This window comes from Carcharhinus amblyrhynchos, chromosome 1 (assembly GCF_965287045.1).
Source record: "Carcharhinus amblyrhynchos chromosome 1, sCarAmb.v2.hapA, whole genome shotgun sequence".
Taxonomy (NCBI): Eukaryota; Metazoa; Chordata; class Chondrichthyes; order Carcharhiniformes; family Carcharhinidae; genus Carcharhinus; species Carcharhinus amblyrhynchos.
In genome coordinates, this window is record NC_137324.1 from 178,237,634 (window position 1) to 178,309,560 (window position 71,927).

General features: G+C 46.7%; 2 protein-coding genes across 2 annotated transcripts; both read left to right on the top strand.

Annotated features, from left to right (window-relative positions):
* The first annotated feature begins 6,059 nt into the window (after positions 1 to 6,059).
* Positions 6,060 to 28,649, top strand: LOC145350899 (epigen-like). Its single transcript, XM_080200341.1, has 5 exons — positions 6,060 to 6,144; positions 9,144 to 9,269; positions 16,939 to 17,068; positions 25,047 to 25,208; positions 28,246 to 28,649. Exons 1-5 carry the CDS (start codon positions 6,105 to 6,107, stop codon positions 28,298 to 28,300), a joined length of 513 nt encoding a protein of 170 aa, XP_080056467.1. The 5' UTR covers positions 6,060 to 6,104; the 3' UTR covers positions 28,301 to 28,649.
* Positions 28,650 to 50,917: 22,268 nt separating this feature from the next.
* On the top strand, positions 50,918 to 68,681 carry LOC145350905 (proepiregulin-like). Its single transcript, XM_080200354.1, has 5 exons — positions 50,918 to 51,051; positions 58,901 to 58,987; positions 61,718 to 61,841; positions 65,066 to 65,212; positions 68,179 to 68,681. The coding sequence occupies exons 1-5, from the start codon at positions 51,009 to 51,011 to the stop codon at positions 68,315 to 68,317; spliced, it is 540 nt and encodes a 179-aa protein (XP_080056480.1). The 5' UTR covers positions 50,918 to 51,008; the 3' UTR covers positions 68,318 to 68,681.
* Positions 68,682 to 71,927: the final 3,246 nt, after the last annotated feature.

Genomic DNA, 71,927 nt, shown 5'->3' on the forward strand with positions numbered 1-71,927 from the left:
ACAATTAAGAATCATCATTTATCCCCCAGAAATTCATGATTCTGGTGAAATGGCAAAGTTAAGTGGGGACTAGTTGCAGTGTGTATGTGGCTCCTGTTGCAACACGCTTACCCCTGAGTCACAAACCTCCGGATTCAAATCCCAGCCGAGGACATGAGCCCAATATCCAGGCTGACCATCCTGAGGGAGTGCCACACTGTCAGAGGGTCAGTGCTGAGGGAGTGCCGCACTGTCAGAGGGTCAGTGCTGAGGGAGCGCCGCACTGTCAGAGGGTCAGTACTGAGGGAGCGCCGCACTGTCAGAGGGTCAGTGCTGAGGGAGTGCCACACTGTCAGAGGGTCAGTACTGAGGGAGTGCCGCACTGTCAGAGGGTCAGTGCTGAGGGAGTGCCGCACTGTCAGAGGGTCAGTGCTGAGGGAGTGCCACACTGTCAGAGGGTCAGTACTGAGGGAGTGCCGCACTGTCAGAGGGTCAGTGCTGAGGGAGTGCCGCACTGTCAGAGGGTCAGTGCTGAGGGAGTGCTGCACTGTCAGAGGGTCAGTGCTGAGGGAGCGCCGCACTGTCAGAGGGTCAGTGCTGAGGGAGTGCTGCACTGTCAGAGGGTCAGTGCTGAGGGAGCGCCGCACTGTCAGAGGGTTCCTCCACAACAATGCTATAGTTAAGAAAGCCTACCAATGCCTCTCCTTTCTCAGAAATTTGGCATGTCAGCTACAACTCTCAACAACCTTTGCAGATACTCTATAGAAAGCATTCTTTCCAGATGTATCACAGCTTGGTCTGGGCTCCTGCTCTGACCAAGACCACAAAAAGCTACAATAGGTCCTGAATGTAGCCCCATCCATCACACAAACCAGCCACTCATCCATTGACTCTGTCTACACTTCCCGCTGCCTCGGGGAAAAGCAGCAGCATAATTAAGGACCCCACACACCCAGGACATTCTCTCTTCCATCTTCTTCCTTGGGGAAAAAGATACAAAAGACTGAGGTCACGTACCAACCGATTCAAGAGCAGCTTCTTCCCTGCCATGTAGTAAGATCTTTCTCTGTCCAAGTCTTCTATCTAAACAGATGGGTTGAATGGCCTTCCTCATCTCTACTTATCTTGTAGCTCTGTGTGTCCACAATGGTGTCCCATCAGTAAGATTGCACACGCACCATGCTGACAGCAAACACAGTTTCGTGCCAATTGGCTGCTGAGTTTCCTAAGCTACAGCAGTGAAAAAATACTTTATTGACAGTAAAACGATTTGAGATGTCCTAAGGATGTGAAAGACGCCATAGAAATGCAAGAGTTTTGATCCACATGGTGCAAAATCATTGGAGAAGAAGCCAGGAGAGTGTTCTGCTTCTGAAAGAATGAGCCTTGGTTGACCTGTGGTGACAGTTCATCAGGACAATGATGGAGAATAGATCAGGTCAGCTCGCAGCTGTACAATATGAGAGAATTGTATTGTCAACAGATGCCCTCTTCTGTTAACTATTTGTACAGCAGAAGGAACATTCACTGATGAAAAGAAACGTGTCTTCAAAACCCTTAGAGTGAAAGAAACGTACTGGCAAAAAATAATGTTAGATGAAACGCGAATTGAACAGAAAGTAAACACTACTGCAGCTTTACTCCTTATACTGGATTAATGTTTAACAATAACTAGCTCACCAGCTAGGAATGAAAGAACTAATGTTTATTTACAACTTGTTATCTTACAGGTTCACTCTGGAGTTGATGTAACCTGACCACCTGATTCACTGTTAATTCCCAGTCTCCACGGAAGAGGAAGATCTAGTCTGGCTTTATCACAGGGACTATGGGAGCTGTCCCTTCTGCAAACTGATCCGATGATTCCCCAGTGCTTTAATCATAGAATCCCTACAGTGTAGAAGACCCATCCAGTCTGCACCAACTCTGTGACAGATCATCTTACCCAAGCCCTATCCCAGTATTTACCCTCTTAATCCCCTAACCTGCACAACCTGAGACACTAAGGGGCAACTGACTCTGTCAATTGTCAATCCATTGTCTCTGTCTACAGTTCCTGCTGCCTCAGCAAAATAACCAGCGCATAATTAAGGACCCCACGCACCCCAGACATTCTCACTTCCACCTTCTTCCATCGGGAAAAAAATTACAAAAGCCTGAGGTCACATACCAACCGACTTCTTCCCTGCTGCTGTCAGACTTTTGAATGGACCCACCTTACATTAAGTTGCCTTTCTCTACACCCTAGCTATGACTGTAACACTACACTCTGAACTCGTTTGTTTCCTTCTCTATGAATAGCACGCAAGAAACAATACTTTTCACTGTATGTTAATACATGTGACAATAGTAAGTCAAATTAGCATGGCCAATCAACTTAACCTGCACATCTTCGGAATGTGGGAGCAAACTGGAGCGAGCCCACGCAGACATGGGGAAAACATACAGATTCCACACACACACTGACCCAAGGCTGGAATTGAACCTGGGTCTCTGGCATTGTGCAGCAGCAGTGCTAACCCACTGTGCCACCAGCACTTCTAACATTTCAATTCTGTCTCTGCCTTTTCTAACAAGGCATTGGGCATGGGTCTGGCCCTGAATAACTGTGTGGCTGCCTTGCGGGTCTATGTGGATTTTAACTTTTCCTATCTCATTACAAAATTCATCTTATTAGTTTTAGCAGGTCTCCTTCACTTACTTGGAAGATTGCCCTCTAATTTATTTTAATGTCTTTGAGCCAGTTGTGGCCCAGTAGACTTGGTCCTCGGCCTGATCCAGTTATTAGTGGCAGTTGGGCTGATATCGTTGCTGATATCTCACTGGTATGGTGGTCGTACCCATGGCCTTGATGGCCTCTCTGTATAGGATGTCAATTCTGCTGAGCCCTTTCTCACAAGGACCAGTACTCCTATTGCAGTAATGGATGCTCCCATGTCTACAGGTTTACCATTAACTAAAGCTTCATTGCTACCTTACCCACTTTCACATTGTTCAGTGAATGAACAATCAAATCATTCTTGGGGAGATCCTCTGCACTGTGTACCTGTGATGTGCCTGTAGCACTGAGCAGACTTTGACTGCTCTTACTCCAGTGCATTGCCTGCAATATAAATTGCAATCTACCTCCTTAAATGGGTGGCACGGTGGCACAGTGGTTAGCACTGCTGCTTCACAGCTCCAGAGGCCTGGATTTGATTCCTGGCTTGGGTCACTGTCTGTGAGGACTTTGCACGTTCTCCTCGTGTCTCCATGGGTTTCCTCCGGGTGCTCCGGTTTCCTCCCACAGTCCAAAGATGTGTGGGTCAGGTTGAGTGGCCGTGCTAAAATTGCCCCTTAGTGTCCAGGGATGTGTAGGTTAGAGGGCTTAGCGGGTAAATGTGTAGGGATATGGGGGTAGGGCCTGGGCGGGATGGTGGTCAGTGCAGACTCGATGGGCCGAAGGGCCTCTTTCTGCACTGTAGGGTTCTATGGCCTGCAAGCTTCCGGGAAGTGCTTACTCCCACATTGGTAACTCTCTGTTTCAATCCTTGGTGTTGCATTCACTCACCACCCTCTGTGTGAAAGAATTGCCCCTCTGAGCATCAAGCTGTAAATCTTTGCTATTTGCCCAAGGCAGGCGCTGAGATTGGGAGAGTTTCAGTTTTTGACAGAAAGGAAGATGGAGCCTCCACCATCACCTTCAATAGACTACATCACGCAGGGAAATGTGTTTGTTGCCACAGCAACACAGATTCCTGGAGTGAACTGAAACACACCACCACCAGCCTTCGCTACTCAAAGGAGAACAATCCCAACTGCTCCAGTCCAAAGTGCCCCAATCCCGGTACCATTCCGGTAAATCTCCTCTACACCCTCGTCAAAGTGCAGCACCCAGAATTGGCCGCAAGAGGCTGCACTTTACGTGTCCAACCAAACATGCTTTGTTTTTGAGGGGGGGGGGGATGGGGCAATGGATGGATAGATGCCCACCTGAAGGATGGGTGTCCACTGCGAGTTTGCCCCTATAATATGCAGTGCGCGTGGGTGCTGAAATCAGCGGCCTGTCCTCCACGCTTAAATAAATAATCAGGGGTCATTTGAGTTTGCTCGTAATTGAAGTGGCCCCAATGATACATCGGCTGAACCACAGGACGGGTGGCGTGGGCAGTCAGGCGGGACTGGACAGGCCACTTTTTTGAAAAGTCACATCAGAGGATGGGAAGGAATGGTGGGGCGGGGAAGGGGTGGGGGGGCTCTTTACACATGCAGAGGGAGGGGGTGGTTAATAAACACCCTTTTCTTTCTACCCAGCTGTTCTATAAAAAACACCACTCCAAACCCCTCCCTCCCGAATCCAATAAAGAACCCGGATGTTCCTGGCTCTGGGTTCTAGTGGGCCTCCTGCTCGGAGCTAGTCGCAGTCCCAGTCCATACGCCCTTTGCACTTGCTGGGACTGCTGGAGCCGCCAGCCAATCAGATTGGTCAGTAGCTCCCAAAAAGCAAGACTTTGTGTCCAGTGTGAGCCTGGAGTTCCGCTCAGTTCTAGTTGTACGCCTCCTTGTAATATTCTGTCCAATAACACAGCTAAGGTCCAAACTTTCTTTTGTTTGTTTGTGGGGGTGGGTGTCACTGGCTGGACCATCACTTATTGCCCATCCCTGAGGGCCTTTTAGGAGTTTTGGAGTCACATGTAGGCCAGACCAAGTAAAGGTGACAGATTTCCTTCCCGAAAGGATATTAGTGACCAGATAAGTTTTTACAACAGTAGTTTATCACGGTCATCATTAGACTTTTAATCTCAAATTTTTATGACGTCTTTAAATTCAAATTTCACTATCAATGGAGGTGAGGTTTGAACTGTGATCCCTGGAGCATTACCTGGGTCTCTGAATTACTAGCCCAGTGACAATATCTCTATGCCACTGCCTTCCCCGCCTTTATAGAACCTCTTTTTATAAAACAGTTCAACACAGCTTCCTTACTCATCTATAATAAGATGGGCTACTGGTATTATCGCTACACTATTAATCCAGAAACTCAGCTAACGTTCTAGGGATCCAGGTTCGAATCCCACCATGGCAGATAGTGGAATTTGAATTCAATTAAAAAAGATCTGGGATTAAGAATGTACTGATGACCATGAAATCATTGTTGATTATCGCCTGATTCACTAATGTCCTTTAGGGAAGGAAATCTGTCATGCTTACCGGGTCTGGCCTACACGTGACTCCAGAGTCACAGCAACGTGGTTGACTCTCAATTTCCCTCTGAAATGAGCGAGTGAGCCATTTAATACAAGGGCAACTAGGGGTGGGTAATAAAGGCTGACCCAGCCAGCAATGCCCAAGTCCCACGAATGAATAAAAAAAGTAGTAAGGAATCTCACAACACCAGCTTAAAGTCCAACAAGTTGGCTATAAAGTGATTAGAGACCAGAAGAGAAAATGCTGGAAAATCTCAGCAGGTCTGGTAGCATCTGTAATGAGAGAAAAGAGCTGACGTTTCAAGCTCAGATGACGCTTTGTAAAAACTATCTGGAATTAAGAATGTACTGATGACCATAAAACCATTGTGATTTGAGACATCTGATGGATACAGGCAGCAATAAATAAATGCAAGTCTTTCCTCAAAAGGATGAGATTGTGTTGAGCAGATCCCAACATTCTCTGAGTTGAGTGTCAGCTGTTAATATTCTTTGTGAAGACAATGCCCACTCCTGCAGGAAATGCTTTAAACTTTCTACTTGCCCGAACCACTTAAAATAATCCTTTTCAGTCAACTAAGACGTTAGTTTGGGAGTCACCCAAGGAATTAATTCCACTGATGAGACGCCCTGAGCTGCGATGGCCAGGTACAGTCATGTACAGGCCTGGTTAAAAGGAAGCTCATTTTAATATGCATTCTGCCTTCTGCGTGATCACAGAGGCTGCTCTTTAAAGTACATGGAGGTTATCTTGCCTCTGGCTCTGGACTGGGGCAATGTCGTGTTTCTATTGGTTTGACACCAATTAATGTTAATGTTGTCCTGACGAGGTGTGTCTTTCCAGAGCACAGCAGCAAGTAACAACACAACACCCAGGGCCAGGAACATTCCACAGACTGCAGTGAAAGTGAGTGGGTAAGGATCTGCAAGGTCTCCAGGATGAAATCTATCACAGGTGTATCTATCTTCACAATAAACGGTAAGGCTGATGTGCTTTCGCAGTTCAGTTAGATCCGCAGTAATGTGGCTGACTCTCGTATTGTCTCTGGAATGGAGGGCAGTTAGGGATGGGCAATAAATGCTGACCCATCATTCTTGAAATGAATTAAAATAGAATTCTCTGTTTCTGATCATCTCGCTCAAGAACTTCTAAAGGTGCATCAAAATGAGTTGTGCTGGTCTAAAATCCAGCCCACTGCCTATGCCTGTGAGGGAGAGGTCGACAGTGTTCAGGGATGTGCAGACTCATTCTCATCCTGTCGTCAGGGCAAAACTGAAGGGACTTAATCCCAGATTTGTACTTTAAGGCAGAGAGGCTGCTGCTGATGTGAGGCTGGGGTGCCTCTGACGTGAACATCAGAGATTTAATGTTACTCAACCTCTGGGGAGATTTAATGGAGGCATTCGGAAGGATGAGGGTTTTGACAGAGTAATTAACTCTGGCAGGAGCCTTAGTACAGTTAGTCATTCGAATGACAAAGGGGCAAACCCCGAAAGCTTGTGAGTTTACTATCAAATAAATCGGTTGGACTTAAACCTGGTATTGTCAGACTTCTTACTGTGTTTATCCCAGTCCAACGCCGGCATCTCCAAGTCAGGAGCCTTAGTAACCAGTGGCTCACAGATTAATGATAATTGGCAAAAGAATTCAGAGTGAAGCTGAAGAGAATCTTTTGATGAGTTATTGTGATCTGGAATGCATTGTCTGAAAGGGCGGTGGAAGCAGATTGAATAATAACTTTCAAAAGGGAATTAGATAAACACCGCAGAAGGAGAAATTGGCTGGACTACAGAGAAGGAATTGAAAAGCTTTTTCAAAAAGCCAGTGCAGAAATGACAGGGTAAATTGGACTCCTTTCATTCTAAGGTTCTGTGAATTGGATTCCATTCTTCATTGGGAGGATATGTACATTCCAGTTCACAGGTGGCTGTGAATAATTTACAATATTCACCGTCAATTCAAATGTACTAATATTCAAGAGATGCCAGAATTAATGCGTCACATTAATGCGTATTATTGTTGGCAGCTTTGTGGCAGGCTGGAGTACCCTCAGGTAAAGACTGCGGTCGACTGAGAAGGCTGAGGGTTCAAGTCCCAGAATAACACAAAGTTCAGCTGATACTCCCCACTGCAGTACTGAGGGATTGCTGCACTGCTGGGGGTGCTGTGAGGCACTCGAGATGTTAAACCAAGACCCCTCTCGGGAGGTCACCCCATGCCCCACTACTTCAGTGAACAATGGAGAGTTTACCCTGGGTCTAATATTCATCCCTCTAGCGACATTGTAGAAACACATTCCTGTGCTGTCATTTTCTTTGTTGTTTGGGTAGGGAGTTTTAGTTAAGTCGGGCAGCACGGTCGGTGCAGGCTTGGAGGGCCGAAGGGCCTGTTCCTGTGCTGTAATTTTCTTTGTCCTTGTTATTATCTCACATTGACACTTGTGGGAGTTCCCTACGTTCCCTTTGGCTAGATCACCACATTGTAACTAAGAATTAAAAGTACTTTGAGATAGTGAAAGGTGAATAATAAATGCAAATCTTTCTTACATTCGCTCTTTTTTTCTACCTCTCTCTCTCTTTCTTTATGACACTCTTTGTAGTAAGCCTTTAACCCTCTGTCAAAATATCTCCCTGTGTGCCTGGATGTCAATGCTTTGTAATTGTTTCTGTGAAGTGCCCTGAGATGTTTTGTTACAATAAAGGTGTTATATAAATGAAGATTGTTGTTGCTGTAAAAGTGTTAATCAGAAGTATAAGTGATTCGATTTGCCATTTTTTGAGTTGCTATGGATGGGTTTTGTACCTGTATTTAATACATTAATCTTGCTTTCCACGTACTCCAGAGTTTCTTCCTCCGACCATGACTTTATTGGGATCTAAGCAAAGTTATCAATGGATTAAAAACCAAACCATTATCTTCATGGCACGGGCTTTACAATTTATTCAAACTACTTAAAGGGGGGTAATTATGAATGTGGTTCCATGCCAGACACAGATCATTCACAGTGACAGATTCAGAATGTAGGGGCAGGGTTTTTGAGGGCCAATGGGAGCTGGGGTAGATGGTGGTGTAATCTGGCACTGCCGTCGGGCACTATCTCGCCCCCCGGAGCAATGTCTGGGTTGGTCACATTGGCCAAGGACAATCCACAAGTGGCACGGTGGCACAGTGGTTAGCACTGCTGCCTCACAGCGTCAGGGACCTGGGTTCGATTCCCGGCTTGGGTCACTGTGTGTGTGGAGTCTGCACATTATCCCTGTGGGTTTCCTCCGAATGCTCCAGTTTCCTTCCACAGTCCAAAGATGTGCGGGTTAGGTTGATTGGCCGTGCTAAAATTGCCCCTTAGTGTCCTGAGATGCGTAGGTTAGAGGGATTAGTGGGTAAATACGTAGGGATATGGGGGATGGGGCCTGGGTGGGATTGTGGTCGGTGCAGACTCGATGGGCCAAATGGCCTCTTTCTGCACTGTAGGGTTTCTATGATTCAAGCAACAGGACTTGACTAGATCCAGTTCAGTTTCTGGTGAACGGTAACCCCCATTGGGGTATTTAGCGATGGTAATGCCATTGAACGTTAAGGGGCGATGGTTAGATCCTGTCTTGTTGGGGAGGGTCATTGCCTGGCACTTGTGTGGTATGATCATTACATCACTTGTCAGCCCGAGCCTGGATATTGTCCACGGCTGCATTTGGACACGGCCTGCTTCAGTATCTGAGGAGTGGCGAATGGTGCTGAACATTGTGCAACCATCAGCGAACATCCCCACGTCTGACCTTATGATGGAAGGAAGTGCATTGATGCCAGGCAATGACCATCTTCAACAAGAAGGAATCTGACCATCTCCCCTTGGCGGTCAATGGCATTACCATTGCTGAGGGTGTTGGGCCTAAAAGGGTTGCGATACGCAGACCCATGTGGACACAAACAGAACCCTCGTATCAGTGTGTTGCTAATGCCATCGTTTTGTTTTGCGTTAGCAATTCTTGCCTGGGCTGTAGCTGCGAATGAATTGACCCAACCGTCCGTCACAGAATCTCTCCACACTCTTAATGTGTCTCAAAACGGATCAGATGCCCTGGAAACGATTACACCGGAACACAGAGGTGGGTTGGAAATTACTGTCAATCTTTCCACTGTTGTACACACACACTCTGCTTTGATGTCTGGAATAAAAAACATGAAGGTTCATAATTTTTGCTTTACAAAGATACAGTTTTAATTCTTTGAAACGCCACATGTGATGCAAAAGCCAAATAAATATAGTTATTTCACAAAGTCCTTTTTTTGTACTTAATTTAGCTTCACAACTGTTCACAAGGTCACAGGCCAAGTCCTGGAAAATGGGATTAGAATAGATAGGTGCTTGATGGCCAGCACAGACACAATGGGCTGAAGGGCCTCTTTCAGTGCTGTAAAACTCTATGGGCAGAATTTTCCCATCCCACACACCATGGGATTGATAGCAGGCAGGACACAGACCATGCAAAGGTGGGATTTTCCAATCTTGGGGTGACTGCAGCTGGAAACTTACACTCCGTAACTCTAGAATTGTTTTTATATGCCGTGTTTGTGAACAGAACTCCCACTTACCTGATGAAGGGGCAGCGCTCCGAAAGCTAGTGGCTTGTCTACCAAATAAACCTGTTGGACTTTAACCTGGTGTTGTGAGACTTCTGACTGTGTTTACCCCAGTCCAACACTGGCATCTCCACATAGCACCAGGGACTCGGGTTCAATTCCAGCCTCAGGTGACTGTCTGTGAGGAGTTTGCATGTTCTCCCCGTCTGTGTGGATTTTCTCCGGGTGCTCCAGTTTCCTCCCACATTCCAAAGATATGTATGTTAGGTGGATTGGCCATGCTAAATCACCCCTTAGAGTCAGGGGGACTAGTTAGGGTAAATGCATGGGGCTATGGGGATAAGGTCTGGGTGGGATTGTGGTTGGTGAAGACTAGATGGGCCAAATGGCCTCCTTCTGCACTGTATGCTTCTATGACTCTATAAGAAGGGTTACTACTGCACTTACTGACCTGATCAATAATTTGACCGTCCCAAGTATTTGTGGATGCTGAGGGATCTGAGTCAATAGTACAGTCCACAAAGAGGCCCAGACATTTCTCTCTACTGGAAAGGGACAATTGGTGACACTCCACAAGTGTTGGGTAAGGCAAGGGTGCAGGCCTCCATGGATAGCCCAGCTGGTATGGAGATTGAACATGTGTTATGCTGCATTGACATCTAAACAACTGAGTTAGCCAACATCTTTCGTGAGTCAGAAGATCATGGATTCAAATCCCACTTTAGGGAGTTGTACACAAAATCTAGGCCACCAGCCTCAGTATTGCAAATGGGTGCTGCATTGTCAGAGGTGCTGTCTTTTAAATACCATGTGAGTAAAATGCACTTTGCCCCTAGTCGAGTGTGAAAGCTTCCATTGTGCTTTTCGAAGCATTGCATGGCTGTTCTCTCTGGTGTCCTGGCCAATATTTAAACCTTGAGTTAAATCACTAGAAAAGCAGAATACTGCAGATGCAGAAAAACAGAAAATGCTGGAAGTACTCAGCAGCTCTGACAGCATCTGGAGAGAGAGAAACAGTTAACGTTTGAGCCCAGTGACTCTGTTTGGTCTGCAGAATATTTCCAGCATTTTGTTTTTTTTACACTAAAACAAACTCTCTGACCATAATCACATTGCAATGTCTGAGATCTTGCTGTGTGCAAATTGGCTGCTGAGCTTCCTACACAGTAAGAAGTCTCACAACACATGTTAAAGTCCAACAGGTTTATTTGGCAGCGCTAGCTTTCGGAGCGCTGCTCCTTCATCAGGTGAGAAGGGGTGAGATTCCGAAAGCTTGTACTGCCAGATAAATCTGTTTGATTTTAACCTGGTGTTATGAGTCTACTTAGTGTGCCTATTCCAGTCCAACACTGGCATCTCCACATCACAAGCTGTAAAAAGCTTTTTAAGTTTATTTATTAGTGTCACAAATAAGACATATTTTAACACTGCGATGAAGTTCCTGTGAAATTCCCCTAGTCGCCACACTCCGGCGCCTGTTTGTGTCAATGCACCCTAACCAGCACATCTTTCAGACTGTGAGAGGAAACTGGAGCACTCAGAGGAAACCCACACAGATACAGGGAGAATGTGCAGACTCCACACACGGACAGTGACCCAAGCTGGGAATCGAACCTGGGACCCTGGCACTGTGAGGCAGCAGTGCTAACCACTGTGCCACCATGCCGCCCCAGGGTGTCCTGAGATGGTAACAAGTGCTACATAAATGTTAGTCCTTCTTTTGAGTGCAAGTTTGAACAATTCCAACAGTATTCCCAACACAACACGACCCACAGAAACCCAAGTGCCTGATCAGTGTGCAATGGGGATAGTTCTGCAACGTTGGAAATCTGAAATGCCAGCAGAGGAGTGAACGTTCCACTAGGGCTGGATCCAAAGAAAAGTTTCTGGACATAAGAACATAAGAAATAGGAGCAGGAGTAGGCCATCTAGCCCTTCGAGCCTGCCCCGCCATTCAATAAGATCATGGCTGATCTGTCGTGTCTCAGTTCCACTTTCCCACTTTCTCTCCATAACCCTTAATTCCCTTGCCTACCAAAAACCTATCTACCCGCGTCTTAAATATATTTAGTGAGGCAGCCTCCACCACTTCAACAGGCAGAGAATTCCAGAGATTCACCACCCTTTGAGTGAAGAAGTTCCTCCTCAACTCCGTTCTAAACTGCCCCCCTCTTATCTTGAGGCTGTGCCCTCTAGTCCTGCTGTCCTTTCTAAGCGGGAAGAATCTCTCTACCTCTACCCTATCCATCCCCTTCATTATCTTATACATCTCTATAAGATCCCCCCTCATCCTTCTAAACTCCAACGAGCACAGATCCAGTCTATTCAATCTCTCCTCATAGTCCAACCCCCTCATCTCCGGTATTAGCCTAGTGAACCTTCTCTGCACTCCTTCCAAGGCCAAAATAAGTGCAGCGACCAAAACTGCACACAGTACTCCAGCTGCGGCCTCACCAGTGCCCTGTACAGTTGCAGCAAGACCTCCCTACTTTTATATTCAATCCCCCTCGCTATAAAGGCCAGCATCCCATTCGCCTTCCTGACCACCTGCTGCACCTGCAGGCTGGGTTTTTGCGACTCATGCACAAGGACCCCCAGGTCCCTCTGCACCGTAGCATGCTGCAGCTTTTCGCCCTTTAAACAGTAATCCCTCCTACTATTATTCCTGCCAATGTGGATAACCTCACACTTGCTAACATTGTACTCCATCTGCCAGGTCCTCGCCCACTTGCTCAGACTATCTAGATCCCTCCGCAGAATTTGCTTTTCCATTTATCTTCGTGTCAAGAGGTCATGGAACAGGCCAATGAAATGGGTGGATATATGACAAAATTAAAAGCAGCTTTGAATGATTTTGAGTACAAGAATGAGAAGAGGCAATATAAAGGATACAGTGCTAAAGGGCACATAGAACAAAAATCTCATGACACAGATACACCAATTTTTTGAAAAATTCCCCTTCGAGATCAAAGTTGTTCATCAGAATTGTTAGGAAGTCACCTGGATTTGTGGAGCCTCCGCTATCTCAAACTGAACTCAGGGACTGACAGACAATAACATAGCTGAGCAGACCAAACCCTTTGCATGTTAATACCAGCCCAAGCAAGAGTATCTGATGGTTGTCTAAAGATATTTACAGAAATGGTTTATGATTAATTCCATTCCTGAATGATGAGTAATGTCAACAATAACAACTTGCTTTTCTATAATGCCTATAAAACTGCCCAATGCATTATAGGAAAGCTTGTCAAATATGAACCCAAAGCATGTGAAGAAATATTCTGGCCACAAATGTGGTCAGAACGGTAGGAGCATCTCAGAAGAGAGGGGAGCGGTAGAGAAGTTTTGGGGAGGGAATTTTTAAATTTTCTCATGGGATGTGGCTATCACTGGCTGGGCCAGCATTTATTGCCCATCCTAATTGCCTCTGAAGGGGCAGTTAAGAGTCAACTGTTTTTCTTTGGATCTGGAGTCACGTGTAGGCCAGACAAGGTAAGGACGGCAGATTTCCTTTCTTTCTAGATAGGTTTTTTTGACAATGGTTTCACAGTCCAAAACACTAACAGAAAATGCTGGAAAATCTCAGCATGTCTGACAGCATCCATGGAGAGAGAATAGAGCTGATGTTTCGAGTCTGGATGCCACTATGGACGCCAGACTTGAAACACTGGCTCTATTCTCTCTCCACAGACACTGTCAGGTCTGCTGAGATTCTCCAGCATTTTCTGTTTTTGTTTCGGATTCCAGCATCTGCAATATTTTGTCGTTGGTCACCATTAGACATTTTTTCTAAATTGCAGATTCTATCGAATTCAAATTTTACCCGCTGTAGTGGCAATATTTGAATCTGGGATCCCAGAGCATTACTCTGGGTTCCTGGATTACTAGTCCAGCGAGAATACCATTGTGCCAATGTCTCCTCCTAGCGCTCAGGGCCCAGGCAGCTGAAGACAGGACTGCCAATGGTGGAGTGATGAGAATAGTGAATGCTCAAAGTCTCGAATTAGAGGAGTGCAGAGATATCAGAGGGAGGGGTGTAGAGGTTACAGAGGGGGATAAGGAATGGAGTGGTAGAAAATAAATTGTCCTTTTGTTGGGATGCAGATCAAGGGTTCAGTGAACCTCACAGCGAGCATCCTAACTCGGAGATCCTTGGTGGTTATATAATCTTGCAAGTGTAGCGGTGTGCTGCCTTAAACATTTTACTTCACTCTTGGAGAGATGACGAAAGGTCCCCAACGCTGTATATTTCATGCTTCAGAAATACTCCGTCATTTTAATTACATCCTTGTGTTGTAAGAATGATGCAATGCAGCAGTGAGAGGTACTCGGGCATGGAAAAATATTTCATACGGCGCATAATGTTTCTTAAAGAGCAAGTACAGAGAAGGGTTCCATCTCCAAGAATGCACTGCCACAGCTTACCTTCAGTAAAAAGTCTGACAACACCAGGTTTAAGTCCAACCGATTTATTTGATAGTAAACTCACAAGCTTTCAAGGGGTTTCTCCCTTCTTCAGGTGAATGGAGAGTTCTGGCCTCAGACAGAGCATATAAAGCACAGACAGTTTAGAGATTACTGATTAGAATGCGAATCTTTACACCTAACCTGCTGTTCAAGTCCTAAAGTGGCCGACAATGTGAGTGGAAGGAGCACTGATCACAGGTTAAAGAGATGTGTATTGTCTCCAGACAGTACAGTAAATGAGGTTTTGCAAACCCAGGCAAGTCACAGGGGTTACAGATAGTGCGACATGAACCCAAGATCCCTGTTGAGACCGTCCTCATGTGTGCGGAACTTGGCTATCAGTCTCTGTTCAGCGACTCTGCGCTGTCGTGTGTCGTGAAGGCCGCCTTGGAGAATGCTTACCCGAAGGTCAGAGGCTGAATGCCCGTGACCACTGAAGTGTTCGCCTCTGACCTTCGGGTATGCATTCTCCAAGGCGGCCTTCACGACACACGACAGCGCAGAGTCGCTGAGCAGAGACTGATAGCCAAGTTCCGCACACATGAGGACGGCCTCAACAGGGATCTTGGGTTCATGTCGCACTATCTGTAACCCCTGTGACTTGCCTGGGTTTGCAAAACCTCATTTACTGTACTGTCTGGAGACAATACACATCTCTTTAACCTGTGATCAGTGCTCCTTCCACTCACATTGTCGGTCATTTTAAGACTTGAACAGCAGGTTAGGTGTAAAGATTTGCATTCTAATCAGTAATCTGTAAACTGTCTGTGCTGTTATATGCTCTGTCTGAGGCCAGAACTCTCCATTCACCTGACGAAGAGGGAAACCTCAAAAGCTAGTGAGTTTACTATCAAATAAATCGGTTGGACTTAAACCTGGTGTTGTCAGACTTTTTACTGTGTCTACCCCAGTCCAACGCCGGCATATCCACATCATGACAGCTTACCTTCAACAGCACCTGGACTGCAACGGTTCAGGAACGCAGCTCACCACCACCTTCTCAAAGGCAGTTAGGAATGCGTATAATAAGTGCTGCTCTTGTCAGTCACATCCCATGAAAGAGTAAAACATAAGTTTGCCAGTGCGAGATCTCAATGCAAGGTGTGACATCTGTACGCACAGGAAATTCTGATTTCCTCCAACTTATTAAATTGACGAATTACTGAACAGTGTGGCCTCTGAGTCTTTGTTCCTCACTGGGGAACCCACTCAAGGAATGATGAAAGAACTTGATTATAAAACACCATCCATTGCCGCAGGATGTCCCAGAGGGTACATTTGGTGTATAGTAAGGTAGGAAGTGGTGACAACCAATTTGCACAGAGCAAGCTCCTCAGACAGCAATCTGACAATGACCACAGAATCTATTTTTTTGATGTTGATTGAGAGATCAAAATATTGGCCTGGACGCGGGGCAGAGCTCCCCCTTGCTCTTTGAAATAATGCGTCGGAGTTTTTAAACCCACCTGTGAACAGATGAAGCCCCGGTTTAATGTTGTTTCCAAATGTTTACCCCTCTGACAGAGTAGCACTCCTTCAGTGCTGCACCAAGAGTGTCACTCTTTATTCTGTTCCCTTCCAGGACTGGAATCAGTGTTTATATTACCTCTGTAGGCAGGTGGCACTGTGGCACTTTGGTTAGCACTGCTGCCTCACAGAGCCAGGGACCTGGGTTCGATTCTGGCTTTGGATGACTGTCTGTGTGGAGTTTGCACATTCTCCCCGTGTCTGCATGGGTTTTCTCTGGATGCTCCTGTTTCCTCCCACAGTCATAAAGATGTGCTGGTTGGGTGCATTGGCCATGCTAAATTCTCCTTCAGTGTACCTGAATAGGCATTGGAGTGTGGTGACTAGGGGATTTTCACAGTAACTTCATTGCAGTGTTAATGTAAGTCTAACTGTGACAATAAATAAATAAAAGTTTAAAACCTTCTTCTTTTGTTATCCTCTCCTGCTTGCTGTCCATGAAAGGGCGGCAGAAGTAAATTCAATAATGATTTTCAAACGGGATCTCGGCGAACACTTGAAAAGAAAAAAAATGGCAGAGCTATGGATAGAGTGAAGGGGTAAGGAGAGAGGGACCAATTAGATAATTCTTTGAAAAAGCCAGCAGAGTCACAATGGGCCAAATGGCCACGACTGGGCTGTTCAATTCTATGGTTAGAACATTACGGATCACGAGGAAAGATAACCCTTCCACTTAAATGTAAAATAGCTTCTCTGAAAATAGAGTCGTGTGTGCAAAGATGTATCTGATTTCTACCTTCTCTATACTAAAACTCTCAGCCCTTTTCTAACTCCTGCCCAGGTCCTGTTCACCCATCTCCCCTCTTCTTGCTGTTTCACAGGCTCCCTGTTGGACAGTGTCCTGATTTTAAACTTCTCATCCTTGTCTCCAAATTCCAACATGGTCTCACCTTCTTCCTGAGTCCGTCATCTCCTTCAATCTTTGGCTTCTTGAAGATCTTTGATTTCTATCACTCCCCCATTGGTGGACGTGTCCATAGTGCAGATGTTGAAGTTCCCTCCCTAAACCTCTCTACCCTTTTCTCTCCTTCTTTAAGGTGCTCCTTAAGACCTACTCCTTTGACCGAGCTTTTGGTCACCTCTTGTAATATCCCCTTATTTAGCGTGGTGTTGTTTGAGTGAGCGTTGCTGAAACACCTTTCTCTCTGGAATACAAGTTGCTGTTGATGACTCCTAAACTTTATTTTATCCGCTTATCAGGAAATCCTGATCTGCCAAGGGTCCTAGAAGTAAGGCAATCCTGTTACGAAGGTGGCCACAGTTATTGTATGAATGGGAACTGTACGTATCGTGTGGACCAGGATCAGATGAAGAAACATCGCACATGTGTGTAAGTCTACAAGAATTTCAATCTCTTTTAAATCGCCCTTAAAGTTCTGAGGTGACATCCTAGAGGAAGAGAAGGTTGGTCAGGATCCTCCTGGTTTCCCCAGGCATTACAGATCGATTACCCAAATACTGTTGGTAGCAAGATGCCCAAGGGAAAGAGAAGCATTGAAAAAGAGAACTTTTGAAAAAGTAGATTCTTTAAAATCGGTGGAACAAGATCTGTTTGACTGAGAGTCAGGTTGGGTTTTTACAATGATTTAAAGGCATCAATCACCTGTGGGGGATTGGGTAAAGATGTTATGGGGTTCATTTATTAAGATGAGGTATGTTAGTGCAGATATGGGCAACAAACGCTGGCCAGCCAGCGACGCCCATGTCCCACAAATTAATTTTAAAAAATTTACATGGATATAAAGCTTGAAGTCACTAGAAGCTGACCTGTCTGGATTTCCTGCTCAAAAGCAAAAGTGACACTAAGCCTGGATCGCATGACGCAGTTCCTTTCCAGTGAGGTCATGCTGCCAGTCCTTCCAGCCACACAACAACAGGAAGCAGTGAAGAACATAGTTGCTTTCTGATTGGCTGCGGAGAGGTGGTGAGTTATGATGATGGATGACCAATGGCAGGAATGTGAGGTGGGGAAGATGGAGACAGGAGATCTAATGATGACATCTGCAGGAATCTGTCCCAACAAAAGCCAATGAAATGGTAATGTGTAATGATCAGATGGGCCATACCAATTTAGTGGTGGTGACATAAGTGTAGGGCCAGAATCTGTATTTTAAATTCCATCTGATATTGATGTGTTAAAGAGTAAAACTGGGCATTGTGTAAAATCAGTGTTCCACCCGATCCTTGATATTTCTCCCAGTTTGGATTATGTTAGATCGCTCCGAAATTACCTTCTGAAACTCTTTGTTATGGTTACAGTGAACTAAACTGAGAATCACCATGGAAGTGGGGAGGATGTGACTCAAGAGATGGAATATTGCAGAGACCATTAGTGTTTGCTGTGCATTCCTTTTCAGATTTCAACTGATCGAAACCAAGACAGAAAATGTTCTTGTCATTCCAGTGAGTTGATAACACACTTACTGTTCTGGCAATTGTGTTAATGTCGCACTGCCATACCATGAAGTCCAACGCAGAAGGGAGACTATTCGGCCCATTGAGCCAATGCTGGCCCTTTGAAAGATCTATCCAATTAGCCCCACTGCCCCTGCCCTCCCCCCTTAGTCCTGAAATTTTAGCTTTATATTCAGTTTCAACAAACGACGTGGGATTATTTCACAAAGTTACACCCACACAATAATTGACGCAAGTCCTGTGATTTGCTGTCCATTAATTTTAATGGGGCAAAAGTAATGTGTCAGGGATGGGGCCATTCCAAAGCTCCACAATTAAAATTAACGGGCTGGGGAATTATAGGGAATGCGGAGTGACTTGTCCATCTTTCAGAAGAGACCATACAGACTACTTTTATTGAAGTAGTTGGAGAGTAGACAGGGTCAGAGAGGTTGTTTCCTCTTCTAGGAGAATCTGGGACCAGAGGGCGTCATCTCGGAGTAAAGGGATCGCCCATCGGAGACGTAGATGAGGAGGAATTTCTTCTCTCTGAAGGGAGTGAATCAGTGGAATTCTTTATCGCAGAATTTGAATTGATTCGATTTATTATTGTCCACATGTATTAACATACAGTGAAAAGTATTGTTTCTTGTGCGCTATACAGACAAAGCATACCGTTCATAGACAAGGAAAGGAGAGGGTGCAGAATGTAGTGTTACAGTCACAGCGAGGGTGTAGAGAAAGATCAGCTTAATGCGAGGTAGGTCCATTTAAAAGTCTGACAGCAGCAGGGAAGAAGCTGTTCTTGAGTCGGTTGGTACGGGACCTCAGACTTTTGTTTCTTTTTCCCGACGGAAGAAGGTGGAAGAGAGAATGTCCGGGGTGTGTGGGGTCCTTGATTATGCTGGCTGCTTTTCCCCGAGGCAGCGGGAAGTGTAGACAGAGTCAATGGATGGGAGGCTGTAGAGGCTGGATTCTTAAGTATGTTCAAGGCTGAGACAGAGAGATTTTACTCAGTTAGGGAATCGAGGATTAGGGGGATAGGGCGGGAAAGTGGAGTTGAGGATTATCACATCAGTCATAATCTCATTGAATGGCAGAACAGACGCGATGGGCTAAATGGCCTATTTCTGCTCCTCAATCTTATAATCTTATGGGCTAATTATGTCCACAATATAGGAAGGATGTCAAGGCTTTGAAGAAGGTGCTGAGGAGATTCATTAAGGCGGAATTTTCTGGCTATCCAAGATAGTGTGATTTTCCAGTCCTGCCACAGTGAACGGAGATTGGGCTGAGCGCTACATTCTCTGTCCTCACTGGCAGCAGCAGTGGGGTGCGAATGCCTGGAAAATTCCAGCCTAGGGGGCCCCAGAGTATCGGTTCCGTTGGGAAAAGATACAAAAGTCTGGAGCCATTGGGATTGTTTGTGTGAGGGAAGAGTTGTTCAAGATGATAGAGTAAATAATAAAAAAGTGTTTCTCATGGCAGAGGGGTGGGTAACCTGACCTTCACACATTGAAGATAATTAGTCAGAGACCCAGAGGGGGAGATGAGAAGAAGTTTTTTACACAGCGAGTTGTGATCTGGAAGGCGTTGCTTGGAAGGGCTGCAGAAGCAGATCCAATTGGAGCTTTCGAAAAGGAACTTAGTTCCTCAGTTGGAAAGGAAAAAATTTGCAGGGCCATGGGGAAAGAGAGGGGAGAGGGGAACGAACTGGATAGACCTTTCAAAGATCTGGTGTTGGCACAATGGGCTAAATGGCCTCCTTCTGTGCTGCATTGTTCTGTGTCTCAAGTGAAGGATAAAACAACAATTACTTCATCATCACATGATTATATGTGCCACATTTGTGTGGGAGTGAGTGAGGTTTGAACCCACTATCTGATTCAGAGACAACCCTGCTGCCCAATGAATGAGGAATGTTTTGGTGTCACGCAAGCATCCCAGGCTCGTGTCCCCAGACATTGAATCCTTTAAGTAAGAGTGTGAGACCATGAATCACGAACTTTGTAGTGGGCGTTGAGCTGTAGGATAGTAGGATAGGTCATCAGTATGGTTTCCCCACAAGCATACCTCAACAACAACAAGTTAGAATCATAATAGCACAGAAGGATGCCATTCAGCCCATTGAGTCTATTCCAGCTCTCTACAGAGCTATGCACCCATTCCCCCTCTCACTCCTACATCCCTGTAACATTATTTCCTTCAGCCATCCAATTTCCTTCTGAAGGCACTGATTGTTTCTACTGCCAAGTTCCGGGGTTACCACCCGCTGTGTAAAACGTTCATCCCCAAATACCCCACCCCATATCTCCCTCCCAGAACCTTCAATCTCTGTATCCTGGCCCCTGAGCTATCAGCCAATGGGAAGACATTTTCCATGTCCACCCTATCTAAACCCCTCACAATCTTGTATGTAATGATCAAATCTCCGCTCCATCTCCTTCATAGAGTCATAGAGAGATCGAGGTTTACAGCACGGAAACAAGCCCTACAGCAAAACTTGTCCATACCGCCTTTGGCAGCTTGTTCCAGACGCTCACCAACTTCTGCGCCCCTCTAGACCCTTTTGTATCTCTCCCCTTTCACCTTAAACCTATGCCCTTTAGTTTTAGATCCCCCTACCTTTGGGAAAAGATATTGACTATCTATCTGATCTATGCCCCTCATTATTTTATAGACCTCTATAAGATCACCCCTCAGCCTCCTACACTCCAGGGAAAAAAGTCCCAGTCTATCTAGCCTCTCATTATGACTCAAACTATCAAGTCCCGGGAGCATCCTAGTAAATCTTTTCTGCACTCTTTCTAGTTCAATAATATCCTTTCCATGATTGGGTGACCATTCCATTCCACTCCAAAAGGAACAGCCCCAGATTCCCCAGCGGAACCTCGTGGCTAATTCCCCCCAACCCTGGAACCATTCCGGTAAAATCTCTTCTGCAGCCTCCCAATTTGCATTTTGTGCCTGAAACGTTAAACAAAATCTTCACGGGACGGTTACTAAAGAATGTTTGGCATTGAGTACAGTGGCACAGTGGTTAACACTGCTGCCTCACTGTTCCAGGGGCTCAGGTTCGATTCCCAACTTGGGTCACAGTCTGTGCGGAGTCTGCATGTTCTCCCTTGTCGGCGCGGGTCTCTGTCCTCCAGGTGCTCTGGTTCTCCTTCCCCACCCCCCCATCACCACAGTCTGATAGACGTGCTGGTTAGGGTGCATTGGCCGTGCTAATTTCTCCCTCGGTGTAACCCGAACAGGTGCTGGAGTGCGGCGACTAGGGGATTTTCACAGTAGCTTCATTGCAGTGTTAATGTAAGCCAATTTGTGACACTAATAAATAAAGTTAAAACTTAAAAAGGAGATACCGGGACAGGTTACCACAGGATTGGTCAAAGAGGTAGTTTAAAAGGAGCATTTTAAATGTGCAGCAGGGGAGGGAATTCCAGAGTTCAGGATAAAAGCAAATTACTGCGGATGCTGGAATCTGAACCCAAAAGAGAAAATGCTGGAAAATCTCAGCAGGTCTGGCAGCATCTGTAAGGAGAGAAAAGAGTTGGCATTTCGAGTCCAGATGACCCTTTGTCGAAGCTGGTCATCTGGACTGGAAACATCTGCATTTTTCTCTCCTTTACAGATGCTGCCAGACCTGCTGAGATTTTCCAGCATTCTCTCTTTTGGTTCCAGGCTTCATCTGAATGATGGGAGATTGGGGATGTGGAAGAGTTGGGGGTGTAGACAATCTCAGAGATTATGGTTGGGCTGGAAGAGAGTTACTGAGAAGGGGGCGGGGGGAGGGAGTGAAGCAAGGTTGAGAATTTTAAAGTCGATACGTGGTCAGCGAGCGTCAGGGTGGTGGGTGAATGAGGTTCCGCTGCATATTGAGAACACACGGAGTGCAGAGGTTTGGATAGAAAGCAGGCATGGAGGCTGGAAATGGGAGGCAGGCTGTGATGAAAGCAAAACACTGCAGATGCTGAAAATCTGAAATAAAAGTGCTAGAAAAACTCAGTAGGTCTGGCAGCGACGGTGAAGAGAGAAACAGAGTCTCAGCTCCATATGATTGAGTTGATTTGATTTATTATTGTCACACTAGTATACAGTGAAAAGTATTGTTTCTTGTGCACTATACAGACAAAGCATACCGTTCATAGAGAAGGAAAGGAGAGAGTGCAGAATGTAGTGTTACAGTCACAGCGAGGGTGTAGAGAAAGATCAACTTAATGCGAGGTAGGTCCATTCAAAAGTCTCTCAGCAGCAGGGAAGAAGCTGTTCTTGAGTCGGTTGGTACGGGACCTCAGACTTTTGTATCTTTTTCCCGACAGAAGAAGGTGGGAGAGAGAATGTCCGGGGTACCTGTGGCCCTTAATTACGCTGGCTACTTTCCAAGGTCGCGGGAAGTAAAGACAGAGGCTATGGATGGGAGGCTGGTTTGAGTGATGGATTGGGCTACATTCTCGACCCTTTGTAGTTTCTTGCGGTCTTGGGCAGAGCGGGAGCCCAGACCAAGCTGCGATTCAACCAGGAAGGATGCTTTCTATGGTGCATCTGTAAAAGTTGGTGAGAGTCGTCGCTCTAATTTCCTCAGTCTTCTGAGAAGGTAGAGGCGTTGGTGGGGCTTTCTTAACTATAGTGTCAGCATGGGTCCTTGATTATACTCCAGGGCACCATGGGCACCAGGACACGTTGTTGGTGATCTGGACACCTAGAAACTTGAAGCTCCAGCCCTTTCTATCACCCTCCTTCTGAAGGCCTGTCGAGTTTTTCCAGCATTTTCTGTTATTACAAAGGAGTTATTTTCACCTCCCATTGTAACAGAAGGCTCTCTCGGCACTTCACCTATGTACACCGCATAATAAGACTGTATATTTAGCAGGTGTTTCGGGTATTTGAAGCTGTGGTTTTGGACAACACCCTCAGTGAAAATACCTTACAATATTTATTATAGGGATGGTACCTTTATTCTCTGTTGGAGACAGGGAGAACTTTCCTGTCCTACACGCCATGGGAAGTGTGGGGGGGGTGGGGGGGGGGGGGGGGGGAGGGCAGACAGGAGTGGGGGGAGTGGAGGGGGTTGGGGTAAGCAAAGGCCCATTGACCTGGGGTGGGATTTTCCGGTTTTGGGGTGAGCACAGCTGGAAAATTGCGCCCATTGCCTTAAAAAAAGAGATGTTAAGCAGTAATAACCCCATCCCTCACATGGATGTGAAAACTCTCACAGGCAGCACTGAGAGCAGAGTGGAGAAGATCGGCCGGGTGTCCTGGTCAACAGTAATGGCTCCATTAACATGATTGAAAATGGATTCTCTAGAGATTTATGACATTACCATTTGTGGGATCTTGCTGTGCATAAATTGACTGCCACATTTCCAATATTTCCGCACAGCGACTGTAGCTTAAAACTATTTCATTACCTGGCAAGTGCTTGTGGAATGTGCTGAGATTGTAGAAAGCAGGGCAGAAATATAACTTCTTTCCTTCTCTGGGTTGAGGTCTCAGGGCAGCTAAACCCGTGTACCCAGTTCATGGGGGGGCACATCTCAGGAAATCCTGTGCCACCCATTCACAGGCCCTCCAGCTCGCATTCCTCTACAGTCTGTGGGACCAAGCCTTCGCCATGAACTTCACCAAATTGGAAAGGTTAGGGTGCGGCGTTTGAAATAAAAAGCAACGTGAATGCTGCAGATCCAGTCTGAAATGCCTCAAATCCACAAACAGAGCCAGTTTGTTATGAGCCGGTTTGTAATGAGCCAGTTTGTAATGATCTGGTTTGTAATGAGCCGGTTTGTAATGATCTGATTTGTAATGATCTGGTTTGTAATGATCTGGTTTGTAATGAGCCAGTTTGTAATGATCTGGTTCATAGCAAATCGGTTCCTCTGTCTCAAACCTGGTGTTGTCAGACTTTTTACTCAGCTGTGGAACACACTGGTTAGCTAACTCACATCCCGTCTCACAATGACGTACCCACCCCAGTTTGAAGGTATTTACTGCTTCACTTCTCATTTTTGATGTTTAAGATGTGACATTTAGTCAGGCTGTGATGGGTGTTCGATAGAGCTCCCCCACCCCCAGGATTCTATCAGGATTGCTCAGAGGGAAGTGAAATAAATGCTTTTGATTGGACTAAGGAGCACACCTTCACATAAAAACCTGGTCCAGCCTCACCAGCTGACCCGGGGGGCGGGGGGCCAGGTGAAAGTTTCGAAACTGAGACAGCGTGGCTTTTATTGGGAAAAGGGTTACAAAATCAAGGTGGGTAAAGGGGGGTAAGATACAGATCAATGATGATCCCACTGAGTTTTGCTTGAGTGTTTGAATAGCTTCCTGCTTTTCTAATCTTCCTTATGATTTGTACCAATGAGCTATGAGGAGAGGCTGAATAAACTAGGCTTGTACTCGTTAGAGTTTAGAAGAATGAGGGGAGATCTCATTGAGACGTATAAGATGATGAATGGGATGGATAGGATAGAGGTGGAGAGACTCTTCCTGCTCAGAAAGGACAGTAGGACTAGGGGGCACAGCCTCAAGATAAAGGGGAGGCGGTTTAGAACGGAGTTGAGGAGGAACTTCTTCACTCAAAGGGTGGTGAATCTCTGGAATTCTCTGCCCGTTGAAGTGGTGGAGGCTGCCTCGCTAAATATTTTTAAGACGCGGGTTGATGGGTTTTTGATAAGAGAGGGGATTAAGGGTTATGGGGAGAGGGCGGGAAAGTGGAACTGAGCCACGACAGACCAGCCATGATCTTATTGAATGGTGGGGCAGGCTCGAAGGGCTAGACGGCCTACTCCTGCTCCTATTTCTTATGTTCTTATGTTCTTATGTTATATCGCCCAGACTAAATCAGATTAATTGTGTAAACGGTGCTCTGCTTTTCAAAATTCACATGGACTAAACCTTTATATTTGCTATTTCAGTTGTACTTCAGGATATGAAGGAGAGAGATGTGAGCAATTAGTAATATTATCTTCTCGCATGGGACAACAGTCTGAACAATACTTGTACATCACAATTGGAATTGGTATCGGTTTGCTATTTAGTGGACTCATCGTTCTTCTTTATCACTTCTGTCAAAAGAGGTAAGCTCAGCGAAGAAATAAAAACCGCATTAAAGGAGCTGACTCTTCTGATTCTGATTTGATTTGATTTATTATTGTCACATGTATTAACATACAGTGAAAATTGTTTCTTGCGCGCTATACAGACAGAGCATACTGTTTATAGAGAAGGAAGGGAGAGAATGCAGAATGTAGTGTTACAGTCATAGTTAGGGTGTAGAGAAAGAGCAACTTAACGCAAGGTAGGTCCATTCAAAACTCTGTTAGCAGCAGGGAAGAAGCTGTTCTTGAGTGGGTTGGTACGTGACCTCAGACTTTTGCATCCTTTTCCTGAAGGAAGAAAGTGGATGAGAGAATGTCCAAGGACTCTTGTCAACAGAGAAACAACTTGCATTCATATAGCGCCTTTGACACCTTCAGAAGGTCCCAAAACCTTTCAGGCCAATGAATTACCCTTTGAAGTGGTTCAACAGCAACCTGCTGTTGTTAATTTTTTTCATAACAATCTCCCAGAAATAGCAATGTCACAATTGGAATTGGTACCAGTTTGGTCTCTAGTGGACCCATCATTCTTCTTTATCACTTCTGTCAAAAGAGGTAAGTTAATCCAGTGGTTTTTAGTGATGTTGGCTGAAGGATGGATTTGAATCGAGGACATTGCTCCCCTGGTCTTTGTTAAAATAGTGGCTTGAGAGAGTAGAACATAAGAACATAAGAAATAGGAGCAGGAGTAGGCCATCTAGCCCTTCGAGCCTGCCCCGTCACCTATAACCCTCCAAGATCTCCGTACTCTTCTAATCCTGGCCTTTTTCGTATCTCCAATTGTAATTTCTCGATCCTTAGTGGCCACGTCTTCAGTTGCCTGCACCCTAAGCTCTGGAACTCCCCCTCCCCACCCAAACCTCTCCACCTTTACGGCTCTTCTGAAAATCTTTTTGAGGTGGAGATGCCAGTGTTGGACTGGGATGGGCACAGTAAAAAGTCTCACAACACCAGGTTAAAATCCAACAGGTTTGTTTGCAATCACAAGCTTTCGGAGCACTGAGTGACTCACCTGATGAAGGAGCAGCGCTCCAAAAGCTTGTGATTCCAAATAAACCTGTTGGACCTCAACCTGGTGTTAGAACCATAGAACATTACAGCATAGAAACAGGCCTTCTGGCCCTTCTTGTCTGTGCCGAACCATTTTTCTGCCTAGTCCCACTGACCTGCACCTGGACCATATCCCTCCACACCCCTCTCATCCATGTACCTGTCCAAGTTTTCCTTAAATGTTAAAAGTGACCCCGCATTTACCACTTCATCTGGCAGCTCATTCCGCACTCCCACCACTCTCTGTGTGAAGAAGCCCCCACTAATATTCCTTTTAAACTTTTCCCCCTTCACCCTTAACTCATGTCCTCTGGTTTTTTTCTCCCCGAGCCTCAGTGGAAAAAGCCTGCTTGCATTCACTCTATCTATACCCATCATAATTTTATACACCTCTATCAAATCCCCCCTCATTCTCCTACGCTCCAGGGGATAAAGTCCTAACCTATTCAACCTCTCTCTGTAACTCAGCTTCTCAAGTCCTGGCAACATCCTTGTAAAGCTTCTCTGCATCTTTCAACCTTATTAATATCCTTCCTGTAACTAGGTGACCAAAACTGCGCACAATATTCTAAATTCGGCCTCACCAATGTCTTATACAACCTCACCATAACATTCCAACTCTTATACTCAATACTTTGATTTATAAAGGCCAATGTTCCAAAAGCACTCTTTACGACCCTGTCTACCTGTGACACCACTTTTAGGGAATTATGTATCTGTATTCCCAGATCCCTCTGTTCTACCACATTCTTCAGTATCCTACCAGTTGTGAGACTTCTCACTGAAAACTTTTTTGATCAAGCCTTTGGTCATCTGTGCTAAAACCCCTTTAGTGACCTGGTGTCAAATACTTGTCCAATATTGTTCTTGTGAAGTATCTTATGATGTATTGGTATTAGAGTTATAGGGGTTTACAGCATGGAAACAGGCCCTTCAGCCCAACTTGTCCATGCTGTCCTTTTTTTTTAAACCCCTCAGCTGGTCCCAATTGCCCACATTTGACCCACATTCCCTCTATACCCATCGCACCCATGTAACTATCTAAACGCTTTTTAAAAGACAAAATTGTACCCACCTCTACTACTACCTCTGGCTAATTGTATGAATACAAGTCAATGTGATTATAGATGATTATTTTGCTTGTCCATCGCAAAGGGACATTGGAGCAGGTTTCATTCAGGCCATTTTCCATTCTAGTTTTTTGCCAATTTCTCATTGATGTGCAGACCTGGTCATCGTTTAAAATGGCCAGTAAGAGAGTGAAGCTTTGTTTTAGTTCATTCATGAGATGTGGGTGTCACTGGCTAGGCCAATGTCCATTGCCCATCCCTAATTACCCCTGAATGGGAATACGGAGGAGAAAAGTTGTATCGCTAAGATGGAATATGGAAGGTTTTGCAGCCAGGAATGTTTCAGACAGATAGTTGCAGCTTGGGAAAAGATGTTTTGGAAAAGTATGTGAAGGCACAGAAAATGCAGGATTGTGGGAGAAAATGAGGCAGTGGGATTCAGATTTGGGAATGGCAACAACAAGCCAGATGTGATGGACTGAACAGCCTCCATCATGGCAGCACTGTTACACAGTGTTTAACACTGTTGCCTCACAGCGCCAGGGACCCAGGTTCGAATCTGGCCTTGGGTGACTGTGTGGAGTCTGCATGTTCTCCCGGTGTCTGTGTGGGTTTCCTCTGGGTGCTCCGTTTTCCTCCCACAGTCCAAAGATGTGCAGGTTAGGTTGAATGACCATGCTAAATTGCCCCTTAGTGTCGGTGGGGGGGGGGGGGGGGGGGTGGGATTAGCAGAGTAAATACAAGGGGTTGCGGGGATGGGTGGGATTGCTGTCAGTGCAAACTCGATGGGCCGAATGGCCTCTTTCTGCAATGCAGGGTTTCTGTGGGATGTGATATAAAACTTCCACAGTTTCATCTTCAACATTGTGACAGAGATTTTAATTTTTTTTTTGCAGGTGCAAAAAATCCAAAGCGGTGTACAGCAATTGTTCAGCGGCAGCGCGAGTTTGACCTTCTCTGTGAGAAATACCAGCGACAAACAGCAAAATAATTCCTGGTGCTCTTATTGGAGGAGCTTTGGAGAAACACCAAGAATTAATCTGGAAGAGAAATCTGTGCTTGGCTCTCTGAGAAAAGGCAGTGGATTTTCACATAACTCATCTGTAAGATCCTGCGACCCTGAGGTGCTTCTAATTCAATTCAGTGAACTTTAATAAGTTAATATTTAAATAAAGACCAGAGTCTGTATCTGCCCTCCAAACGGCAATCTGTCCATCCACAGCAGCCCGCTCCCACACTTGTTTCCCGACAGGGGGGTTGAGTTAGTTTATCACAGGTTGCCGGGCTGGGGAGAGGGAGATTTAGCCACTCCGGGTTGGAACTCATTCCCACTCGTTCTTTCCAGAAACCACACTGAGCGAGGCGGAGAGGAGAGGCCTCGTGTTCCTAGGTGCTGTGAGTTAGCTGACCTGGAGGACATGGTGAAAAACAAAACCCACCCAGTGTTCACGCTACAGCTCAGGGACACTCCCAAAGTTAAACACAAAACACTGCGGCTACTGGAATCTGAAACAAAAAACAGAAGCGCTGGAAAATCTCAGCAGGCGTGGAGATAGAATTGAGCCAACAGTTCGAGTCTGGATGACCCCTTCATCAGAGCTCTGTTTTTGTTTAACACTCCAGTGAGTGACAGAAGGTGAAATGTGGGGAAAGAGGCCACTGAACTCCTTGAGTCTGTTCCCTCTGTGCCGTTAGATCACGGTCGATAACCCCAGCTATCCACTTTCCTTCCGTGTCCCTGAACACCTCTTCCCCAGCAACCATCTATCAATCTCAGTTCGGAAATTCGGAACTGATCCCCAGCATTGGGAGAGAGAGAGTTAATATTTCAGATCGATGGAGAACTGGAGTATGTTGGGAGATGTAACAGGTTTAAACAAGAATGGAAGTGGGGGAGGGGAGGGGCAGAGAGGGTAAAGTTTATTTACTAATCACAAGTAGGCTTACATTAACACTGCAATGAAGTTACTGTGAAAATCCCTTAGTCGCCACGCTCCGGTGCCTGTTCGGGTACACTCTGAGGGAGAATTTAGCATGGTCAATGCTTCTAACCAGCACGTCTTTCAGACTGTGGGAGGAAACCAGAGCACCTGGAAGAAACCCACGCAGACACGAGGAGAATGTGCAAGGAAAGGAGAGATAGGAAGGTCTGTGATTGGCTGCAAATCACAGGAACAATTAAATGACAAAAGGGATAATGATGCAAGGAGGTGAGAATGGAACAGGTAAAGAAACAAAAACTGTTTCTAGAGGAAAAGTGAATGGGAAGAGCCGGGGAGGGGAGAAGAATGCGGAAAGCTGAGGGGTAAACAGCAACAGTTTGCATTATTTCCACAGTGCCAAAAAAGTTCTGACTCACTTCAATTGGATGATGAAATCTGACACTGAGAGACATAAAGAGGACAGGTGAGCGCAATGAAAAAATATCTTTAAGGACGAGAGAGAGAAATGGAGAGGTTTATGTTTGAAATTCCAGGTGTTAGGGTCCAGACAACTGAAGGATAAAATAACCTGAGGATGGACGAAGAGGCTGGATTGGGAAAACTGCAGAGGCCTCAAAGGGTTGCGGGGGATATAGGAGATTATAGAGATAGGGAGGGTTTGGGAACTGGAGGAGGTTATAGAGATAGGGAGAGTTTGGGAACTGGAGGAGGTTATAGAGATAGGGAGAGTTTGGGAACTGGAGGAGGTTATAGAGATAGGGAGGGTTTGGGAACTGGAGGAGGTTATAGAGATAGGGAGGGTTGTAAGGGCTGGAGGAGATTACAGAGATAGGGACAGTTGTGGGAACTGGAAGAGGTTACAGAGATAGAACATAGAACATAGAAAAACTACAGCACAAACAGGCCCTTCTGCCCACAAGTTGCACTGAACATGTCCCTATCTACTAGGCTTACTTATAATCCTCTATCTTACTAAGTCCTATGTTGTTATCCAAAAGTCTCTTAAAAGCCCCTATTGAATCCACCTCCACCACCACCGCCAGCAGCCGATTCCACGCACCCACTACCCTCTGAGTGAAAAACTTACCCCTAACATCTCCTCTGTACCTACTCCCCAGCACCTTAAACCTGTGTCCTCTTGTGACCCTGGGAAAAAGCCTTTGAGAATCCACTCGATCAATACCTCTCAATATCTTATACACCTCTATCAGGTCCCCTCTCATCCTTCGCCTCTCTAAGGAGAAAAGACTGAGCTCTCTCAACCTATCTATCCCAACAAACCTAGGGAGGGTTGTAGGGGCTGGAGGAGGTTACAGAGATAGGGACGGTTGTGGAAACTGGGGGAGGTTACAGAGATAGGGAGAGTTGTGGAGCTGAAAGAGGCTACAGAGATAGGGAAAGTTATAGGGGCTGAGTGGGGTACAGAGATAGGGAGGATTGTAAAGGCTGGAAGAGGTCACAGAGATGGGGAGGATTGAAAAGGCTGGAGGAGATCACAGAGACAGAAAGGGGTGTAGGGGCTGGAGGAGGTTACAAAGATAGGGAGGGAGTGTAGGAATTGGAGGAAATTACAGAGATAGGGAGAGTTGTGGAGCTGGAGGAGATTACAGAGATAGGGAGGATTGTGCAAACTGGAAGAGGTTACAGAGATAGGGAAGGTTGTAGGGGCTGGAGGAGGTTACAGCAATAGCGAGCATTGTCAGGGCTGGGGGTTTGTGGGAGATGGAGGAGGAAAAGGTAAAGATTGTGGATAGAATTGAAAACAAGGATGAGAATACTAAATTTGAGACAGGAAAATGATGAATTTTGGTGCTTTAGCAGAAAGTTGTCAGCATTACTGGAACCGTTGATTGTTTCCGAGGTTCGATGAGGCTCAGTGTAAAATCTTTAAGATTCAAGAGTTTGGTTTTGGCCTTTTATAAATAGATATGACATGGTGTTTAGGGGTGCACGAGCTGGGGTAGTGGATACATGTAGGGTTGGGGGGGTGGGATCCTCCGGTTGTGGGTTAGGTCTGCCCTCTGCACTGGTAGCCCAGTGACAATCTGAGGGGGAGGCAGGGATACTTTACACATGAGCATTGTGCTTTATTTTCCAACTCCAAACTTCTCTCCCAGATCCCTCAAATACTTCCCAGGTTTGCTGGACTCACACCTGGTTGCTCCGTCTTACCTTACACCTTCCGGTGGAGACAGGAGCAGCAGCTTACTCTCCAGGACAAATGCCGAATCTGAATTTTCACCCGAAACCTCTCTACACAAACAGCCACTTCCTCTGTCACCCGTTCGCTCACAGACTCAGAACTCGCTGCCTCAATAACATTAACATCTCATGAAATCCGTGATGGCATTAGGAAAAAGAAACATACAAATTGGAAAGAAACAAAATTTGTACTTTGTCAATATTTATTGATTAAAACAAATAAATTATTTTTATCTTAATGTATAATTCATCATGCATCATATTAAAACTATTGCTGTAAAGACCAAACTGCAAGGTATTTGTAATAATATTTTCACAAAACTGATTCTGTATCTTTTTGTATTATTCATTTGTGGGATGTGGGTTTTACCGGCTGGGCCAGTATTAATTGTCCAACAGGTTTATTTGGTAGCACAAGCTTTCAGAGTCTCGTTCCTTCTTCAGGTGAGTGAAGAGTTGTGTTCATAAACAGGGCGTACATAAACACCAACTCCATTTACAAGATAATGGTTGGAATGTGAGTCTTTACTGGTAATCAAGTCTTAAAGGTACAGACAATGTGAGTGGAGAGAGGGTTAAGCACAGGTTAAAGAGATGTGTATTGTCTCCAGACAGGACAGTTTGTGGGATTTTGCAAGTCCAGGCAAGTCATGGGGGTTACAGAATTTGGCTATCAGTTACTGTTCAGCGATTCTGCATAGTTGTGTGTTGTGAAGGCTGCCTGGGGATTGTCAAGCGGTGTTCATTCGACTATTGTCATAGCGTCTGAGTGGTACATTGGGGAGACCATGCAGACACTACAACAACGGGTGAATGAACATCGCTTGACAATCACCAGGCAGGAGTGTTCCCTTCCTGTTGGGGAACACTTCAGTGGTCACGGGCATTCAGCCTCTGATCTTTGGGTAAACGTTCTCCAGGGCGGCCTTCACGACACACGACAGCACAGAGTCGCTGAGCAGAGACTGATAGCCAAGTTCCGCACACATGAGGACGGTCTCAACCGGGATCTTGGGTTCATGTCACACTATCTGTAACCCCCATGACTTGCCTGAACTTGCAAAATCTCACTAACTCTCCTGTCTGGAGACAATACACATCTCTTTAACCTGTGCTTAACCCTCTCTCCACTCACATTGTATCTTTAAGACTTGATTACCTGTAAAGACTCACATCCCAACCATTATCTTGTAAATTGAGTTTATGCCTATCTATGCCCTGTTTGTGAACAGAACTCCTCACTCACCTGAAGAAGAAGCCATCCCTAATTGGCCTTGAGAAGTTTGCAGTGGCCCACCTCCTTGAGCTGCCATGTGGTGTTGGTACAACAGTTCTCTGTGTTGTAGAAAAAAACCTAATCTCTCCCCTGGATCCAAGTTACTACTGGGCAGGAAATACCAATTTCAGACCCAGCAACAATAAGGGAACAAGGGGGGCATGGTGGCACAGTGATTAGCACTGCTGCCTCACAGCGCCAAGGACTTGGGTTCCATTCCTGGCTTAGGTCACTGTCTGTGTGGATTCTGCACATTCTCCCCATGTCTGCGTGGATTTCTCCGGGTGCTTCAGTTCCCTCCACAGTCCAAAGGTATGCAGGTTAGGTGGATTGGCTGTGCTAAATTGCTCTTTAAAGGATTAGCAAGGTAAATATGAGGGGTGGGATTGTGTTCGGTGCAGACTCGAAGGGCTGAATGGCCTCCTTCTGCTCTGTAGGATTCTATGGGCTGCTGTCCGTCCACCATCCAATTGGTTAAGGAGCTGGAGTGTTGGGTCACTGAGCTCCCAGATGTCTCATTGCCCTCAATCCATCATTATGAACTCACAGGCCAAGCAAATTACACTGCAGATATATTTGAACTGAAGGGTGGAGAAGAAATTGATGTCCCACTGCAGCAAGTTCTGGCTGACAACTGTTTCTGCCGAATCCCACGTCCAGTTGTGATAGGTTCCTGCAACCAGATGTTACCCCACATTGAAAAAAAACATATTTTGAGTGAAAAAGTATGAACAGAAAGTTTTAATTAATCAGACATTGGGCATCTATTTATTGTGCCGGATTTTTATTCAGTTATGGAATGTGGTCATCACTTTCTGGGCCAAAATTTATTGTCCATCCCTAACTGCTCTCCATTTCAGAGGGCATCTAAGAGTTAATCACATTGCTGTGGCTCTGGGGTCACATGTAGGCCAGACTGGGTAAGGACGGCAAATTTCCCTCCCTAAAGGACATTAGTGTACCAGATGTTTTTAAATTCGTTTGTGGGGCATGGGCGTCGCTGGCTGGCCAGCATCTATTGCCCATCCCTAGTTGCCCCTGGAGGGCAGTTGAGAGTCAACCACATTGCTGTGGCTCTGGAGTCACATGTAGGCCAGACCAGGTAAGGACGGCAGATTTCCTTCCCTAAAGGACATTAGTGAAGCAGACGGGTTTTTCCGACAATGGTTTCATGGTCATCAGTAAATTCTTAATTCCAGATATTTTTTATTGAATTCAAATTCCACCATCTGCCATGGTGGGATTCGAACCCAGGTCCCCAGAACATTAGCTGAGTTCTCTGGATTACTAGCCCAGTGACAATACCACTACACCACCATCTCTGATTCAGGGAAATCCACGTTCACACTTGCAGTGGAAGTCACCCTTTGCCTAAATTCTGATAAACATCCATATTCACAGGTTTTATAATGATGTCTGTTTATCACAGAATCGTAAAATGTTCCAGTGCAGAAGGAGATAATTTGAGCGTGCACTGTCTCCGACCAAAACAAATTGAGTTAGACTCACTGGATATAAACAATTTACTGCAGATGCTGGAATCTGAAAGTAAAAGAGAAAATGCTGGAAAATCTCAGCAGGTCTGGCAGCATCTGTAAGGAGAGAACAGAGCCGACCTTTCAAGTCCAGATGAACCTTTGTCAAAGCTAAAAGGCACAGAAAAAACTCCCACTGGACTCGAAACGTCAGCTCTTTTCTCTCCTTCCAGATGCTGCCAGACCTGCTGAGATTTTCCAGCGTTTTCTCTTTTGGTTTGAGTTAGACTCATTCCCGTTGCTTTCCTCATACTCTTGTGAATTTTTTTTCCATCAGATATTTATCTAATTGCCCTCTGAAAGCTGTATTCACCACCCCATCACATAGCACATTCCAAGTCCTAACCACTCGTTATGTATAACCGTCCTTCCTCATACCAACCCTACCTCCGCTCTCAGTTGCCTCCATGGTCCTCTGCTTATTGACATTTCAGTAAGGAGTCTCACAACACCAGGTTAAAGTCCAACAGCTAGTGGATTTTGCTACCAAATAAACCTGTTGGACTTTAACCTGGTGTTGTGAGACTTCTTACCATGTTTGCCCCAATCCAATGCCGGCATCTCCACATATTGACATTTCAGCCATTGAATTCTTTCTCTTTCTAAAGGGGAACAACCTCAGCTTCTCCACTCTCGGTTTAATAGCAGACTTTAATTCCTGGTAGCACTGCAGTAAATCCCCTCGGATTACTGCCCCACTTCCCAGTGGGGACAGTTTCTCCTCATTTACCCTTTATAACACCGATCACATATTAAACATCCACTTAACCTTCTCCGCTCTAAATGTATTTATTTACTTTTGTCACAAGTAGGCTTACATTAACGCTGCAATGAAAATCCCCTAGTCGCCACACTAAGGGAGAATTTAGCATGACCAATGCATCCAATCAGCACGTCTTTTGGACCATGGAAGGAAACTGGAGCACCTGGAGAAAACCCACACAGACACGAGGAGAATGTGCAGGCTCCGCACAAACAGTCACCCAAGACCGGAATTGAACCCGGGTCCCTGGCGCTGTGAGGTAGCAGCACTAACCACTGGGCCACCGTGCCTCGCAATCCCAGCTTCTTCAGTCTCTCCACGTCCCTTGTATCATTTCAGTAAATCTCCTCCCCAAGCCATCCACATCCTTTGTAAACTCTGGTGCCCAGAAGAGGACAGTGTGGGTCCATGCTGCCCAGTTTTGAGGGCAGTTGTTCAATGTTGCAACAACCCTATTTCTCAATCACACTTTATATTACCAACTGGAAGAAAGATTGAAACATTGCCGTTACGCGGTGTGGCTCACTCGTATACTTTCCTTGTTTCCTTTGTGTTCCAGCCCCAGACTGGTGTTTCTGGTCACGGATAACCAGCCTGTGGACATTTCATTGCTGCCATCCAATAAAAACATTGACCCAGTGAATAGTGACCCTTCGATAGTGGTGCCTCTGCTCACTGTTACAATTTGAGTTTTGCGTGGCACTGACTGGCAAACAAAGAGTGCTCGAGGGCGAACACAACACACACTGTCCACACGTAGATCACACACACCTCTCCCTTCTGATGATACTGAGGATGATACTTGTCTGCATTAAAATGGCTGCCTTATCTGATCACTGGGATGTGCCTGATTACTGCTTCCCTTTATTAGACACCGTCCGCTCCCACCCTTCCTCTTTGTCTCTCCTCCAGTCTTTGTGATTGATGTAGCCATTCACCAGAATGGGTTAAACTTGCTCTTGGTCTTCTAAGGTATGACACACTAACATTTAATACAAGATGGCGCTGGGGTGTGGTGACATCTTGTGAGCTGCTCCCAGCATATCTTTAATTCTACCTTTTACTCCCATTCTTTGCTTCCAAAACTCTATCTTTCTCTACACCCTAGCTGTGACTGTAACACTATATTCTGCACCCTCTCCTTTCTTTCTCCCCTATGAACAGTATGCTTTGTCTTTTAAAATGTATTTATTAGTGTCACAAGTAGGCTTATGTTAACACTGCAATGAAGTTACTGTGAAAATCTCCTAGTCAACACATTTCGGCGCATGTTCGGGCACACTGAGGCCGGTGCACTTAAACAGCACATCTTTCAGACTGTGGGAGGAAACTGGAGCACCCGGAGGAAACCCACGCAGACACGGGGAGAATGTGCAGACTCCACACAGACAGTGACACAAGTTGGGAATCGAACCCGGGTCCCTGGCGCTGAGGCAGGAACACTAACAATTTTCGGTTACAAGTGGTGTGCCTCAGGGATCTGTTTTGGGGCCACTGCTGTTTGTAATTTTTATAAATGATCTGGATGAGGGTATAGAAGGATGGATTAGTAAATTTGCTGATGACACCAAAGTCGGAGGTGTGGTAGATAGTGAAGAGGGGTGTCATAGTTTACAGAGAGACTTGGACAAGTTGCAGAGCTGGGCCGAGAGGTGGCGGATGGAGTTCAATGCGGAAAAGTGTGAGGTAATTCACTTTGGCAGGAATAACGGATGTGTAGAGTATAGGGCTAACGGTAGGACTCTGAATAGTGTTGATGAACAGAGGGATCTAGGTGTATATGTGCATAGATCCCTGAAAGTTGGAAATCAAGTCGATAAGGTTGTTAGGAAGGCATACGGTGTCTTGGCGTTTATTGGTAGGGGGATTGAATTTAGGAGTCGCAGCGTCATGTTGCAACTGTACAAAACTCTGGTGCGTCCGCACTTGGAGTATTGTGTGCAGTTCTGGTCCCCACATTATAGGAAGGATGTGGATGCATTGGAGAGGGTGCAGAGGAGGTTTACCAGGATGTTGCCTGGTATGGAGGGAAGGTCCTATGAGGAGAGACTGAGGGATTTGGGGTTGTTTTCGTTAGAAAGAAGGCGGTTAAGAGGAGACCTTATTGAAACATACAAGATGATTAGAGGTTTAGATAGGGTGGACAGTGATAGCCTTTTTCCTCGGATGGAGAAAGCTAGCACGAGGGGGCATAGCTTTAAATTAAGGGGGGTTAGTTATAGGACGGATGTCAGGGGTAGGTTCTTTACCCAGAGGGTGGTGAGGGATTGGAATGCCCTGCCTGCTGCAGTTGTAGATGCGCCTAGTTTGGGGGCATTTAAGAGGTCCGTGGATAGGTTTATGGATGGAAAGGGATTGGTTTAGGTTAGAGGGTCATTGCTTTTCTCTTAATTGGTCGGCGCAACATCGTGGGCCGAAGGGCCTGTTCTGCGCTGTAATGTTCTATGTTCTATGTTCTAACTGCTGTGCAAATGGTTGGCAATGATGAATGCTGCTGCTAGAGAATAAAACTTCATTGAACACACAATTGTTAATCAAGTTTATTAGTGTTTGCAATCTTAAATAACCTCTCACAGCCAGTGAGGGTATTTTTGAAGTGTTGTAATGTGGGAAATGCAGCAGCCAATACATGCACAGCAATGTGACAAGTGGCCTGGTCAATCAGTCTGAGTGTTTATTGAGGGATAAATATTGACCAGGGATCTTATTTATCTTCCTCAGAGTGGTGTCATGAGACCTGAGGGTTCAGTTAGAGCCTTGGCTTAAAAACCCATCTGGAGGACAGCATCTCTGACTGTGCAGAGCTCTTGGAGTAAATGTTACGGAGAGAAAGCAGGATTAGGCTATTGAGTTGGACAATCAGCCGTGATTGTAAGGTATGGCGGAGAAGCAGGCTCGAGGAGCCTCCTCCTGCTCCTATCTTCAATGTTTCCTGCAACATTGGGCTTGGATCTTGTGCTGAGCTTACACGGGATTTGAACCCACAACCTTCTGGATTATCAGACAAGCATGTCTCCACTGGGCTGTGAGTGACAATGAGCACGTATGAGCAAAATGGCCCTGAAACATTTCAAGCAGCGTGCCAGCAACATGAAGCAAGTCAATAAGAATGTAATCTATGTGGATAGTAGAGAAAGGTTTCATGGAATGCATGAAGGGAGTGTTTAAAAAACACAAACATTACAGGGAGCAGACAATTCATGTTTAGAATTAATGGGTCACGATTTACAAACCCAGCGGAGGTATTTGAGGGGAAAGTTAGCTATGGATGAGGTAGTGGGTGTGGTTTATTTCAGATTTTTAAAGGTGATTGACAATGTTCCTCATATGACATTAGGAATGAAACCGGTGATTGGTTTATTTGGATGTTGCCGTTTTTAAAATTCTTCCATGGGGTGTGAATGTCTCTGCTGGCCAGCAATCGTTACCCATCCCTCGAGAAGGGGGCACGGTGGCACAGTGGGTTAGCACTGCTGTCTCACAGCACCAGGAACCCAGGTTCGATTCCTGGCTCAGGTCACTGTCTGTGTGGAGTCTGCACGTTCTCCCTGTGTCTGCGTGGGTTTGCTCCGGTTTCCTCCCACAGTCCAAAGATGTGCTGTCTAAGGTGCATTGGCCATGCTGAATTGCACCTTAGTGTCAGAGGAACTGGCTAGGGTAAATGCACAGGGTTATGGGGATAGGGCCTGGGTGGGATTGTGATCAGCGCATGTTTGATGGGCCGAATGGCCTCCTTCTGCACTGTAGATCCTATGATAAGCAGCCTTCTTGAATCACTGTAGTTCATCTTGACTTTTCTGTAGCAGTTTGGCAGAATTGTGTAATTTACTAGGCCAGGAAAAGTCAGCTCTGGATGTTTTAGATTCACGTTGGCCAGACCGAGAAAGGACGGCAGATTTCCTTCCCTAAATGGCATTAATGACCCAGATAGGTTTTTATAGCAATGACCACCATTACTGCGGCTAACTTTCAATTCCAGGTTTTTTAATTTAAACTCAGATTCCACCAGCAACTCTGTTGGGATTCGAACCCATATCCCAGGAACATTAGCCTGGAGTTCATGATTATCAGTTGAGTGACATTCCCACTATGCTACCATTTCCCTATTATTATGATTTGGATATTATGGGGGACTTTAAATATTAAGGATGTATGATAATGTAAGTACAGTGACATTGAAAACATCACTAATACTCTATCAAATCAAATCAATAAGACATTAAAATATCAACATTCTGGGGATTAACATTGACCAGAAACTGAACTGGACCCAGCTGTATAAATACTGCATCTACAAGGGCAGGTCAGAGGCTGGGAATCCTGTAACTCACTCCTGACTCCCCAAACTCTGTCTCCATCCACATAAGAACATAAGAAATAGGAGCAGGAGTCGGCCATCTAGCCCTTCGAGCCTGCCCCGCCATTCAATAAGATCATGGCTGATCTGATCTACAAGGCACAAGGCAGGCGTGTGTTGGAAAACTCTCCACTTGCCTGGATGGGTGCAGCTCCAACAACACTCAAGAAGCGACTGGCCCAGATGGGGTACCCTGCCAAGCACTCGGATCCTGCACGGATCAGCTGGTGGTGGTATTTACAGATATCTTCAGCCTCTCTTTACAACAATCTGAGGTCCCTCTTTGCTTCAAGAAAGCAACTATCATCCCAGTACCTAAGAACAACCAAGCACTGTGCCTTCCTGACTATTGACTTGTGGCTCTGATATCCATCATTACGAAGTGCTTCGAAAGGTTAGTCATGGCACGAATCAATTCCAACCTCCCGGACTATCTGGATCCACTACAGTTCGCCGACCGCTGCAACAGGTCCACAGCAGATACCATTTCCCTGGCCCTGAACTCAACCTTGGAACACCTAGATAACAAGGACACCTATATCAGACTCCTATTTATTGACTGCAGCTCAGCCTTCAACACTATTATTCCCATGAAACTCATCTCCAAACTCCATGACCTGGCCCTCGGCATCTCCCTCTGTGACTGGATCCTGAACTTCCTAACTCACAGACCACAATCAGTAAGGATCGGCAACAACACCCCCTCCACGACCATCCTCAATACCGGTGCCCCACAAGGCTGTGTTCTCAGCTCCCTGCTATACCCCTCATACACCTATAACTGTGTGAACACATTCCCCTCCAATTCAATTTTCAAGTTTGTTGATGACACCACTGTAATGGGTCGGATCTCAAACAATGACAAGACAGAGTACAGGAGTGAGATAGAGAATCTGGTGAACTGGTGCGGCAACAATAATCTCTCCCTCAATGTCAACAAAATGATGGGGATTGTCATTGCCTCCAGGAAGTGTAAAGGAGAACATGCCCCTGTCTACATCAATGGGGACGAAATAGAAAGGGTCGAGAGCTTCAAGTTTTCAGGTGTTCAGATCACCAGCAACCTGTCTTGGTCCCTCCATGTCGGCACTATAGTTAAGAAAGCTCACCTCTCCTTTCTCAGGAGACTAAGGAAATTTGGCATGTTAGCTACAACTCTCACTAATGTTTACAAATGCACCATAGAAAGCATTCTTTCTGGTTATATCACAGCTTGGTCTGGGCTCCTGCTCTGCCCAAGACCGCAAGGAACTACAAAAGGTCGTGAAGGTAGCCCAATCTATCACTCAAACCAGCCTCCCATCCATTGACTCTGTCTACACTTCCCACTGCCTCAGCAAAGCAGCCAACATAATTAAGGACCTCACACACCCTGGACATTCTCTCTTCTACCTTCTTCTGTCAGGAAAAAGATACAAAAGCCTGACGTCACGTACCAACCAACTCAAGAACAGCTTCTTCCCTGCTGCTGTCAGACTTTTGAATGGATCTACCTGCATTAAGTTGATCTTTCTCTGCACCCTCGCTATGACTGTAACACTACATTCCGCACTCTCTTGTTTCTTTCTCTATGAATGGTATGCTTTGTGTAGCACGCAAGAAACAATACTTTTCACTGTATACTAATACATGTGACAATAATAAATCAAATCGAATATTTCCAGTTCTCTCTTTTTTCTGGTCATGTGACAATAATAAATCAAATAATAAATCAAATCAAATCAGAGCTCAACACCATCCAGGAGAAAGCAGCTCAGTTGGATTGCTGCCCCTTCCACAAGCATTCAATCTCTCCACCATGGACACTCAGTGGCAGCCTTATTTACCACCTCCAAGATGCGCTGCAGCAACTCACTGAAGCTCCTTCAACATCACCTCCCAACCCAGCGACCACCATCATCTGGAAGGGCAGCAGATACCAAGGGTGGAATTTTCCACAGTTTTTGTTGAAGGTCATTTTGGGTGAGGAAAGCAGGAAGTGGCCCGCTGCCAATGTCAGCAAGAGTTTGTGCCACATTTTTAGCCACCACGAGAACAAGAACAGCACGAGTTCCGTGCCATGGGCGACCTGAATCTGATTCGCCCGGCACCATATCAATCATGGAGGGGTGGAGGGGGGGGGGGTGGAGGGGATGGAGGGGGGGGGGGGGGGGGGGGGGGGGGGGTGGGGGGGTGGAGGGGATGGAGGGGTGGAGGGGGTGGGGGGGGTGGAGGGGATGGAGGGGTGGAGGGGATGGAGGGGTGGAGGGGGTGGAGGGGATGGAGGGGTGGAGGGGGTGGGGGGATGGAGGGGTGGAGGGGGTGGGGGGCGTGGAGGGGGTGGGGGGGATGGAGGGGTGGAGGGGGTGGGGGGATGGAGGGGTGGAGGGGGTGGGGGGCGTGGAGGGGGTGGGGGGGTGGAGGGGGTGGGGGGATGGAGGGGTGGAGGGGGTGGGGGGGGTGCTCTGTTTACCCACCTCCCCAGCACTTATTCTGAGTGCAGTCAGGAGGATGGCTGGCGGAGAGGGAGCCCTCGCCAGAGCCCTGGATGGAGTGATGGACAGGTGGCACATCCTGGATCCTGGGACTGGTAGAAGGGTAGCCAGCAAGCTCACCACGGGGGATAGCAGCACTGGTGAAGTACAAGCTCCCCACACAAGAGAATGGGCATCAAGTGTGGGAAGAAGAGGAATCATTTCCTCCGTGCAGCCAGGGGGAGTCACTCTTCGTATTTCTCAACGCCTTTTGGTCGGCATGGTTTAGTTTGGGCTGAAGGGCCTGGCTCTGTGACTCCTTCTCTCTCTCTGTGACTTTCCATTTGTGCACCCAGGACACATCATTGCCACCTCGCTGGAGCCCAGAACGCACCCTCCCACACCTCCCCCGTGGCTTCTCTCCCAGCTCCCACTCACCAACCACACAATGCCAGGCACCCTTACCACCTGACCCTGCACACGCCCTATTTACCCTCTCCCCATCTGTCTCCGAGGCGGACAAGCTGGCTCACGATAAAAAGCAGGGAGCACTGACGGGCTGAACTATCCCTGAACTGAAATCCATCACCATTCGAGGAGAGAGTCCTCCAGCTTGTGGGGGGAAAACGACCGCTCCTGCGCTGAGGGCAAGGTGGGTGCGAGAGGAGGAAAAAATAAAGACTCACAACACCTCCAGCCTCACATGAGATTCCTCCTCTTACCCTTGTGCCCCTGCCCTGCACAAATGCCACTTCCCTTCTCTTGTAGAGAAACCAATCGAGTAGCTGGTGAACCCACAGGTACAGCTTTGGAGATAGGCCAGGACAGCAGCTCCTTCAGATCCTCAGATCATCCCATTGTAGAGGAATCACAGCTGTCTCCCGCACCCTCTACCAGCGCAGACACTCACACCTCGGTGAGCATGATTAGCAGACAGGCTTCACCCACTGATGGGCTCCTGATGATCTAGAGCAGGCAGAGTCCTGGGGATCCGGCACTCAGAGGGATGCTGGAGACCAGGACTCTGCTAAGCACTGGTTAGATGACGTGCCTCTGGACTCAGGCATCCCTCAGTTGCTGGAGCTGCAAAGGCAGAGCCCTGAGCATCAGGAAGGGATTTCACCTCGCTCCTTAGACTGCAAGGTGGACTGGGGGAGTCCCAGTGCCTTCTGTCTAAGGAGATGGTGTCTGCACTCTGAGACAACAAGACCAACACTTCAAGGTGCAGAGGCGATCTTGGTGCAGGATGTCCATTCCATGGCAGGGATGGTTCAGGCCATGAACTCCACAGTGCAGCACTTGTGGGCATCCAGTGGGGCTTCTGGATCTCACTCCAGTTGTCCCTACATCCCAAGAAGGGACCCAAGGGCCCCTGAGCTCCCATAGGGAGGAGAAGAAGCTGTGCACAACCTGGGTGCCTCCACCCTGGAGACACTGCAGCTGTCCAGTCCATCTGACTCCCCCCCTACCTGTGACCAACACAACTCCAGTCCCATACACCGAGAAGGGTGACACCACCACACTCGTGCTGCTCAGAAGCAGGCCAGGGGCCTCAAAGTACCACCGATATCTGAGAATGGCCCAGGATGTAACTGTCATAAACATTCCCCGGGAGCCTGGCACTTAGCTGCAGGAGGGGCTTGGCACGGTTGCAGACAATCTAGACATTCAGGGAGTGGAAGCCCTTGTGGTTTATGAAGGGAATACATTTATGCCAAGGGGAACAGAGAGCCATGTGCGTGCAGTCAATGCACTCACAATAACCCAGCTATCAGGTTAGACAAAAGCATTTAACATAGAATCCCTACTGTACAGAAAGAGGCCATTTGGCCCATCAGGTCTGCACTGACCACAATCCCACCCAGGCCCTACCCCCATATCCGTACATATTTTACCCACTAATCCTCTAACCTATGCATCTACAGTCAATTTTAGCATGGCCACTCAACCTAACCCACACAGACACTGGGAGAATGTGCAAACTCCACACAGCCAGTGACCCGAGCCAAGAATCGAACCCAGGTCCCTGGAACTATGAAGCAGCAGTGCTAACCCACTGTGCCACCCACGGTGGTTGAGTTAATTCAAACTATGTTTCTTTTGTGTTTAGAGAGGTTTATGGTGTGAAAAATAGTTTAAATAAGGGTGTTTCATTTCTGTATTTAAGGATTTAGGGTATATCTATTCTGTTTTTAGGGTATATTATGGATATTTACGGTCTTTCTAATATTCTATTTAGGTATATTTTAGGGTATATTTAGGGTATTTAGCATATATTTAGGATATATTTTATGGTATATTTAGAGTATTTAGGGTATATTTAGGGTATTTACGGTGTATTTAGGGTATTTTTAGGGTATTTAGGGTATATTTAGGGTATTTACGGTGTATTTAGGGTATTTTTAGGATATTTAGGGTATATTTAAGGTATTTTTATTCTGTTCTCCCTGGTGTGTTTATCCAGCTTCCTTTTAACCACATCTCATCTATCTGCCTTAACCAATCAATGGCCTCTAATTTCAGTCTCCCCACAAGTGGAAACATCTCTACATCAGTCCAATCAAAACTCCTCACAGTTTTAATAACCTCAATCATGTCAATCCTCACTCCCTTCATTCTGGAGAAGAGACCTCCAGTTGTGTTCTATCTTTCTGATCAGTGTAACCAGGAGCTCTGGGATCAAACAAATTCATGTTTTTGTACCTTACCCTGAGTCTCTGTTTCCCTCCAATAACACACCGACCAGAGCTGCCCACGCTTCTCCAAGAGTGAACTAATTAATGGTTTGTACAAGCTGAACAAAAATTCTCAACTTTTCAATTCTGTTCATCTAGAAATTAGCCCCAGAGCTCTGTTCTTATCAGCATTATTAAAGTTTATTTATTTGTCAAAGTAGGCTTACATTAACACTACAATGAAGGTACTGTGAAAATCCCCTAGTCGCCACACTCTTGGGATCTGTTCAGGTACACTGAGGGAGAATTTAGCACGGCCAATGCACCCTAACCAGCGCGTCTTTTGGACTGTGGGGTGAAACTGGAGCACCCGGAGGAAACCCACACAGACACGGGGAGAACATACAAACTCCACACAGGCAGTGACTCAAGTTGGGAATCAAACCCGGGTCCTTGGCGCTGTGAGGCAGCAGCGCTAAGCCACTGTGCCACCGTGCCGCCCTCATTATTATTCATCTATGTTACTGTTCTCTATCCCGTTTGGACTTGTCTGCGGCCAATCGCCTTCAATCTGAGCCCTCTGGTGACTGACACCCCCTCCCAGTTGGGGTGGCCCCTCCTTAATTACTCGTTCAGAAGCCCTCAGGATCCCTGACTCATGCCCAGGAGTTTCTGTTAATATCCTTGTGCTGTTTGATGTCGGCTGGAACTCTTGCCCTCGGCGCCTTTGCCGTGTGTTTCCCGGTTAGAATTCCCCGGTACCTCTCTCTGGCAGAAGTGGAGCAGCAAAGAAGAGATGGTGGGAGGTCAGGGGGTGGTGTGGCGGGGGGAACGATGCTGGAGATATCACGGCCCACCATAATGGAATATCAAAGCAGCAGCTCACATCGCCGTGGCAGGGACGCTGCCTGGGCAGGCTTTACTTTTCAAAGGAAACCCCAGGTCAGCTATGCAACCTGCTGCAACCTGAGTTTAACTCCTACGTCACACGGGCTTTCCAGGAAAGGCAGTGACATTACTCAGAATCCATCCATTCCGCTGTTTGCAGGAGAAGCAACTCCTTCATCAGCCACCCCTCCGCTCCCCTCCCCTCCCCTCCCCTCCTCACCTACACCCCTTCCCCCAGCCCCACATCACCTTCCCAACCCCAAATCCCCTCCCCTCTTCACCCACCTCTCCTCCCCCACCCCTACGCCCTCTCCCCCACCCCCACACTCCTTCCCCTGCCCCCACATCCCCTTCCCCACCCACCACACCCTCTCCCCATCCCCAAATCCTCTCCCCTCCTCACCCACACCCTCTCCCCCACCCCCACATCTCCTTCCCCACCCCCACCCCCCTTCCCCCGCCCATCACACCCTCTCCCCCATCCCTAAATCCTCTCCCCTCCTCACCCACACCCTCTCCCCCACCCCCACCCCCTCTCCCCCATCCCTAAATCCTCTCCCCTCCTCACCCACACCCTCTCCCCCACCCCCACCCCCTCTCCCCCATCCCTAAATCCTCTCCCCTCCTCACCCACACCCTCTCCCCCACCCCCACCCCCTCTCCCCAACCTCAAATCCTCTCCCCTCCTCACCCACATCCCCTCCCCCAACCCCAAATCCTCTCACCACCTCACTCATAGCTCCTTCCCAACCCCCGCACCCTCTCCTCTCCCCCCAACCCCCACACCATCTCCCCCAATCCCCATGGAAAGTGACAGCGCAGTGATTGGACTCCTGATGGTACGAGGAACCAAGTTCTAAGAAGGATACCAAGGCGCTGGGGAAGGTGGAAGCGATTGACTCGGTTGGCACTAGCACTCAGAGATTTTACAAATTAGGGAGTGTGCTTTAAAGCTATGGAGCGAGTTTGCTGGGGTGGATATAAAGAGAGATGATTGCACTTGTGGAAGAGACCAAAACTAAAGGCCACGAGTAATTCAGGAAAAACCTCTTATCCAGAAAAGCCCATTGCCTTCACTTCAAGAACATTGTCCAACACACAGAGGAACTATTCCCAAACAGACAAGGGAAGGTTGGCTGCCATTTATATGGTCAGAAATTTCCATCAGTATATTTCTGGTTGACACGGCAATAATCTCAGACAAGAAGCCATTGTTAGGTGTATTCAGAGAAGATAAGCTGGAGCCGCCAGTTGCCTTTGCGAGGATGTGGAGATGGGCTCTTTTATTAGCAGCCAACAGTTAGACGTTTCAGAGTTGCTGTGGAATGCAGATATCTCATCGTACTGAGTCAGTTATCTTTGCTACAAACAGTAGCATCACCACTGGCTCCTCAGGAGATTATAATCGGCTCTGTGTTTGGGTTAGAACAAAGAACAACACTGGAACAGACCCTCCAAGCCTGTGCCAATCACGATGCCTGATCTAAACTAAAAAGAAACCTCCTGCCCTTACTGGGACTCTATCTCTCTATTCCCTCCCTATTCATGCACCCATCCAGATGCCTCTTAAAATGTTGCTAATGTGTCTGCTTCCACCACCTTCTCTGGCAGCACGTTCCAGGCACCCGCCACTCTCTACGCAAAAAACCTCCCCCGTGTGTGTCTCCTTTAAACTTTTTCCCTCTCACCTTGAACCTGCGCCCCTTTGTAATTGACAGGGTCAGTCTAACAGTCTGAGCATTTAAGCAATATAAAATTGCGAATGGAAAGAGACTCTGCATTAACGAAAGTAGATGGTTATGCAAGGGGGGGGGGTACTATGGGGAGTCAGAGTTGTTAAAACCTTCTCAAAGTAGGTCAGAAATAACCTGTGAAGACAGGGTGTTGCTGTGAGGGGCGAGAGTCACGGTCCCATCCAAAGGGTGACGACTCCTGTTACAACTGTATGACGCTCATCCAAGTCAAAGTAGAATGAAGGCCCTAGCCAGGAGTTACGTGTGGTGACCAGGCCCTGACAAGGAGACAGAACGGATGGTTAGTCAAAGCTCCAGTTACCAAGCTCAACACCCTTTACGACCTCCAACGAGTGTGTACCAATGGGAGTGGCCTGACCGACTATGGGTGAGGCTACATGTAGATTTTGCTGGTTCATTTATAGATCACGTTTCTTCTATTAATAGCTGCACACCCCAAGTGGTTAGATGTGCAAGTGATGAAGTCAACAACAGCCATGTTCACCATTGGCAAGTCAACAAAGGTATTTGCAATCCATGGCATTCCAGAAGTGGTGATGTCAGACAATAACACATCATTCATGGTGCAAGAATTCCAAGAATTCCTCAAGCCCAATGGTATTCACCATGCGATGACGGCACCTCAATACCAAGCATCAAATGGGCTGGTGGAGTGGGCAGTATCCATAAAAAAACAATGAGACAAACCCCTTCCCCCCTTTACACATAGCCAGTTTTTTATTATCCTGTAACACAATCCCAAATGTGATCACAGAGCTCACGCCAGCCGAGCTGATGAGATGTCCGTTACGAACAAGGTTGGCCATGATATTCCCAAATTTGATGGAGAAGATGGAGGCTGGGCAGCCCTCTCAGAAGGAAAATCGTGATTCAGGAAGGGAAAAATACAAGAGTGTTTAAAGTGGAGAATGCTGCCTTGGTAACATAAGAACATAAGAAATAGGAGCAGGAGTAGGCCATCTAGCCCCTCGAGCCTGCCCCGCCATTCAATAAGATCATGGCTGATCTGAAGTGGCTCAGTTCCACATTCCCGCCCTCTCCCCATAACCCTTAATCCCCTTGCCTACCAAAAACCTATCAACCCGCGTCTTAAATATATTTAGCGAGGTAGCCTCTACCACTTCAATGGGCAGAGAATTCCAGAGATTCACCACCCTTTGAGTGAAGAAGTTCCTCCTCAACTCCGTTCTAAACTGCACCCCCTTTATCTTGAGGCTGTGCCCTCTAGTCCTGCTGTCCTTTCTAAGCAGGAAGAATCTCTCTACCTCTACCCTATCCATCCCCTTCATTATCTTATACGTCTCTATAAGATCCCCCCTCATCCTTCTAAACTCCAACGAGTACAAACCCAGTCTATTCAGCCTCTCTTCATAGTTCAACCCTCTCATCTCCAGTATCAGCCTAGTGAACCTCCTCTGCACTCCCTCCAAGGCCAAAATATCCTTGCGCAAGTGCGGCAACCAAAACTGCACACAGTACTCCAGCTGCGGCCTCACCAGTGCCCTGTACAGTTGCAGCAAGACCTCCCTACTTTTATATTCTATCCCCCTCGCTTTAAAGGCTAGCATTCCATTCGCCTTCCTAACCACCTGCTGCACCTGCAGGCTGGGTTTTTGCGACTCATGCACAAGGACCCCCAGGTCCCTCTGCACCGTAGCATGCTGCAGCTTTTCGCCCTTTAAATAGTAATCCCTCCTACTATTATTCCTGCCAAAGTGGATAACCTCACACTTGCTAACATTGTACTCCATCTGCCAGGTCCTCGCCCACTCGCTCAGCCTATCCAGGTCCCTCTGCAGACTTTCCACACCCTCCGCACAATTTGCTTTTCCACTCCAAGATAGCGGAGTGATCAGGACCAGTCTTCTACATCGTAGAGGTACAAGGATGCAGGATTAGGAAATGTGCAGACCACTGAGAAGGAGAGCAGTAATGGACACGAGGGTTACCCAAGCAATCACTGTGGTTAGTTCAAGCCTTCCCAGTCTGGCGACTGGAAGCCTGATGGAAAATATTTGATTTGATTTATTATTGTCACAAGCATTGGTATACAGTGAAAAGTTTTATTTCTTCTATGCCATAAAAACAAAGCATTCTGTTCATGTAGAAGGAAAGGAGAGAGTGCAGAATGCAGTGTTGCAGTCATAGCTAGGGTGTAGAGAAAGATCAAGTGGAGAAAGATAGGTCCATTTAAAAGACTGATGGCAGCAGGGAAGAAGCTGTTCTTGAGTCGGTTGGTACATGACCCCAGACCTCTGGATATTTTTCCCAATGGAAGAAGGTGGAAGAGAGAATGTCTGGGGTGTGTGGGGTCCTCGGTCATGCTGGCTGCTTTTCCGAGTCAGTGGGAAGTGTAGACAGAGTCAATGGATGGGAGGCTGGTTTGCCTGATGGACTGGGCTTATTCACGACCCTTTGTAGTTTCTTGTGGTCTTGGTAGAGCAGGAGCCCAGACCAGCTGTAATGCAGCTCTGATGAAGGGTCATCCAGACTCGAAACGTTGGCTCTATTCTCTCCCTACAGACACTGTCAGACCTGCTGAGGCTTTCCAGCATTTTCTGTTTTTGTTTCAGATTCCAGCATTTGCAGAAATTTCCTTTTATTTTGCCAAGCTGTGATACATGCAGAAAGAATGCTTTCTATGGAGCATTTGTAAAAGTTGGTGAAAGTTGTAGTGAACATGCCAAATTTCCTTAGCCTCCTTAGAAAGTAGAGGCATTGGTGGGACTTCTCAACCCTGACTTAACTATGTTAACCTTTTTAACTGTGTGAGCCTGAGCAACCCATGGGTGGGGAGACGGACGAGCCTGAATCTGTCACAGAGCCGCTGGATCCAGGATTAATAAGCCTGCCATCCCCTTCTGCCCAGCCTGTCCTTTTAGATCGATGGGGAGCGGGGGGCCTGTCACCTTACAGAGACACTCTGACAGAGACAGGGAGACACTGGACTGTTTGAACCTTGTATAACAGCCTGTGATTTGCCGACTGGCTCTGTTCTTTGGTTCTCCGTGGGAATGTTTCGGATTTTGGGCTGGCAGCAATGTAGTAGGGTGAACCTTGAAAGGGGGAGCATGTATTCCGAGGGCCATGTGTTTGGTGAGGACCCTATGGATCGCTCGGGGGGGTAAGTTGGACCAAGTGGGAGGAAGGCATGGAGCGCAGGTCGGGGAGGGATTGGCTGTTGGAGCCCAGAACAGCAGTCACACTGTAGTCCTGTCTGACCTTGTACATGTATATAAATACTGGTAATAAAGCCTTTAAAGTTAAAGCTGCATCAAGTCATCTTCGATCTGTTACAGTTATTAAATGGTCTGTTTCTCTGTTGATAATTCCAAGTAATTCTTTGATATTTGGGTGATTTAGAAAGTATGTTTTGATTGTGAGGAACAGGATCTCGAGAGGAATCACTGACTGACTTACTGGTGAGCTGCCGTTTAACTGTGAATCCACTGAGAGCTGGGAGTTCAAATCTCAAAACCCAACCAAAGATCAGGAGTAGAACATACTTGGATTTTTCCTCCATTCAGGCGCACTCCTTGTTTGGAATAATGTTAAAGCCTGTCACACATGGCCAGCAAACACATGAAGGAAATAAGCAATTTCCATAGCACGTAGGTGAATATGCTGATTGTAACTATACTCCAGCTGATGAACAATTTCCGGTCTGAGCTATCTGATAAATATCTGCACAGACACAGGGGGAGTGCTTCTGTTCCAGATTCACAGTGGAACACACTTCCTGGACCCAGCAGTAGCACTGCAGAGCTCTTCAATTCACCACTGCAAGTCAAACTTCTCCCTCACTCCTGAGATATGACCAGAACCTGCACAGAGTGGACCCTGCTCCTTCTCCTAGGTAAGTAGACAGTGACCTGAAACTGTTTTGATGAAATGTTGTGAAAAGGGGGTTGATGTTATTCAGGTATCTGTAATTTCCTTGGCCAATTTCACTGGCAATTTCATTGAAAAATCAAAGAGATTACATTTTAGTGTATGCACCCATGCACATTACACACATTTACACATGCACACACAGGAACTCTCTCTCACACACACATTCACTCACACACACGCACACACGCTCACTCACTCACACAGACACTCTGTCACACACACAAACGCATTCACTCACACACATAGAGACACACACACACACACACACACACACACACACACACACACACACACACACACACAGGCACACTCTCACACACACATACACACATTCACTCACACACACACACACGCTCACTCACTCACACAGACACTCTCTGACACACACACAAACGCATTCACTCACACACATAGAGACACAGACACACACACACACAGATACACACACACATTCATTTACACACACACACTCACACAGACACACAAGCCCACACATTCACTCACGCAGACATACAGACTCACAGAAAAGGGATATTTAGGTATTTATATATTAAGAAAAAAATAAGTCACCGGGTTTAGGAAGAGCAGTTGGTGAACGGAGACAGACAAGTCAGGACTTATAAATTTCCGCATTCCACTCGAGTAATGGATGGAGATTAGTTTCAGCCACACTAAAGATGTGAGTCTAAATTCTGAATCGATGCCTGCTGTCGAATGAGTGTTGAACTCAGAAGTTGCTTTTGATTTGCTTACACTAAATGTTAAGGGTAAATCTGGTTCTCCCTTATTCAGATGAATGTTTTACTTTGAAATGTTATCTTTGATGGGTTGCCACAAGCGTGTCTTTTATTGAAAGACATGAAGTGAATGGCGATGGGATGACCGCAGTGATCTGATGCCCTCATTTGGCTTCAGTTGGCGGCCTTGGGCTCACTGACTGTGTGGAGTCTCAGCCTTTTGGCTAAGATCAAGTGTAGTATCGACATGCTGCACTTGGTTGAGATTTTGGCTAAGATGCGAATGAGATCAAGCCTTGGAGGAGGAGCCCTGCCTACTCCAATCAGCTTGGATCATGTAGGTCAAGCCCAGGACAGGAGGCGAGAGCCCTGTCTTGTCAGCTTGGATTGGGAATGTCCCAACTTGTTGGGACTCTGAATTGGACTTAATTTGACTTGAAAGGATTGGAATAAAGTAAACAAAAAAAAAATTTCATACTGATGGAATGTGAGAGAAGGACAATCACAACTTTCCACAAGTCACATCTACTCACCCAGTTCCTGTGGAATACGCAGACGTTCTTCATGCTCAAACTTGGGTTTGTTATACAACAGTCAATGATAGTTTCATGGCCATGATTACTGGGAATTGCTTTCAATTCCAAATTTATTAATTTAGTTTAAATTTCCCCAGCTGTAGGAGATGGGATTTGAATCCATATCCCCAGGGCCTCCGGACCACAGTCCAGTGACAATACCACTGTGCCACCATCTCCCCATTTTTCTTTCAATCAAGGTGTGACCTATATGTTTACACAGATCTTTGCTTCATAAATTTGCTGAACGTGCTAAAATGAGGGATTAACAGTGACAGGTGGAAATGGAAACATTAAATTTTCCAGCACCATTAACAACTCCTCAAGTACTGAAACAGTCCATGTCTGAATGCAACAACACCTGGACAATATCCAGGCTTGGGCTAACATGTGGTAAGTAACATTCGTACCACACAAATGCCAGGCAATGACCATCACCAATAAGAGACACTCTAACCACCGCCCCCCCCTCCCCCCTTGACATTCAATGGTGTCACCATCACTGAATCCCCCACTGTCAACATCTTTGAGGTTACCATTAACCAGAAACTCAACTGGACTCACCACATAAACACAGTGGTTACAAGAGCAGGTCAGAAGTTAGGAATACTGCGGTGAGTACTTCGCCTCCTGACCTCCCCAAAGCCTATCCACCATCTACAAGGCACAGGTCAGGAGTGTGATGGAATACTCCCCACTTGCCTGGATGGGTGCAGCTCCAACAACACTCAAGGACACCATCCAGGACAAAGCAGCCCCACTTGATTGGCACCACATCTACAAACATCCACTCCCTCCACCACCGATGCTTAGTAGCAGCAGTGTGTACCATCTACAAGATGCACTGCAGCCATTCACCAAAGATCCTTAGGCAGCACCTTCCAAACCCACGACCACTTCCATCTAGAGGACAAGGGCAGCAGATAAATGGAAACATCACCACCTGCAAGTTCCCCTCCAAACCACTCACCATCCTGACTTGGAAATGTATCGCCATTCTCCCTGTGTTTGCCTGGGTTTCCTCCAGGTGTTCCAATTTCGTCTTACAATCTGAAAGATGTGCTGGTTAGGCGGATTGACCGTACTAAATTGCCCCTCAGTGTCCAAAGATGTGCAGGTTAGTGGGATTATTGAGATAGGGTCTGGGTGAGATTCTCTGTTGGAGAGTTAGTGCAGATCCAAGAGGCCGATTGGACTGCTCCTGTGTTGTGGGGATTTTATGGTGTCTATGCTTCTCTCTTCAATAGCTGTATGTTAGTTTTTGAAGTGCTGATCAGTATTGAACACAGTTTCTAATCGTGGTCTGACCCTTATCTAACTGATGGTAGACTCATCTCGCGCTGTGCTAAACACGCCAGGACCTGACAAATTTTTTTGTATTGCTTCCCCCATTTGTGTAAACAAGAATCTATCTATTATTAGACCCAGATCTTTTTTAAATTCTCTCTGTTGGCTAATATAGATTATGTGGATTAATGAAGCACTTTGTAATTATGCATTACTTCAAATTAAACAGACATCTTCCATGGGTTAAATTTCCATTGACATTCAGTTGCGTGACTCATTTATCCATTCAGTTGTGTAACCTATTTGTCTGTTTGATCTAGTTGTGCATTCAGTTGCACAATCTAATCTATATCCTCAATGTGAACCCATAGGAACATAGGAATTAGGAGCAGAGATAGGCAAATTCAGCCCTTTAATCCAGATCTTTCCCTAGCACCAGGCCCACTATCTACATATTGTTCCAAAAAACCTTCCTGGACACACTTAACAAATTCCTTACCCCAAATTCTGAGGGATTTCCATTCAATGTGAGGAAAATTAAAGTCTCCCACTACACCAACCCAATTATTTCTACATTGGTCCACATAATGTAATCCTTTTAGCCTGGTATCAGTCTGATAAACCTGCAGAACAGTTCCACCTAGACCAACATATCAATGTCACAAAGTGTAGAGAGTGTAAGAGTGGCAGCGTGGTTGGCACTGCTGCCTCGCAGGCCTGGGGACCTGGGTTCGAATCCGACCTTGGCTCACTATCTGTGTGGAGTTTGCGCATTCTCCCCGTGTGTGCGTGGCTTTCCTCCAGGTGCTCTGGTTTCCTCCCACGGTCCAGAAGATGTGTTGGTTAAATGGATTGGCCATGCCAAATAATCCCTTAATGTCAGAGGGACTAGCAGGGTAAATATATGGGATTATGGGGATAGGACGTGGGTGGGATTGTGATTGGTGCAGACTCGATGGGACAAATGGCCTCCTTCTGCAATGTAGGGATTCTATTCTATTCTATGATCTAGTCTTAGATTACAGAATGATGTAGTCAGATGGACAGAACAATGACAATGGAATTTAGTGGCTAGGAAGTACAAAGAATCAGAGGGACCTTGGCATGCATGTCCATAGATCCCTGAAGGCAGCATGATATGTAGATAAGGCATTTGGGATACTTGTCTTTATTAACTGAGGCACAGAATGTAAGAACAAGAATGTTATGATGGAGCTGTATAAAATGCTCATTAGACCACAGCTTGGGTACTATGTGCAGTTCTGCTCTCCACACTACAGGAAGGATGTGATTGCGCTGGAGAGGGTGCAGAGAAGATTCACCGGGATGTTGCCTGGGCTGGAGTGTTTCTGCTATGTAGAGAGACTGGTTAGACTGGGGCTGTTTTCCTTGGAGCAGAGAAGGCTGAGGGGGGACCTGACTGAGGTGTTACAGAATTATGAGGGACACGGATAGGGTAACTATGTAGGAATGAACTTTTCTCCCCTTAGTAGAGAGTTCAATAACTAGGGGACATAGATATAAGGCAAGGGGAGGGAGGGGGGGGGTCTTTCGCGTAAGGCAAGGGGAGGGAGATTTAGCGGCAAAAGGAAGAAACTCTTTTTCACCCAGAGGGTGTTGGGAATCTGGAACTGACTGTCTGAAAGGGTGGTGGAGGCGGGAACCCCTCACAACATTTAAGAAGCAATTAGATGAGCATTCGAAACACAATAGCGTACAAAGCTATGGGCCCAGTGCTGGAAAATGGGATTAAAATAGATAGGTGCCTATAGCTAGCAGAGATCCGCTGAAGAAAGGTCTCTCTCAGTGTAGGAAACTGGGAACTGCACTGAAGCTGATAGGGATGGAGTTAAAACCCCTGTGCGGCGGCTGTGACCTCTCCTCGACACTGGGGCACGGAGCTTTCCATTCCAGTGGCCCCCTCTGATTCTCCGCCCCTCTCCCCTTCCCCATCTCTATGCTTTATTTGATTATTTATGTTAAGATCGAGGTATTTCGAAGGGAAGGACAATCTGAGGAGTAGCAAATTGAAGCTGGAATGTAGAAAGAACACGGCTTGGAATGCTAAATCTTCAGAAAACAATGGTTGTGTCTCAGCTGGAATATTCTGTCCAAATCTGGGGACCACACTAGGGAGAACATCAAAGCTTCACAGGGGGAACAGAGGAGGTTTACGAGAATTATTTTGAATTTTACAGCATTAAACAGGTCATTGGGCCCAACTGTACCACCCAGCCCCAATCACCATGTATTTACCCCAGCTAGTTATCCTGACAATAAGGGTCAATTTAGCACAGCCAGTCAACCTAACCTGCACATCTTTGGAGTGTGAGAGGAAACCGGAGTGCCCGGAGGAAACCCATGGGGAGAAATTGCAGGCTCCACACAGACAGTTCCAAGGCCAGAATTGAACCCAGGTTCCTGGCGCTGTGAGGCAGCAGTGTTAACTACTGTGCCACCGTGCCGCCCAAGTAAACCATCTTCCTGGGTCTCCTGTTGGAATGGCCACTTCACGCAGTGAGAACTCATTCATTATAGAGACACCCAAGCTAAACGCAACCCCATTGGCTAGTGCCCTTTCCCAATAGGTTAGAGGTTCCATCTGGCACACGGCAAAAAGGGGCAGAGACTCACATTGCTGAATTCCAGTTCTAGTAGATCCTGCACATCAGGAGCGCCACACTGTCAGAGGGTCAGTGCTGAGGGAGTGCCGCACTGTCAGAGGGTCAGTGCTGAGGGAGTGCCGCACTGTCAGAGGGTCAGTGCTGAGGGAGTGCCGCACTGTCAGAGGGTCAGTGCTGAGGGAGTGCCGCACTGTCAGAGGGTCAGTGCTGAGGGAGTGCCGCACTGTCAGAGGGTCAGTGCTGAGGGAGTGCCGCACTGTCAGAGGGTCAGTGCTGAGGGAGTGCCGCACTGTCAGAGGGTCAGTGCTGAGGGAGTGCCGCACTGTCAGAGGGTCAGTGCTGAGGGAGTGCCGCACTGTCAGAGGGTCAGTGCTGAGGGAGTGCCGCACTGTCAGAGGGTCAGTGCTGAGGGAGTGCCGCACTGTCAGAGGGTCAGTGCTGAGGGAGTGCCGCACTGTCAGAGGGTCAGTGCTGAGGGAGTGCCGCACTGTCAGAGGGTCAGTGCTGAGGGAGTGCCGCACTGTCAGAGGGTCAGTGCTGAGGGAGTGCCGCACTGTCAGAGGGTCAGTGCTGAGGGAGTGCCGCACTGTCAGAGGGTCAGTACTGAGGGAGTGCCGCACTGTCAGAGGGTCAGTGCTGAGGGAGTGCCGCACTGTCAGAGGGTCACTACTGAGGGAGTGCCGCGCTGTCAGAGGGTCAGTGCTGAGGGAGCGCCGCACTGTCAGAGGGTCAGTACATTTTGGTAGGAAGAATAATGAGGCAGGTTTTGGTGGGATTTGTTTGGTGGGAGTGTGTTTTGGGGTGAGTGTTTGGGGGGTCATTGGGAAGTTAACTCAGATGATGGATTTTGTGTGATTTTTAGGTTGGTGTCAGTGATGCCTGTGAGGTGGAAAGATCAGCGACAGTTGGGATGTGTTCTAACCTCTGGTTAATGAGCCAATTGGTTCTTGTGGCCACCAAACATGTGGATAGGAAATGGTCAGAAAAACCACGCACTGCCAAAATTTCTGATTTGAACTCCAAGCGTGTTAGGTTTAATTAGTATTGCTCTCCTACTCCCCCGCCCTCCTCCTTCAGCCTCTCCATCCTCCCCAACATCTCTCCTCTGTTGGAAACTTCCGCAATGCTACTCCCCCGAGCCACCTTCTCCTTATCCTGGGCTCCATTAGCTGTAATCACACCTGCACTAATTTACAAGAAGTTGGTTGACTTTATGTCAACAATTATCTCCCTGTTATAATGGATTTGACCTCTTAATGATCAGGCATAACTCTTCTGCAGTGAGTGTAATGGGCAATTTAATCTACAAGCTGGTTTTTATAAGTAAGGGGGAGGCTAACGGCGAGGTGATATGTGCAAAATAAGCTGCAAATCAGCCCAAATCTATCAACACGAATAGTTAAAGCTCTGGTAACTTTCAAACCGTTTTTTAACAAAGCCTGGTGTCTTTTGCATTGTACAACACCCGAACAGGCACTGGACTGTGACAACTGTGGGAATTTCACAGTAACTTCATTTCAATGTTAATGTAAGCCTTACTTGTGATTAATAAATAAATAAACTTTAAAGGGGTCTTTTTCAGGATGGCAGCTGGTGACTAGTGGTGTGCCTCAGGGGTCAGTGCTGAGATCATAACTTTTCACAACAGACATTAACGATTTGGAAGAAGGAACCGAAGGCACTGTTACTAAGTTTGCAAATGATACAAAGATATTGAGGAAGCAGGGGGGGCTGCAGAAGGACTTGGACAGGTTAGGAGAGGGGGCAAAGAGGTGGCAGTTTGAAGTTATGCACTTTGGAAAGAGGAATGGAAGCATAGATTATTTTCCAAATGGGGAAATGCTTAGAAAGTCAGGAGCACAAAGGGACTTGGGATTCTCTTAAGGTTAACGTGCAGGTTCAGACAGCAGTTAGGAAAGCAAATGTCATGTCAAGAGAGCAGGGATGTACCTCTGAAGCTGTATAAGGCTCTGGTCAGACCCCATTTGGAGTATTGTGAGCAGTTTTGGGCCCATATCTAAGGAAGGATGTGCTGGCCTTGGAAAGGGGCCAGAGGAGGTTCACAAGAATAATCCCTGGAATAAAGAGCTTGTCACATGAGGAACGGTTGAGGACTCGGATCTGTACTTGTTGGAGTTTGAAGGATGAGGAGGGGATCTTATTGGAACTTACAGGATACTGCGAGGCCCTGGATAGAGTGGACATGGAGAGGATGTTTCCACTAGTAGGAAAAACTAGAACCAGAGAGGGCACAACCTCAGGGTAAAGGGACAATCCTTTAAAACAGAGATGGGGAGGAATTTCTTCAGCCAGAGAGTGGGGAATCGGTGGAACTCTTTGCTTCAGAAGGCTATGGAGGCCAGGTCACTGAGTGTCTTTAAGATGGGGATAGATAGGCTCTTGATTTATAAGGGGATCAGGGGTTATGGGGAAAAGGCAGGAGAATGGGGATGAGAAAAATATCAGTCACGATTGAATTGCGGAGCAGACTCGATGGGCTGAGTGGCCTCATTCTGCTCCTATGGCTTATGGTCTTGGTAAAATCTCAAAGTCAGCTGACCTGTCAATTTTCCCTCTTTTGTCAATAGAATTTTGCCTTTGTCATCTCAGTGAAAGTGCAACAATAACCCCACCATGTGACCCAGGGCAGCTTGGCAGTGACTGCACCACTACAGGTAAACCGTTTATACGTTTATACCTTGCTCCATTCTTCAGCCAATCACTTCAGACAGTTTAGCTTGAGAGAGAATCCAGCACAAATTTCTCGAAAACAGTTTGCGGTTTAGTCTGGGACAAATCAGATCACCTCCCTGTCCCCTCTCATTGGTTATTTATAGAAACACAGAAATTAGGTGCAGGACGAGGCCATTTGGCCCCTCGAGCCTGCCCCACCATTCAATATGATCATGGCTGATCTGCACTTTCAGTATCCCACCCCCACTTTCTCTCCCTTTAGCCACCAGGACCACATCCAGCTCCCTCTAGAACATATCTGGGTGAAGAAGTTCTTCCTCATCTCAGTCCTGATTGGCTTCTCCCTTATTCTTAGGCTGTGACCCCTAATTCTGCACTTCCCCAACATCGGGAACGCTCTAACCGTATCTAGCCTGTCTGGTCCCACCAGGATTTTGTGTTTCTAGGAGATCCCCTCTCATTCTTCAGTGAGTACAAGCCCAGTCGATCCAGTCTCTCTTCATGTCAGCCCTGCCTCTCCGGGAATCAGTCTGGTGAACCTTCGCTGGTTGCCCTCACAGCAAGAGTGTCCTTCCTCAAACTGGCAGACCAAAACTGCACACACTATTCAAGGTGTTTCATTTCTTATCTGTCTCTGCCTTGTCATCTATTGGCTCTCTGCCCTGTCCAATGGGTTATCTCTCTCCACCCTCTTCCATTGGCTATCTCTCTCTGCCCTTTCCCATTGGCTATCTCTCTCCTTCCTTTCCCATTGGCTATCTCTCTCCTTCCTTTCCCATTGGCTATCTCCCTCTGCCCTTTCCCATTGGCTATCTTCCTCTGCCCTTTCCCATTGGCTATCTCCCTCTGCCCTTTCCCATTGGCTATCTCCCTCTGCCCTTTCCTATTGGCTATCTCCCTCTGCCCTTTCCCATTGGCTATCTTCCTCTGCCCTTTCCCATTGGCTATCTCCCTCTGCCCTTTCCCATTGGCTATCTCCCTCTGCCCTTTCCCATTGGCTATCTCCCTCTGCCCTTTCCCATTGGCTATCTCCCTCTGCCCTTTCCCATTGGCTATCTCCCTCTGCCCTTTCCCATTGGCTATCTCCCTCTGCCCATTCCCATTTTGTTTGCACCCTGTTTAATCTTCTTTTCCACCACCTGTAATTGAGAGATGATGGTTAGTGTTAATGTCCCTAAGTTAGTAAATCAGAGTCCCAGGCTAATGTTCTGTGGATATCAAATCCCACCACACCAGCTGGTGGAATTTAAAATTAAGGGATCAACCTGGAATACAAAACAATTTGCAGCAATGGTGACCATGGTATCATTGATTGCTGTGAATACCCATTTGGTTCACTAATGTCCTTTAGGGAAGGAAATCTGCTGTCCTTACCCTGTCTGGCCTACATGTGACTCCAGAGTTACAGCAATGTGGTTGACTCTCAAATACCTCTGAAATTGAATGGCCTCGCAGGTCAATTGGTTCATGGGTAATTAGGGATCGCCTTGCCAGTGACACCCACATCCTGTGTACAAAGAAAGCAAAAATAATGTCAGGTGCTGGCCTTGGATTGATGTGCAGAACTCTTGCCGCTGAGCCAAAGACTTTTGACTTAAAATATGAACGCTTAAAACTCAGGCTGACATTTCCCACGCACGGCTGAGTGAGTGCTGCACTGTTGGAAGTGCTTCGGGATGAGATGTAGGCTGAAGGCCCTTGTTCCCACGATGCTGGTCTGAAGATGGGCCAGCAAGCTTGCCTTGGTCTAGTGGCCAACCCCTCTCCCTCAACCAACCTCGCTGAACCAGGTTACCTGGCCATTACCTCATTGCTGCTGTGGGAGCTTGCTGTGCACTTATTGGCTGCTGCAGCTACAGAAAATTTAAATGGGAAGAGAGTAAATCAGAGTTCAATGAAGTTTATGCTGTTTTACTTTTCATCTATTACTTAATTTCAAATTTAGAGTGGCACAGTGATTAGCACTGCTGCCTCACAGTGCCTGGGTTCGATTCCAGCCCCTGGTCACTGTCAGTGCAGAGTCTGCACGTTCTCCCTGTGTCTGCGTGGGTTTCTACTGTGTACTCTGGTTTCCTCCCACACTCCAAAGATGTACAGATTAGGTAGATTAGCCATGCTAAATTGCCCCTTAATGTCAGTGACACAATGGTTAGCACTGCTGCCTCTCAGCGCCAGGGACCTGGGTTCGATTCCCGGCTTGGGTGTCTGCCCGTGTCTGCGTGGGTTTCCTCCGAGTGCTCCGGTTTCCTCCCACAGTCTTGACGTGAGTTGGGACTCACCTGACGAAGGGGCAGTGCTCCGAAAGCTCGTGCTACCAAATGAACCTTTTGGAATTTAACCTGGTGTTGTGAGACTTCTTACTGTGTCTCCCACAGTTTGGAAGACGAGCTGGTTGGGTGGATTGGCCATGCTAAATTCTCCCTCAGTGTACCCAAACAGGCACGGAGTGTAGTGACTGGGGGATTTTCACAGTAACTTCATTGCAGTGTTAATGTAAGCCTCACTTGTGACGCTAATAAATAAACTTTTACAACTTTAACGATGTTTAGGTTAGGAGGATTAACGGGGTATAGACGTGGGGTAGGGCCTGGGTAAGATGCTCTTTCGGAGAGTCGGTGCAGATTCGATGGGCAGAATGGCCTCCTCCTGTATGGTAGGATTCTATGGGACTTTGCTATGTACACTAATAAAATGTATTATTTTTCACACAGAGACACTAGTTGTGATTCCCCAGGCAGCTGAGGTGAGAAAATCAAAGTGTCCTCCTTCGATGGAAGGTTATTGTCTGAACGGAGATTGTGTGTACATCCCAAATGAAAACACACACTACTGCAGGTGAGAAAGAATAAATCACAACGAGCTTGTTTCATACTTCAGATCAGCGGTCAGATTCACAGGAGGCAAGCAGGATAAAAGTGGAAGTTCGCACGCATTTGCTCAGGTTCAGGATGATAGACCAGGTTCCAGGCAGAAATCTGCCTAACACCTTCCGCTCAGTTCAACAGTGAGTCAAACCAAAGGACACAGATCGGAACTAATTGGCCAAAGAAAGAAAAGGAAATGTCTTTTTCACACAGCGAGTGAGTGGAATCTGCGAGTGTGGTGGAGAAAGGGTCAACTGAGGCATTCAGAATGGAGTCAGACTGTTAGCTGATAGGAAAGATTGTGCAGGATTATGGGGAGAAGGTCCTGGGGGAATTGCTCATTCAGAGAGATGCTGCAGACCCTAGGGTGGGATTTTCCAGACTTGCTCGCAGCGAAACTGGAAAATTCCACCCGAGATCAACACAGTTTTCCATGAACCGCCCCTCGCCTGCTCCAATTCTTGTGACGGGCGGGATGGTAAAATTTGCCCTGATTGATCAAATGGCCTCCTTCATAAGATCATAGAAATCCTACAGTGCAGAAGGTAAGTCATTTGGCCCATCGAGTCTGCACCAACCATAATCCCACTCAGGACCTATCCCTGAAACCCCCACATATTTACCCTGTTAATCATACATAATCAAACATACACATCCTGGGACACTAAGGGGCAATTTAGCATGGCCAATTAATCTAACCTGCACATCTTTGGAGTGTGGGAGGAAACCAAAGCACCCAGAGGAAACCCACGCAGACATGGGGAGAATGTGCAAACTCCATGCAGACAATGACCCAAGCCGGGAATCGAACCTGGATTCCTGGCGCTGTGAGGCAGCAGTGCTAACCACTCTACCACCTCACCAACTCTGTAATGTGATTCTGTGAAAATTGGGCAGAGTATAGATTGGACATTTGTTGGGCAGGTTAGGTTAAAATTGCTATTTTGATACCATCCTAAGCTGTCCTGGAGTTCACTGTTCGCGGCACTTGTTTCTCCTTTCCACCACACAATGTTGCACAGAGCGCCTTGTATTCATACTAAACACTCGCTTACACTCTGTCATTCCCCGCAGGCAGCTGTGATTGAGTGAGGGCTTGTGGTGAGGTGGGTAAAAATATAAGTTAACAAGAGGCACAGTTCACTCTTGGGTTGAATTTCATACATTCTGTTCTTATTTTAACAGCACTCAATCTTACATCATTGTTCTAGTTAAATGGAAAATCTTGATGGCAGTGTGTTGGTGATGAAATGAGTTGGGTGGAGGTTCTTGTAATTCAGGCTAGCAGCTGGGTATTCTGAAATACTGAAGCCCCATAATGCCTGGGTGATTGTAAAATCCTCACCCTCGTTCGAAATCCCTCCAGTCCTACACCCCTCCAAGATCTCTCTGCAACTCCGATTTGAACAATCCCCATCTCTAATTTCTTCATCATTGGTGACCGTGCCTTTTACTGCCTGGGCCCAAATTCTGGCAAAACCCCCCTCCCCCCGCCACCCCACTCCCCCCGGCAACATCACCACACCTCTCCCCCTCTCCCTTCCTTAGGAAGCTCTTTAAAACTCACCTCTTTGACAAGAATTTGTTCACCAGTTCTAATGCCTCCTCAAATTGAGTCATACAGGTTTCCAGTATGGAAACAGGCCCTTCGGCCCAACTTGTCCATGCTGCCCATTTTTTACCACTGAACTAGCCCCAATTGCCCGCATTTGGCCCTTTTCCCTCCAAACCCATCTTATCCATGTAACTGTCTAAATGCTTTTTAAAAGACAAAATTGTACCCACCTCTACTACTGCCTCTGGCAGCTTGTTCCAGGCACTCACCACCCTCTGCGTGAAAAAATTGCCCCTCTGGAACCTTCTGTATCTCTCCCCTCTCACCTTAAACCTATCCCTCTAGTTTTAGACTCCCCTATCTTTGGGGAAAAGATGTTGACTATCTAGCTGATCTGTGCCCCTAAAAATAGAAAATGCTGGAAAGATTCAGCAGGTCTGGCAGCACCTGTGCAGAATATTTTGAGTCCATAACGGGGTAATGGAGACCGGGCGGGGGCGTGGGCCTGGGTAAGATACTCTGTCAGGGAGTTGGTGCAGGTTTGATGGGCCGAATGGCCTGTTCTGTGTTACGGGCATTCTATGATTCTCCGATTATTTCCTGGTATGTTTCAGCATCAAGCTTTATTTGATAACACTTCTGCAAAAGCCCCATTTACTGGATTAAAGGTGCCATATGAATGCAATTTGTTGTTGTAGTTGTAATTGCAATGGAACAAATTTACATAAGCAACATTACCTGTGCGTGGGGATTTGTAACAACAACAACTTAAATTTATATAGCGCCCGTAATGTGGCAAAACGTCCCAAGGCATTTCACAGGTGCACAATTGGACAAATTTTGGCACCGTGTTACCTGAGATGTTAAACTTTATATGGAAAAAAAATTATAACAAAACGGTTACAACGTGAATATGCTGACGAGGTTGCGCTGTCTTCTTCTTTGATAATAAGGCAACTCTCTCGGCTAGTTAGTCCCGGTAGAGAGATGTCCTTCTCGCTGATTGGGGAATAGTGAGGGATAAATGCAATGGCAGATCGTGGCTAGATCAGGAGGTGGAGATTCGAAGGATCGGGGGGACCTTATTGAAACGCACTGAAAGGCCTGGCTAAAGTGGACATGGGGAAGGCGTTTCCATTAGTCGGAGAAACTAGGACCCGAAGGTACAGCCTCAGAGTAAAGGGACAACCCTTTAGAACCAAGATGTGGAATCTCTTCAGCCAGGAAGGTGGTGAATCTGTGGAATGGAGGAGGCCGGGTCACTGAGTGTACTGAAGACAGAGATAGATAGGTTCTTGATTGGTAAGGGAATCAAAAGGTGGGAGAATGGAGTTGAGAAACGTGAATACTGGAGTGGACTCAATGGGCCGAAAGACCTAATTCTGCTCCTTTATCTTATGGTCTCTTGGTCTTATGGGCTGTGATTTCCCTGCAGTCTTCAATGAACAGAGAAACATCACAACGTTTGCTCTTTTCACCTGGAAGCATTAAAACCCTCGCAGGAGGAGGCCACTCAGCCCCTCGATTAGATCATGGCTGAACCACACGGAAACTCTGTCCACCTGCCTTGGTGCTGGAGGGTGGGGCACAAAGGTTTCTTGTGAGTAGGTGTTGATTAATTCCGCATGTCCCTTTTTAAGATGCGCCAAGGATTTCAGCGGCGTCAGGTGCATGCAGTTCGAACTGGTTCACCAGCCAATGAGTGGGAAGGATGTGGCGCTGACGGTGGCGATAACATTCCTTGCGTTCATGGGCCTGCTGATTGCATCGTTTTTGATCTACATGAGGTATTTATTCACTGAGCAGTCCTCCCAATCGAGAACATAACTGCCCATTGCTTTGTTTAATTCTGTGTATGGAAAAATTGTAGAATTACATCACGTTTACAACACAGAAACAGGCCATTCGATCCATCTGGTCTATTCTGGCATTTCTGCTCCATACGAGACTCCTCCCACCCTACTTCATTTCACTCTATCAGCACACCCTCCTCTTCCTTTCTTCCTCGTGAGTTTATCCAGCTTCCCCCTTGAATATATCTATGTCATTTATCTCAACTACACTGTGTGGGAGCGAATCCCACATTCTCCCCCACTCCCCGTGGGAGCGAATCCCACATTCTCCCCACTCCCCGTGGGAGCGAGTCCCACATTCTCCCCACTCCCCGTGGGAGCGAGTCCCACATTCTCCCCACTCCCCGTGGGAGCGAGTCCCACATTCTCCCCACTCCCCGTGGGAGCGAGTCCCACATTCTTCCCCACTCCCCGTGGGAGCGAATCCCACATTCTCCCCACTCCCTGTGGGAGCGAGTCCCACATTCTCCCCACTCCCCGTGGGAGCGAGTCCCACATTCTCCCCACTCCCCGTGGGAGCGAGTCCCACATTCTCTTCACTCCCCATGGGAGTGAGTCCCACATTCTCCCCCACTCCCCGTGGGAGCGAGTCCCACATTCTCCCCCACTCCCCGTGGGAGCGAGTCCCACATTCTCCCCACTCCCCGTGGGAGCGAGTCCCACATTCTCCCCGCTCCCCGTGGGAGCGAGTCCCACATTCTCCCCATTCCCTGTGGGAGCGAGTCCCACATTCTCCCCATTCCCTGTGGGAGCGAGTCCCACATTCTCCCCATTCCCTGTGGGAGCGAGTCCCACATTCTCCCCATTCACTAACTATGTGAGAAGAGCATTTAGCCCATGGAGCTTTACTCCTGCCATTCATTTAGGTCATTGTTAGAATCGCTAAATGCAAAAGAAGGCCATTCAGCCCATCCAGTCAAGGCTTTCAAGTGTAAGCTGATAGGGGTTCAGGACCGGCACATTCCTGTAAGGATGAAGGATAAGTATGGCAAGTTCGGGAACCTTGGATAACAAGAGATATTTTGACACTAGTCAAAGAGGAAAAGAAAACATTTGTCAAAGCTAGGAGGCTGGGAACACACAAAGCAGGTGTGGAATACAAGGAAAGTAGAAAGAAACTTAAGCAAGGAGTAAGGAGGAGGAAAGGGGTAACAAAAAGACATTGGCCAGCAAGATTAAAGGAAATCCAAGGCTTTTTATACATATATAAAGAGCAAGAGGGTGGCCTGGGAGAGGGTTGGCCACTCAGGGACAGGGGAGGGGATCTATGTGTGGAGCCAGAGGAAATGGGTAAGGTATTAAATGAGTACTTCGCGTCAGCATTCACCAAAGAGAAAGACTTGGTGGATGATGAGTCTGGGAAAGGATGTGTAGATAGTTTGAGCCATGTTGAAATCAAAAAAGAGGTGGTATTGGGGTTCTTGAGAAACATTAAGGTAGACAAGTCCCCAGGGCCTGATGGGATATATCCCAGAATACTGAGAGAGGAAATTGCTGGGGCCTTGAGAGAAATCTTTGTATCCTCACTGGCTACAGGGGAGGTCCCAGAGGATTGGCGAATAGCCAATGTTGTTCCTTTGTTTCAGAAGGGTAACAAGAATAAAGGTTGGTGGATTTGAGGATAGCGATGAGGACCATCAGAGGATACGGCAGGATATAGATTGATTGGAGACTTGGGCAGAGAGATGGCAGATGGAGTTTAATCTGGACAAATGTGCGATAATGCATTTTGGAAGGTCTAATACAGATAGGAAATATACAGTAAATGGCAGAATCCTTAGGAGTGTTTGGACTGTGGGAGGAAACCGGAGCACCCGGAGGAAACCCACGCAGACACGGGGAGAGCGTGTAAACCCCACACAAACAGTCACCCAAGGCCAGAATTGAACCCGGGTCCCTGGCACTGTGAGGCAGCAGTGCTAACCACTGTGCCATCATGCCATGGTTTGTACATCAACTCAATTTACCTGTATATCCCTTGATATCCTTCCTGAACAAAAACTTATCTTAGTCTAGAAGCTCCAATCATCCTAACAGGTCACAGTGAGAGTCCTGCATTTCTTCAAGCCTTACGTGTGGAAAAAATCTTTCCTAATTTCCATGCTGAATGACTTGTTTCCAATGTTTATGCCCCCTTACTCTCCATTACAGATGGACAACTGAAGCAAACCTCCCCTCCTTATGTGACCATCTCAATTAAATCTCCTCTTAACTTTCTCTGCTCTAACAATCCCAGCTTCCCATGTAACTGAAACCCCTGGGACCATTCGGGTAAATCTCCTCTGCACCTTCTCCGAGGCCTTGACGTCCTTCCCCAGGACTGGGGGGCTAGAATTGAATGCAATTACCCCACTCAGGCTGAGCCAATGCTTCACAAAGATTCAGCGTAACTTCCTTGCAAACTCTCCCACTCCAGCAATAGCAATAGGTTGACGCAAAAGCAACCCCGTCACCCCAGTTAACCATCCTGCACCAGCAGCAGCTATTGTTTGCATTCACGATATCCTTTCTGAATACGGTTTGGCTAAGATTGAACCTGGAGTTTTACCGGCACGCCCGCCCAGAATTGGGGCACATGCGGCTCACAGAACGGAATTCTCCATTGGCCTCGGATTTTACAAACCTCACCCGAATGAAGTTATAAGATACTGACCCAAGTGTCAGATCGAGCCCAAGGTGGGGCGCAAAACCTTATCTTGTCAGCTTGGAACTTATTGGCCTGTCTTGTGGGGACCATGAATTGGATTCAAATTGAATTTGGTTTTTGGGGCGAGCGAGGACATGGGTTTCAGGTTTGCCTGGTCCATTCTGAGCATCAGCTTTGTGACTTTAAGAATGAAGTAATTTTCCTTTAAGGTTTCCCTTCTGAAAATTTAATCCTGTACAACTGTTTTTTTCAGATGCATAAAGAACAGACCCAAACACCAATCACATGGCGGAAGAGAGAAAGATCCAACCACCAATGAATCGAAGGCAACATTCCTGAGGCTGGAAACATTACCTCAAAGCTCAACATTTCAGAATGTGCTGTACTGCTAAACAAAGGCATTAGTTCAAAGTATTTAAAGAAATTGCACTACCTGATGATGTTAACATTTGTATTATGGCCCACATTCAGCTGCGTGTATCAGTTTTCACAGGCTAGCTGTGAAAACTATTAATTTTCCTTGGATTTTTTTTCCCCATCCCCTTTCTCCTGAGGAGTTAACATCTTTCTACAGTGTTTGGGAAATTTTGTTCATTCTCTTCCCCTCCTCGAGATGTTGACTCCCCCCCTCAGGTCTGTTCACTTGAATGAAACAACTTGTTGCTGCTGTTCTGGTTTGCAGTTGTTGTGGACTATTTGCAGTCTGGGGTTGGAGGGAAGGTGGAGGGGTGTGTGTGTGTGTGTGTGTGTGTGTGTGTGTGTAGACATTGAACTGAGCCCGATCTGATCCTTTCCCAATATTCATTTAATCACGCCTCCAGCATGAATGCCTAGGCCTCAATAAGGAGCTTAAATAAAAGACAAGTTTCCCTTCATTGACCCGTAGTGCATGAACGAGGCAAATTTTGTTAAAAGTGTGGGTGATGTAGTAGCACAGCGGTTTGGCACTGCCGCCTCACAGCACTAATGACCCCGCTTCAATTCTGGGCTTTGGGTGACAGTCTGTGTGGAGTTTGCGTGTTCTCCCTGTGTCTGCATGGGTTTCCTCCCACACTCCAAAGATGTGCAGGTTAGGTGGATTGGCCTTGATAAATTGCCCCTTAGTGCCCCAAGATGAGTAGGTTAGGGAAATTAGTAGGGTAAATTTGTGGGGATAGGGCCTGGGTGACTTACTCTGTCAGAGAGTTGGTGCAGACCAGAGGCCTTGTCTGCACTGTAAGAATCCTTTGGAAATATTTCACTGGCCCAGTTAATTTTACAAATCTCTCTGGAAGAAGCTTTTCCAATATCAACTCCATTTCCTATACAATTGCCCTGTTATCAGAGTGGTTTTCTACGGGCTTTGTATCTTAGTACCAACTTCACGATAGATCACTCACCCTTTCCTTTAGACAGACAATATTGTTTTGCACAAATTCATTTAAAAATATTTATTTGCGGCTATATATTTGTGTATTCTGTTTAGTGAAAAATGGACAAACAGCCTTAGACTCCAGTAGAGGGCAGTGTTTGACTAACTGACCCAAGGAACGAGTTTGGAGTGTGTGAAAGGCTGAAATCCATTCAGATTTTTCACCTGTGCCTGCGTTATTTACACTGGCTACAAGCTTTAGCCAGGTACAGACCTCAAATACATTATCTCTCAAAATAATATTAATAATTAATATTTACACCGGGACATTAAAGGTAATAATGTATTTATTCATTAAACATGCCTTAAAATGAAGCACTTCAGAAAGAAGGACGCAGAGAGGCAATAAAACCAATTGGCGCAATTGTAAACAGGATACGGGAATAGAGGAACCCTATTTAAATATCTGAAAGCAGCAGGATATGTTAGGAAACTTTTATTAAACACATTTGCATTCTGTGAAAAGTGGCAGAGGGTACAAAAATAAGGAGATTACGCTAAACTTTCTGTAAAACCTCTTTTAGATCTGAGCTGGCGTATTGTGTTCAATTCTGGGCACCAGACTTGAGGAAGGTTGCCTGGGGAGCGGAGGATTTTGGCTAGGATGGTTCCAGGAATGAGGGATTTCAGTCAATGTGGAGAGATTGGGAGGAGATGGGACGGTTCTCCTTAAAGCAGAGAAATTTGACACAGTTATTCAGAAGCACGAACTTTGGTGGAACAGACAGAGAGCTGTTTACAGTGGCGGGGGGGGGGGGGGCAGGGTGGAGGGGGCAGGTAACCGGAGAGACATCAGAGTGAAGAAAATCAGCAAAGGAACCAGAGGGGGAGGATTTTTTTACACGCTGAATTATTGTGATCTGGAAGGCGCTGCCTGAGAGGGCAATGGAAGCAGATGAAGGTTCAGAAAGGAATTGGATAAATATTGAAAGAGAAATATTTTAAAAAATTATGGGGAGAACAAAGGGGCAGTGGGTGTAATTGGAAAGCTCTTACCAAAGGGTAGCACAGATATGAAGGGCTGATTGGCCTCCACGTGGGCTGTCCAAATCTCTGATTATAAGTGTACAATCCGTGCTTCCAATGGGAAACAAATATTCGCTGGGATCATGGGGTAGATAATCAGTTTTTGCAATCCAGTGCCTCCCTGGGATTACTGAAACATCTCAACAACATGTTTAACTTGTTCTCCGTTTCCATGAATGAATGAAGTTCTGTCCAGTGCAGTCTGGTAGGAGTTCCCACTATCTGAGATTGAGTCAATCTTTTGCTGGACCAGATGATTGAAAAATCACCTTTTAATATTAGACCTTATCAATAATAAAACTGCTTCAGTGTGGAGGATGGAATGAAGTTTCAACCATAGAAAAACATTGCAATGTTTTCACACTTCAGTAATTTGAACACCTGAAAACTTTCCTCTTTCTGCCTCTACACATCAGAGGAATGTATCCAATCTCTTTCAAAATTCTTTACGGTAAGAAGTCTGACAACACTGGGTTAAAGTCCAACAGGTTTACTCGTTAGCACGAGCTGCCTTCATAAATTCCTTATAGTGATGAATGTGTTGATAATGAGAGTGAATTCTTGGTGCAATAGAAATCTAGCAGATACATTTACGGTTCACAGTAACTTATTTCTGCCTCTCTGAGTAGATTACATAGCGAAGGGTGGGGAGGTGGTGGGGGGGGGGTGGGGGGTGCAGGGAGCGAAGGAAGGGATGTCCCATCATGATCCTTAGTTTAGATATTCTCCCCCGCTGGTTCCTTTGGCTTTGATGGGTCAGTTGATCTTCACTGGCCTCTGTGTGTGTTAGTGTGAGACAAAGACGCGTCCTGTTGAGATGGTTTGTGGTAGCGACGTTCCAAAAGCCCAACCTGCCATTTCCTGTTCTGTAACGATATTACTGACAGTCTGAATTGTGATCCTGTTTCTTTGTGAATGATTACCCGTCTGTCGTAAGACCATTAGCTTCATTACAGACATGCTAAAAACTCATCAACGTATCATAGTATTATATCCATAGCTTGAACATATAACTTGATTCCAGTGCCTCATGTGGAGGTCCTCGTTTGTAAATACTTGCTGTAAATAAGTAATGATGATTAAAGAGACTACGGACCTGGGAAGCATACTTTTGGAAAACTATGGACAATCCCCTAAAAAAATCCCCGTTTAAGCCCCTGTCACAAAGCAAAGCTGCCTGGCTCAGTGATCTTCTCCAAGGCTGTGACAGATAGATAAGGGAGTTAGGGCAATGAGGGGCGGAGAGGAAAGGGGAGTTGTGACCAGATCAGCCACGATCTTAGTGAATGATGGGGCAGGCTCGAAGGGCTGAGTGGCCTCCTCCTGCTCCATCACAACTGTCTTGTCTTCAAGCCCGGAGCCGCAATGGGAGGTTTGACTGACTGGGAGCTGGGAAGCAGTCTGTTGGTGCTTAGGAAAACCCAGAATTCCAGCTTTCTCCTCCTACTCCCACAATGTGACCACGGTGGACAGGCCTGGCTTCCAGTCGGGGCGGGGGGTGGGGGTACGCTGGAAGGAATTCGCTGGACCGTACGGGTATGCCCAACCCCTGACCTCAGGGCCAC

Coding starts and splice junctions, on each gene's coding strand:
- LOC145350899 (XM_080200341.1), top strand. CDS start 6,105: ATGAAATCTATCACAGGTGTATCTATCTTCACAATAAACG. Junction 6,145..9,143: donor ATCTATCTTCACAATAAACG/GTAAGGCTGATG, acceptor GTTTTGCGTTAG/CAATTCTTGCCTGGGCTGTA. Junction 25,209..28,245: donor TATCACTTCTGTCAAAAGAG/GTAAGCTCAGCG, acceptor TTTTTTTTGCAG/GTGCAAAAAATCCAAAGCGG.
- LOC145350905 (XM_080200354.1), top strand. CDS start 51,009: ATGACCAGAACCTGCACAGAGTGGACCCTGCTCCTTCTCCTAG. Junction 51,052..58,900: donor GACCCTGCTCCTTCTCCTAG/GTAAGTAGACAG, acceptor TTTTGTCAATAG/AATTTTGCCTTTGTCATCTC. Junction 58,988..61,717: donor CAGTGACTGCACCACTACAG/GTAAACCGTTTA, acceptor TTTTTCACACAG/AGACACTAGTTGTGATTCCC.